Raw genomic sequence first — 71,917 nt, 5'->3', positions numbered from 1 at the left:
GATTGTGTGAATTTTCAAACCGAACCTTCTCCTTATCTGAGTAATGTAGCTAAACATCTGAGCAAATAAAGAAATTACACACATTAACACTGTGTGAATAGTCTTTTTCTTTTAATGAATGCTTTTGTACAGTAGCTTGTCTCGGTGAAGTCATTCAGAAATGTTCAGACAAAAATGGAAAATTTCACTCAGTATTAATGAGGTTAGGGTTTATATATAATATGCACACACACAGGGTGTTTCAAAACTTTAATATCATTTCACAATCTAATAACTTTGCCAATTCTCATTCACCTGGCCTCAAATTTTAACAGCATGTGTGGAAACAGGTTAAAATTTTGTTTAATGTTTTTTGTTTTCATCTTTTTAGGTATAGAAATGCCACTCTCTGGAAAAGAAAAGGTGTTTTGTGCGTTAGAGTGCCGTGTCTCAGGCGGCACACATATTGAAAATTTGTGAAATCATTCATGGAATCCACATACCTTTGAATTTCTCATTCAGATTTTGAGGAATAAATCTTATATTGCTCAACATTAAGCCTGTTCAGTTTCATTTGCCTAGACTATGTAGTTTCTGGGACATTTACATCTCAAATAATATCACATTTTTTGAAGCACCCTGTATATCAGTGATTAGAATGTTTTACTCACCTTCAAGTGGCCAAACTAATTTCATTAATTTCCTCATTAAACTCTTCAACTTCTGCTAAATCCTTACTTACACAAAACTTCAAGCAGATAATAACAGAAGCAATCAAAACTCTTCTCAAAATAATCAATTTGTCCTTTAGCCCTGGCTATGTACAACCCCGATTCCAAAAAAGTTGGGACAAAGTACAAATTGTAAATAAAAACGGAATGCAATAATTTACAAATCTCAAAAACTGATATTGTATTCACAATAGAACATAGACAACATATCAAATGTCGAAAGTGAGACATTTTGAAATTTCATGCCAAATATTGGCTCATTTGAAATTTCATGACAGCAACACATCTCAAAAAAGTTGGGACAGGGGCAATAAGAGGCTGGAAAAGTTAAAGGTACAAAAAAGGAACAGCTGGAGGACCAAATTGCAACTCATTAGGTCAATTGGCAATAGGTCATTAACATGACTGGGTATAAAAAGAGCATCTTGGAGTGGCTCTCAGAAGTAAAGATGGGAAGAGGATCACCAATCCCCCTAATTCTGTGCCGGCAAATAGTGGAGCAATATCAGAAAGGAGTTCGACAGTGTAAAATTGCAAAGAGTTTGAATGTATCATCATCTACAGTGCATAATATCATCAAAAGATTCAGAGAATCTGGAAGAATCTCTGTGTGTAAGGGTCAAGGCCGGAAAACCATACTGGGTGCCCGTGATCTTCGGGCCCTTAGACGGCACTGCATCACATACAGGCATGCTTCTGTATTGGAAATCACAAAATGGGCTCAGGAATATTTCCAGAGAACATTATCTGTGAACACAATTCACCGTGCCATCCGCCGTTGCCAGCTAAAACTCTATAGTTCAAAGAAGAAGCCGTATCTAAACATGATCCAGAAGCGCAGACATCTTCTCTGGGCCAAGGCTCATTTAAAATGGACTGTGGCAAAGTGGAAAACTGTTCTGTGGTCAGACGAATCAAAATTTGAAGTTCTTTATGGAAATCAGGGACGCCGTGTCATTCGGACTAAAGAGGAGAAGGACGACCCAAGTTATCATCAGCGTTCAGTTCAGAAGTCTGCATCTCTGATGGTATGGGGTCGCATTAGTGCGTGTGTCATGGGCAGCTTACACATCTGGAAAGACACCATCAATGCTGAAAGGTATATCCAGGTTCTAGAGCAACATATGCTCCCATCCAGACAACGTCTCTTTCAGGGAAGACCTTGCATTTTCCAACATGACAATGCCAAACCACATACTGCATCAATTACAGCATCATGGCTGCGTAGAAGAAGGGTCCGGGTACTGAACTGGCCAGCCTGCAGTCCAGATCTTTCACCCATAGAAAACGTTTGGCGCATCATAAAATGGAAGATACGACAAAAAAGACCTAAGACAGTTGAGCAATTAGAATCCTACATTAGACAAGAATGGGTTAACATTCCTATCCCTAAACTTGAGCAACTTGTCTCCTCAGTCCCCAGACGTTTACAGACTGTTGTAAAGACAAAAGGGGATGTCTCACAGTGGTAAACATGGCCTTGTCCCAACTTTTTTGAGATGTGTTGCTGTCATGAAATTTAAAATCACCTAATTTTTCTCTTTAAATGATACATTTTCTCAGTTTAAACATTTGATATGTCATCTATGTTCTATTCTGAATAAAATATGGAATTTTGAAACTTCCACATCATTGCATTCCATTTTTATTTACAATTTGTACTTTGTCCCAACTTTTCTGGAATTGGGGTTGTACAATATGTACTTTGTCCCAACTTTTTTGGAATCGGGGTTGTACATAAATCTTTTAAACTAAGTTATCAAATCCCTGATTAAAAAATAAACAAACTGACCTGTCAGCTGTCCAACTATAGGCCAATATCAAACCTCCTCTTTATCGCCAAGATCCCCCCCCCCCCAAAAAAAAAAAAAACTGTGGCACAGTAGTTATGCTCATATCTACATAGGAATAACATTCATGAAATGTATCAGTCATGATTTAGACCTCATCATAGCACAGAGACAGCACTGGTTAAAGTAGTAAATGTCATTTGACCTTAGTGCAGCCTTTGATACCACTGATCATTCCATTCTCCTGGATAGACTAGAAAATGTTTTGGGAGTTAAGGGAACGGCCCTCTCCTTATTTAACTGGTCTTATTTAACTGATCACTATCAGTATGTTGATGTAAATGGTGATTGTTCTAGACATACTGAGGTAAAGTTTGGTGTTCCACAAGGTTCTGTCTTAGGCTCACTGCTTTTTTCTTTATATATGTTCCCTCTGGGTGATATTATTCGTAAGCATGGTATTAGTTTCCACTGTCATGTTTCTGCAAAACCATATGAGACACCAGTTTAATAAAATTGAGTAATGTGTAAAGGACATTAGACATTGGATGTTTATTAACTTCCTTCTGGGTCCGTCTCAGAAACTGGTCTCTCATTTGGGAGATTATGGTCAAAAAGTAAATTTTCTAATTTTACTATTTTTTTTGCATTTACCTAACACTCAATGTTTCTTTTGTCATGTTTAATAAGAATAAAGATAGCATCTTGCTTTATCTGGCCTCCACTGTGGAATTTTTTTTCATTACAATTCAAATGCTTTTGTAAAATGTATTTACATATAAAATAACTACATCATGAAGAATTAAAGCCCCTCCTTCACAGATGAGTGAAAATATTGAATAAATTTCCTCTTTTTGATTGCTTGGATTAAAAATGCCAAGTTATGATGACTGAATTGATTATTCACTTAAATATGAAGAGTTGTTTGCGCTGAGTCCTTTTTTCCCGCGAGTGCCGGCGTTAATTACTAATCCTTTTTTAAACTTTTTTCTACAAATAAATTTCCAGTATCCTCTTCATTTTTATTATACTGTCGCTTTCCTTTTTGTACTTTTCACTTTCGCTTTCTTTTTTCTGGTTTTTTTTTCCGGTTTTTCTCTCTCTTTTTTCGGAAGAACGCCGAGACCGGAAGCTTTCTTTTTCTCTCCTCCTGTGTAAAGACCACAAGTGGAGGCCATCCACATCTGATCTGCTTTAATATCAACAGATCTTCGTTTAAGGTACGTGAATCTTTTCATCATGGCACACCTTCAGCCTGTTCAGTGTGCTGAGTGCAGGATGTTTAGTCATTCTTCCTCCGTCGCTAGCGATAGCTTTATTAGCTTTACTTGTGATAAGTGCAGATTAGTTAGCTCTCTGACGGAGAAGATTACAGTGCTAGAAGCGCGTGTCCAGGTGTGATGGCCCTAGCGGGCTACTTGTAATTGTTCTCAGTTTTTACTACAGGTATTGCAGCTGTGGGCGTGTCGTTTTAACATCTAATTGGCAGCACCGGCGCGCAGTGTTGCCTTCCTATAAGTAGTGCCCTGCTGATGTCCCCCAGGATGCTCCTTTGTTTTCTTTTTGGCTCGGCTTCTACTGTAACATCCAGGCGGCTGCTCTTTTTTTTTCTCTCTTTATGATTGTTATTTTTGTTGTTTAAATAAATGTAATTAATTGTGCACACGTCTCCGTCCTCTTTTATTGCCAAGGTGTCCCCTAGGCCTTGACAATATGGGGGCTCGTCCGTCGTATTTTTTTTCAGTATGCCTGAATTGCCACTGAGTATTCTATTTTATCTGTGTGGCTGACTGCTCGCGCAGTCTGCTTTTTGTGGGGGCGTAGGGCGTGCGTTGCACTTAGTTTGGTTATGGTTTGGTTTTTTTTGTTTGTTTGTTTTGTATATTAATTTTTGGACACTCGTGTAATACCATCGGTTAATTTAGGCCCTTTTTCTGTTCATGTTTGGCTTATGAGTATCTTCCCTGGTAGGTATAGGAGACGCCTCTGGGGGTCTCATTTATTGTTTTGACCTGTGATGGTCGAACGGGGAAGGTAGGTAGAGCGATTTGTCTCGGGAGCACGTCCGGAGATTCGAGAGGCTGCAGTTTTGGAGTGTCTCGTTCTCCTGGTTTCAGGTGCATAACAACCCCCTACCGGTACCTGTCGAAGACTAGGGTCTACGTAGGTTAGATAATTTTTTTTTTCGTAGCTATAATAGATGGGGTTGTATACTCATGGGTCTAATTTTGAACAGTGGGCGTAATTTGGGTGTCCGGGGGATTCTCAGTTTATTTTATTATTGGGTAGAATTTGTTTGGGGTGTTATTAGTGGCCATGTCAGAAATTGACATTTTTGTTGCCACTCCCACTCGGGAGGCGTTTGATGCCTTCACTAAGGACCAGTTGATCCTCTTAGCTGAGCATTATGAAGTACCCTTGAGCAGTTATGATAAAAGGAGGAAGCCGGTGGTGAAAACACTTGTTCACGAGGAACTGGTGAAAAGAGAAATTTTGCCTCCAGTTCCTTTTGATGAGTTAGTTTCCAGTGCCCTAACATTCGAACAGCAGAAAGAACTCTTGTTGCTCCAGCTTGATAACAGCAAGCAACATCTGAAGAAGCAAGAGTTTCTCGCTGAAAAAGGCAGGTTGGAACGCGATATCAAGCTGGGGAAACAAGAGCTTGAACGAGAGAGATTGGCGCTTGAACGTATGCTTCTAGGCTTAATTGAGGAGGGTAAAATCGAGTTTGTCGTGAGTAATTCTGACATTACGAAAAACATTCGGCTTTTGCCTAAATTTGATGAGTCTGACGTTGATACGTTTTTCAATCTCTTTGAGCGAGTGGCTGATCTGTATAATTGGAAGGATGCGGCGCGCTGTTTACTGTTGCAATGTACTTTAAGCGGTCGAGCAGCGCAGGTTTATTCAGCGCTTGGCGCTCGTGATAACCGTACCTACTCGTGTGTTAAAAAAGCGGTATTGAAAGCGTATGAGTTGGTGCTGGAGGCATATCGCCAAAAATTCCGGGGTATGCGTAAACAGTCCAGTCAAACTTATGTGGAATTCGCAGATGAGTTGTCCATTCAGTTCAAGCATTGGTGTATGGCCACGGAGGTTGAATCCCAGGAAGATTTGTCCAATCTGATCCTGGTTGAACAATTTAAAAATTGTCTTCCCGAAGACATTGCAACTTATGTAAGCGAACATCAGGTTGCAACTGTATCCGAAGCCGCCGTTTTGGCCGACAATTATGCGCTGATCCACAAAACTAAGTTTCTGCACGCGCCAACAATCCGTAGTGATCGCACATACAGGGGTCGCCCAGTTCCGTATACAGTTGCCACTTCGCCCGTTAACCCTCGCTCTGGGTGTCCTTCAACCACCGTGGACCCCACTAGAACCTGTAACTATTGTCTTGGGGTGGGGCATTGGAAATTTGAGTGTGAGAAGTTGAAACGGAAAAATGGAAACAGATTTAGATACCGCAAACCAGCTAGGGATGTAGTCCATCTGTGGCAGCGGGGGCGTGGTCAAGCACCGGTCTGTGACAGGAGGGTGGAGTCAGGGAAGGTAAGTGGCAGAATCACGACACCTGAGAACAATTAACCTGTGTTTGTGTGTGTCTTCCCAGTGACAGCGCCCTATTTAAGGAGGGAGAGTGAGAGCAGAGGGGCTGATCTCCGGACTAGGCGCTGGCTGTGTGTGTCTGTCTGTCTAGCCCATAAGATTGTTCACTGAAAAGTGTGGCAATAAAGCCATTTTGCAAACCTGATCTCTGTCCTGCCGTCCTTAGTGCTCCACCCACACGTAGGGAGCGTTACAGTGGTGCCGAAACCCGGGAAGTGGAGCACCAAATCAGCAGCCCCATGGAATCCTCCCCGTTCGCCGATCTGGTCCACGCCCTCGCCACGGCTCAGCAAAGCCAGCACCAGGCACTCGTCACGCTCCGAAAGGAGCAGGAGCAGCGCTTCGAAGCCCTGGTGCTGGCCCAGCAGGAAGACCGCGAGGCGTTCCGGCATCTCCTCGCGTCGGCGGGGTCCACCAGCGCTCCGGCCGCGGGCCCGTCTCCCCTCATCGTCACCAAGATGGGCCCGCAGGACGACCCCGAGGCGTTCATCACGTTGTTCGAACAGGTCGCCGAAGCCTCGGGGTGGCCGATGGAGCAGCGCGCGGCGCGCCTCCTTCCCCTGCTCACGGGAGAGGCACAGCTGGCCGCGCTACAGCTCCCCGCCGACCGCCGGCTGGCCTACGCGGACCTCCGCCGGGCCGTCCTCCAGCGCGTGGGGCGCACCCCAGAGCAACAGCGCCAGCGCTTCCGCGCGCTGCGACTGGAGGAAGTTGGCCGGCCGTTCGCGTTTGGCCAGCAGCTCCGGGACGCCTGCTGGCAGTGGCTGAGGGCCAACAATCGCGACGCCGAGGGAATCGTCGACCAGGTGGTACTGGAACAGTTCGTCGCCCGCTTACCAGCCGGAACCGCGGAGTGGGTCCAGTGCCACCGCCCGGCGTCGCTGGATCAGGCAGTCGAGCTGGCGGAGGATCATCTGGCGGCTGTCCCGGCGGCAGGACAGCAGATGGCATCGTCTCTTCTCTCCTCTTCTCTCTCTCTCTCTCCCTCTCCTCCTGTGTCCCGTCCTCGCCCCATTCCCCCACCGCGGAGGCGGGGGCCGGCTCCACCCCAGCCGGCCCGCCGCACCCGCGGTGCCCTCCCGTTTCTCCCTTCTGTGTCTGTCTCTCCCCCACCTCAGGTGAGTGAGCCCCAGATCACCGGTGCAGAGGGAAAGCCCGGGCCGGTTTGCTGGCGCTGCGGGGAGCCGGGCCACCTTCATCAGCAGTGCACAGCAATGGAAGTGGGCGCGGTGGTTCGGATCCCCGACGCGCCAGAAGCCGCCCTCGATCGGGCCGGAGCGTATCGCATACCGGTGAGTATCCAAGGGGCTACATATCAGGCGTTGGTGGATTCTGGTTGTAATCAGACCTCAATTCGCCAAAGCCTGGTTCAAAACGAGGCATTGGGGGGAGCACAAGGGGTGAAGGTGTTATGTGTGCACGGGGATGTTCACAGCTACCCTTTGGTGTCGGTCCACATTATTTTCAGAGGGGAAAAATTTATAGTGAAGGCGGCGGTTAATCCTCGCCTTACCCACTCTTTAATTTTGGGGACTGATTGGCCGGGATTTCGGGGTTTAATGACACGCCTAGTCGAGAGTGGGTCCTGGCATTTGACAGGGGGAGGTCCCGGTGTCGCTTTGGCGGGAGCAGCTGTCACAGAGCCGTCTACGTCATCTCCGCGTCAGAGTGAGGAGCCGCCGGCTCCTCCTCTCTCTATTGGGGAATCCCTCGCGGATTTCCCATTAGAGCAGTCGCGAGACGAGACTCTGCGGCATGCGTTTGACCAAGTGAGAGTAATCGATGGTCAAACGCTCCCGCCGAACGCCACCCCGTCCTTCCCCTACTTCGCTATTATGAAGGATAGATTATACCGAGTGACGCAGGACACTCAAACTAAAGAGCGAGTCACGCAGCTTTTAATTCCGAAAAGCCACCGGGAATTGGTATTCCAGGCGGCTCACTTTAATCCCATGGCTGGACACTTGGGGCAGGATAAAACACTAGCCCGAATAATGGCCCGATTCTATTGGCCGGGGATTCGCGGCGATGTTCGTAGGTGGTGTACGGCATGCCGCGAATGCCAGTTAGTAAACCCAGCGGCCATTCCAAAAGCGCCTTTGCGCCCTCTACCGTTAATCGAGACCCCGTTTGAGAGAATTGGGATGGATCTCGTCGGGCCATTAGATCGGTCAGCACGAGGGTACCGCTTTATATTAGTTCTGGTGGACTATGCAACGCGATACCCGGAAGCAGTGCCTCTGCGCAATATCTCAGCACGCAGTATTGCAGAGGCACTCTTCCGCGTCATCTCCCGAGTTGGAATCCCGAAAGAGATTCTGACTGATCAAGGCACTACGTTTATGTCACGGACACTGCGCGAACTGTATGGGTTATTGGGGATTAAGCCGATCCGCACCAGCGTGTATCACCCACAAACGGACGGTTTGGTAGAACGATTCAACCGCACCCTCAAAAATATTATTAAAAAATTCGTAAGTGAGGACGCACGTAATTGGGATAAGTGGCTCGAACCCTTGCTGTTCTCAGTGCGAGAGGTCCCCCAAGCCTCCACGGGGTTCTCCCCGTTTGAATTATTATATGGGCGTAAGCCGCGCGGCATCCTGGACGTGCTGCGGGAAAATTGGGAGGAGGGACCTTCACAAAGTAAGAATGAAATTCAGTACGTTATGGACCTGCGCGCAAAACTCCACACGCTCACCCACCTAACTCAGGAGAATTTGCGGCAGGCCCAGGAACGGCAAGCCCGCCTGTACAACAAGGGTACGCGCCTTAGAGAGTTCACTCCGGGAGATAAGGTACTCGTACTGTTGCCCACGTCGAGCTCCAAATTGATCGCCAAGTGGCAAGGACCCTTTGAGGTCACACGGCGAGTCGGGGATGTCGACTATGAGGTGAGGCGAACGGACAGGGGTGGGGCGCTACAGATTTACCACCTCAACCTGCTTAAACTCTGGAACGAGGAGGTCCCCGTGGCGTTGGTGTCGGTAGTTCCGGAGAAGGCGGAGCTGGGGCCGGAGGTTCAAAAAGGAACATTGGCATCACGTACCTCTCCGGTCCCCTGTGGAGACCACCTCTCCCCGACCCAACTCACGGAGGTCGCCCAGTTGCAGACCGAGTTTTCGGATGTGTTCTCGCCCCTGCCCGGTCGCACTAACCTCATAGAGCACCACATAGAGACACCCCCGGGGGTGGTAGTGCGTAGCCGCCCTTACAGGCTACCCGAACACAAAAAAAAGGTGGTTCGGGAAGAACTTCAGACCATGCTCGAAATGGGCATCGTCGAGGAGTCCCACAGTGACTGGAGCAGCCCGGTGGTCTTGGTACCCAAGGCCGACGGGTCGGTCCGGTTCTGTGTGGACTATAGAAAAGTCAACGCGGTGTCTAAATTCGACGCATACCCAATGCCTCGTATTGATGAGCTGCTCGATCGACTCGGCACTGCTCGATTTTATTCGACACTGGATTTGACGAAGGGATATTGGCAGATCCCCTTGACTCCACTATCCCGAGAAAAAACGGCCTTTTCCACACCGTTTGGTTTACACCAATTCGTCACCCTTCCGTTTGGGCTGTTTGGGGCGCCTGCGACATTTCAGCGGCTGATGGACAGAGTCCTCCGCCCTCACGCCACGTATGCGGCAGCATATTTAGATGACATCATCATCTATAGCAATGACTGGCAGCGGCACCTTGAACATCTGAGGGCCGTCCTTAGGTCGCTGAGGCGAGCGGGGCTCACAGCCAACCCAAAGAAGTGTGCGATTGGGCGGGTGGAAGTACGGTACCTGGGCTTCCACTTGGGCAACGGGCAGGTGCGTCCCCAAATTAATAAGACGGCAGCAATTGCGGCCTGCCCGAGGCCCAAGACCAAAAAGGGGGTGAGACAGTTCCTGGGGCTGGCTGGCTATTATCGTAGGTTTATACCTAATTATTCGGACGTCACCAGCCCGCTGACTGATCTCACTAAAAAGGGGGCACCAGATCCGGTCCAGTGGACGGAGCAGTGCCAGCGGGCTTTCTCAGAGGTAAAGGCTGCACTGTGTGGGGGGCCACTTCTACACTCCCCTGACTTTTCTCTCCCCTTTGTGTTGCAGACCGATGCGTCGGACAGGGGGCTGGGGGCGGTTTTGTCCCAGGAGGTGGAGGGGGAGGACCGCCCTGTCCTGTATATCAGCAGGAAGCTGTCGGTGCGTGAGGGGCGCTACAGCACCATAGAGAAGGAGTGTCTGGCCATCAAGTGGGCGGTTCTCGCCCTCCGGTACTACCTACTGGGGCGCCCTTTCACCCTCTGTTCGGACCACGCGCCCCTCCAGTGGCTCCACCGCATGAAAGATGCCAACGCGCGGATCACCCGTTGGTATCTGGCGCTCCAACCCTTTAATTTCAAGGTGGTCCACAGGCCGGGGGCGCAGATGGTCGTGGCGGACTTCCTCTCCCGTCAAGGGGGGGGGGAGTCGGCTGCAGGCCGGACGGCCGCCCGGCCTGAGTCGGGCGGTGGGGGTATGTGGCAGCGGGGGCGTGGTCAAGCACCGGTCTGTGACAGGAGGGTGGAGTCAGGGAAGGTAAGTGGCAGAATCACGACACCTGAGAACAATTAACCTGTGTTTGTGTGTGTCTTCCCAGTGACAGCGCCCTATTTAAGGAGGGAGAGTGAGAGCAGAGGGGCTGATCTCCGGACTAGGCGCTGGCTGTGTGTGTCTGTCTGTCTAGCCCATAAGATTGTTCACTGAAAAGTGTGGCAATAAAGCCATTTTGCAAACCTGATCTCTGTCCTGCCGTCCTTAGTGCTCCACCCACACGTAGGGAGCGTTACACCATCCTTCTGTGCTGGCGGTATCTACGTCTGGTCCACTTGGTTATAAACTTGGAAATAATTTCGAATCTAGTTTCGCTCCTTTTATTTCATCTGGCTCTGTGTCACTAACTTCTAATGGTAAAAAGATGCCGATTAAAATATTAAGGGATACTGGTTCTGTTGAGTCTTTTATTTTACAATCGGTATTACCGTTTTCGTCCAAATCTGATTCTGGCCAATTTGTCTATGTACGTGGTATTGATATGAATGTGGTGTCTGTACCATTACATAAAGTGTATATATCCTCAGGTTTAATCAACGGAGAAGTGTTGGTGGGGGTGCGGCCTGCGCTTCCACTATATGGGGTTTCAATGCTTTTGGGAAATGGTTTGGCCAAATCTTTGGTGTGGGCGGAGAGTTCGCCTCTAGAAGGTGAGGTTGCTTGGGAACCTAATCTACTGCCTTTTTGCGATGAGGAGCAGATTCCCTGTGAGTCACCAGTTTCGGTTGTAACGCGGGCTGCTGAGCACGCTGTGGTTCAGGCAGCTAGTGACAGTTCTGTGCTGTCACTATTAACTGGCTTGCCCAATTCCATCTCGCGTAAGCAGTTAATGGACGCACAGACAGCAGATACTTCGTTACAACCTTTATTTGATAAAACCAACAGTGAGAGCGGGGATATTACCCACGGCTATGTAATTAAAGAGGGAGTACTTTTGCGAAAACGTCTATCTCGTAGCGGTCTTGATTCGGTGTGGCAAGTAGTGGTACCATGCTCACTGCGTAAAATTGTTTTGACAACTGCTCACGATGATGCTGGTAATATGGGTGTCAAAAAGACGTATGACCGAATTGTTCATCATTGTTATTGGCCTCGTATAAAACGTGATGTGGTATCTCATGTTAAGACCTGTCACGTATGCCAGTTAACTGGAAAACCAAACCAAATGCCTAAACCTGTGCCACTTAGGCCGATTACACCTGCGCTTAAACCTTTTGAACATTTAGTGATAGATTGTGTTGGTCCGTTACCCCGTTCTAAGTCTGGTTGCATATATTTGCTTACTGTCATGTGCCAAGTAACACGGTACCCTGCCGCCTATCCACTGCGTTCTATTACAGTCAAGCCCGTAGTTAAAGCTTTATCTCAGTTTATATCAATTTTTGGACTGCCTAAAATAATACAGTCAGACCGTGGTACCAACTTCACGTCTAAAACGTTTGCTCAGGTATTGCAGGTACTGAAGGTAAAGCATAAGTCCTCTGCTAGGCATCCGCAGAGCCAAGGTGTGCTTGAAAGATTTCATCAGACGTATAAGTCTATGCTTCGAGCATACTGCGTTGAGTTAGGCAGGGACTGGGAGGATGGTCTCCCCCGGCTGCTTTTAGCGGTCAGGGAAGTGACACAGGCTAGTACTGGGTTTAGCCCTAATGAATTGGTTTTCGGACATGCGGTGAGAGGGCAGGTGTCAACACTGTTCGATGACTGTGTAACTAGTGAGCCACCCGAGTCATTGACTGATTATGTCAATGGGTTTCGAAGGCGTTTGTGTCAGGCTGGCGCACTGGCTATGAAGCAGTTAAAAAAGGCACAGTTAAAAATGAAACGGATCTATGACCGGAAAACCGAAGTTCGTTCGTTTACAACTGGGGATAAAGTGATGGTCCTTTTGCCAGTAGTTCATTCTCCCTTCCAAGCCAGGTTCACTGGTCCTTATGAAATTCTGCGATGTGAGAGGAATGACAATTACATAGTATCCATGCCAGACCGGAAAAGGCGCACGCAATTGTGTCATGTCAACTTACTCAAGCCTTACTATGATCGTGATTGTGTTTTAAAAGTCCCAAACATTTCCAGTTCTGCCCTTAGTCCAGTGGTGGCGGCACCGGATGGAGCCAGCGCCGTTTGTCCTACATCTTCCGTCGCACCTGCTCCAGTAGTGGCAGCATTGGAGGAGGTTGCGGTCTGTGCTTGTATTTTGGTTAAGAAAGCGAATGGGGGTAACCGCTTTTGCACGGATTATCGGAAATGAAATACTGTAACAAAGCCTGATTCATTCCCACTTCCTCGTATGGAGGATTGTGTGGATGAAATTGGTTCAGCAAAGTTTGTTACAAAAATAGATTTGTTGAAAGGGTACTGGCAGATACCATTAACTAAGCGCGCCGGTGAGGTGTCCTCGTTTATTACACCTAGCGGCTTGTATTCATACAAAGTGATGCCATTTGGCTTAAGAAACGCAGCCGCCACGTTTCAAAGATTAATGAATCAAGTTGTAGTGAATTTGGAGGGGTGTACAGTTTACTTGGATGACGTGGTAATATTTAGTGATACTTGGGAGTCACATCTTGACCGTCTCCATCAGTTGTTTACCCGCCTTGCCCAGGCCAATCTCACTGTCAATCTGGCGAAGTGTGAGTTCGCCAGGGCAACAGTGACTTATTTGGGCAAGGTTGTTGGTCAGGGTTTTGTTCGTCCGGTGCGCGCTAAGGTCCTCGCCATAGATGCCTTTCCTCCTCCATCTAATAGGCGTGAACTTATGAGGTTCCTTGGCATGATCGGTTATTACCGGAGTTTTTGTTCCAACTTTTCCTCCGTGGTGGTACCATTGACGGCCTTGCTGAAAAAGGATCGCTCATTCGTTTGGACGTCTGCCTGTCAGTCTGCGTTTGAGAAAGCAAAGTCTCTCCTCACTTCTGCGCCTCTTCTTGCAGCTCCTCAAATGAATAGACTGTTTAAGCTGCAAGTAGACGCGAGTAAGGTCGGTGCTGGCGCCGTCTTACTGCAAGATGATGATGATGCCGTTGAACGCCCGGTTTGCTATTTTTCGAGGAAGTTCAATTCTTACCAACTAAATTACTCGATTATAGAAAAGGAAGCCCTAGCTTTGATTTGGGCTTTGCAAACATTCGAAGTATACCTTGGAGGTACCGGTAGTACGACACCCATTGTTGTATTTTGTGATCATAACCCACTTGTTTTTCTTAATTCCCTCCAAAACCCGAACGCACGTTTAATGCGTTAGTTTATTTCTCCAGCCCTATAACCTTCAGATTATTCATATCAAGGGCAAGGCTAACGTGACAGCGGACGCGCTGTCGCGTGTTCCTGCCCTTTAGTGTTTGTGTGAGTAATGTGTTATTCTGTTGTCTATTTTTCAGGGCCCGGAATTTTGGACAGCAGTTTATAGGTTGGGTAAACTCAACATTTTTGGTTGGTAATTTGGATGGGATAAATTATTGGAAAAATTGTATTGGTAAATTGTGTTTATCAGATTTGGAATTGTTATACTGAATATGCATAATGGTTGTGTCCCTTTAGAAGGGTAATATGTCTGAAATGTTTGTGGTGGCACAGGTGTTGGTTATTGGATGTTTGTTTTGGTGTAGACCTACTTTAAAAAAAAAAAAGGTTAATGTTTTTGAATATTTAATGTTATATTGAATAGTGTAATTGAATTTATTGAATACTGGTTTAAGTATTCAAGTTGATGTTTTTAATGATTTGAGCAGTTGCTGACGTTGTTCGTTAATCCTCTTTGGTCCCCACATTGTTTGTGATCCTGGAGGATCCCTTTTATGGGGGGTGACGGCCCTAGCGGGCTACTTGTAATTGTTCTCAGTTTTTACTACAGGTATTGCAGCTGTGGGCGTGTCGTTTTAACATCTAATTGCCAGCACCGGCGCGCAGTGTTGCCTTCCTATAAGTAGCGCCCTGCTGACGTCCCCCAGGATGCTCCTTTGTTTTCTTTTTGGCTCGGCTTCTAACATCCAGGCGGCTGCTCTTTTTTTTCTCTCTTTATGATTGTTATTTTTGTTGTTTAAATAAATGTAATTAATTGTGCGCACGTCTCTGTCCTCTTTTATTGCCAAGGTGTCCCCTAGGCCTTGACACCAGGCTTTAGAGCAGGTTCGTGAGCGTGAGAACAGTGTAGCTTCTGTAGGGGAAAGTCTGGGTGCCCTAGGTGGAGTTAGTAATCCCCCAACTCCGGCATTAGAGCCCTTACAGCGGGGCGAATGGGTGACGGCTCGGCGGCATAAGCGTAGAGCCAAAGCTACTGCTGAGGCTCACCCACAGGACCACCACTCCTCTCTGCGTCACGTGCCGAACAGGTTTGCTCTCCTTAGTGACGCACCCACTGAGAAACCTGAAAGAACTCTGGTTATAGGGGACTCTATCATACGGCATGTGAAATTAGCTCAGCCTTTAGGGGCACCAGCAGCTTTAGTCAGGTGTATTCCAGGAGCCAGGGTGCCGGACATAGCAGGTAATCTTAGGGTCCTAGGCAAGCACAGGTTCTCAAAGAGAGTTATCCATGCAGGAGCTAATGATATACACCTTCGTCAGTCTGAGGTTACTAAGAGTAACTTTGTAGAGGTGTTTAAATTAGCGAAGGCGATGTCTGATGCTGTAGTATGCTCTGGCCCCATCCCAATGCAGCGTGGCGATGTAGCTTACAGCTGGTTATGGTCGCTGAACTGCTGGCTGTCCAGGTGGTGCTCTGAAAACAGTGTGGGCTTTATAGATAATTGGGCTAATTTTGAGGGCACTGCTGGCCTGTTAGGGCGGGACGGTATCCATCCCACTCGGGAAGGTGCTGCTCTCATTTCCTGCAGCATAGGTCATAGTCTCAGAACAGGCCTAGTTAATTCCTGACAATCCATAGCCAAGGCCAGGGAGCAGATGAACAGGCTAAACCGACTGTCTGCTAGCTGCACAGAGTCGTCACTCAGGGTCCACTACATCGAGACTGTGTCTGTTCCCCGAGCTCAACAAAAAGGTAGAAATTTTCAGTTTGTTCCAGTAACCTAATCAATATAAAATTAGATCATACTGACTGTACAGCCGCTGCCAGCACCTTTGATCTAAAGGTGGGGCTATTAAATATTAGATCTCTTACATCTAAAGCGCTAATGGTTAATGAACTCATTACTGATCAGGAGTTTAATGTACTGTGTTTAACTGAAACATGGATTAAGCCAAATGAATATATAGCATTAAATGAAGCGAGTCCTCCTGGATACAGTTATATACACCAGCCTCGTCTAACTGGCAGAGGAGGAGGCGTCGCGGTTATTTATAACGATTATCTAAGTGTAACACAAAAACCTGGTTATAAATTTAATACATTTGAAGTTCTTCATACTCATATAATGTATGTAGCCTCGAAAAATAAGTCTACCCAGTTAATTCCATTGCTTATTATTTACAGGCCCCCGGGGCCATATTCTGAGTTTCTTTCTGAATTTGCAGATTTTATCTCAGATCTGGTTATTTCCTTAGACAAAGCTTTAGTTGCTGGAGATTTTAATATTCACTTCGATAACCCAGAAGACCCTTTAAAAACAGCGTTTGTGTCCATCTTAGATTCAGTCGGGATTAAGCAGAATGTCATAGGACCGACCCATAATGGTGGTCACACCCTTGATCTAATACTAACATTCAGATTAAACGTAGACATAGTTTGAATGAGATGAGATAATGATCTGAGATAACTTCAGACTGTGGAAGTATGACTATATAAATAATAATAATAATAATAATAATAATAATAATAAGCAATGGAATTAACTGGGTAGACTTAACTTCATACTTCCACAGTCTGAAGTTATCTCAGATCATTATCTCATCTCATTCAAACTATGTCTGAGTAATAATATATGCACCTCACCACGCTGCTGTATTAAACGTACTTTCACGTCAACTACTGCACAGAGCTTTATAAATGATCTCCCAGAGTTGTCAACTTTGATTGGGTCACTGTCAGCCCCTGCAGAACTTGATCAGGCAACTGAATGCTTAGAGTCAACATTCCGCCATACTTTAGATAATGTAGCTCCTCTAAAAAGGAAAATGGTCAGAGACAAAAAATTAGCACCCTGGTATAATGATGACACTCACACATTAAAACAGCCCACTCGAAAATTGGAACGTAAATGGCGTCAAACAAAATTGGTAGCGTTCAAATTAGCTTGGAAGGAGAGCTTCCTGAAGTATAGAAAAGCTCTTAGTGCTGCGAGATCAACATATTTCTCCTCCCTAATAGAAGATAACAAAAATAATCCTAGATTCCTATTTAATACTGTAGCAAAATTAACCAGGAATAAGTCCACTATAGACACATGCACACCTGCAGTATGTAGTAGCAACGACTTCATGAATTTTTTTAATGACAAAATTGAGAATATCCGACAAAAAATTCAAACTACTAATTTAAGGTCAGACAATGAAAGTGACCTTGTAGTTAACTATATAACTGTATCAGATCATCAGTTAGAATGTTTTACTCCCCTTAAAGAAACTGAATTACTTTCATTAATCTCTACATCAAAAGCCTCAACTTGCGTACTAGATCCCTTACCTACACATCTATTCAAACAGATAATGCCTGGAGTAATTGAACCACTTCTAAAAATAATAAATTCTTCTCTTACGATTGGCTATGTACCCAAATCCTTTAAACTAGCAGTTATCAAACCCCTGATTAAAAAACCTGACCTTGATCCCTGTCAGCTGTCCAATTATCGGCCAATATCAAACCTCCCCTTTATCTCCAAGATCCTTGAAAAAGCTGTGGCACAGCAGTTATGCTCATATTTACATAGGAATAACATCCATGAAATGTATCAGTCAGGATTTAGACCTCATCATAGCACAGAGACAGCACTGGTTAAAGTAGTAAACGACCTACTGTTGGCGTCTGATCAGGGCTGTGTCTCGCTGCTTGTGTTGCTTGACCTTAGTGCAGCATTTGATACCATTGATCATTCCATTCTTCTGGATAGACTAGAAAATGTTGTGGGAGTTAAGGGAATGGCCCTCTCCTGGCTCAGGTCTTATCTAACTGATCGTTATCAGTATGTTGATATAAATGGTGATGTTTCTAGATGTGCCGAGGTAAAGTTTGGTGTTCCACAAGGTTCTGTCTTGGGTCCACTGCTTTTTTCTCTATATATGTTGCCTCTGGGTGATATTATTCTTAAACATTGTATTAGTTTCCACTGTTATGCTGATGACACACAGTTGTATGTCTCTGCAAAACCTGATGAGAGACACCAGCTTAATAGAATTGAGGAATATGTTAAGGACATTAGACACTGGATGCTTATTAACTTCCTTCTGCTTAACTCTGACAAGACTGAAGTACTTGTACTAGGACCACATATAGCTAGAAGTAAGTTTTCTGATTCCACAGTGACTCTGGATGGCCTTTCTGTTTCTTCACGTGCAGCAGTAAAAGACCTCGGAGTGATTATTGACCCCAGTCTTTCATTCGAAACTCACATTGATAACATCACCCGGATAGCTTTCTTTCATCTCAGAAATATTGCAAAGATAAGAAATTTAATGTCATTGCATGACGCAGAAAAACTAGTCCATGCTTTCGTTACCTCCAGGTTGGATTATTGTAATGCCTTACTGTCTGGATGTTCCAATAAGTGCATAAATAAGCTCCAGTTAGTTCAAAATGCAGCAGCAAGAGTCCTTACTAGAACTAGAAAATATGACGACATCACGCCTGTCTTATCCACACTGCATTGGCTCCCAATCAAATTTCGTATTGATTATAAAATACTACTATTGACCTTTAAAGCACTAAATGGTCTCGCACCACAGTACCTGAGTGAACTTCTGCTCCTCTATGACCCGCCACGCCTACTTAGATCAAAAGGTGCAGGCTATCTGCTGGTACCTCGTATAGTGAAGGCTACATCAGGGGGCAGAGCCTTTTCTTACAAAGCCCCACAGTTATGGAACAGCCTTCCAAGTAGTGTTCGGGAATCAGACACAGTCTCAGTGTTTAAGTCTCTGCTGAAAACAGATCTGTTTAGTCAAGCCTTGTGTTAATGGTGTTTATGAGGTAAAGGTGTAGATCTAGAGGGTCCTCAGACATAGAGTGTTTTGGTAAACTGGGATGTATATATGCTGTCAGTCCCCCACTCACTTGCTCACTTGAGTTTGTTGACGGTGTAGTGGCTGGCTGCTTTATGTCCCGGGGCTCCCTCATGCCTGTGTTACCTTCTGGCTCTCTCCTTTTAGTTATGCTGTCATAGTTAGTTGCCGGAGTCCCTGCTTGTACTCGGTGCAATATGTATACTGCTCCTACTTATTCAGGTGACATCGGGCATACCTAACAACCTGTGTTTTCTTTCCCTCCTCCCCACCCCAAATCTGTCCCTCTGAGTTACATGGAGTCAACAGGAAATCTTTTGGTGGAGAGGGTGGAGACCTCGACTGGCTATCGTAGCCTGCAGGGAATCGGCCGTCAGACTTTCTGTCGCATGTCCCAGACCCGGTGAAATGTAACTGAATTGTCTTGGCCAGCCCTAAGGGTCCCATCTGCATCTCATCATTGCTGAGGAGTGTGCTCCCATCACCCAATCAAGCATCCAGCCAGAGCAGGTCATGATATATTTTTTACCATATTAACATGCCATTGTTGTGTGTTATGCCTGATGTAAAGACTCTCGTCTCTGCGAGCCTACCACACAGATTTAATACTTGTCATTTTTAGGGCATACCTAACAGCATGTGTTTTCTTTCTCTCTCTCTTCCCCCCCCCAATCTGTCCCTCTGAGTTACATGTTGATCCTGGGATTGAGATCCTGGCCTCTTCTGCCCCTCGGACCTGCTTGATCCATCCTGGTGCCCTGTGTCTGGTCGGAGTCTTATCGCACCGTTCCTGTGAAGGACGGCCCCATAAGGACAGTTGAGGGTTATACCTGGAAGACGCTCTGGACTCTTACAGTAATGCTTTTATGGCTGAGGACGACAGTTGTCTTGCTAACTTTAGGACTGCAGTTGTCATGAACAGTTTTGTACTCAAGTTTCCATCAATGAAGAGTTATAACATCAACGAAACTGTCCTCATGTTAAAACTGTTAATATTATAGTCAGGCTGTCTGTTGTTGCCCAAATGAGGATGGGTTCCCTTTTGAGTCTGGTTCCTCTTGAGGTTTCTTCCTCATGTCGTCTGAGGGAGTTTTTCCTTGCCACCGTCGCCACAGGCTTGCTCATTGGGGATAGATTAGGGATAAAATTAGCTCATGTTTTAAGTCGTTCAAATTCTGTAAAGCTGCTTTGCGACAATGTTTATTGTTAAAAGCACTATACAAATAAACTTGACTTGACTATGATACATTTTGGGTATTTGATGTGGCGAAATAGGACACAATGGAAAATCAAGAACACACCGGAAAGATGAGAATAATGGCGGTGGTAAAAGAACAGTGACTGTACCGGCTGAAGGTCGCGCGGGTCTCTGTTGCGGCGCGTGAGCAACGGGACATCACTACCGCACCGGACGGAGTGCGAAGTGGGGGCAGGGCAAAATGACTGGCCGTAGATTCTATCAAAAGTTCAATCTAAATTGACCATGGTTGCAAAATATTGTCCAAAAATACGCAAACACTACGAAATATGAAAGTAAGATGAAAAAGAAACATTCTGTTGCCTTATACTGCAAGACTAAAACAAAATAAAACTGTCAAAGGTCACCTTTTCAGTGATAACGTCCAAACAGATAATCTGCGTAACAGAAAGACCGCAAATGGAAGCACGATCAACTTCTAACTGCTGGAGTGGAAAATTCCATTCTATGCATACAAATTGTTAATGCATGTCCTTCCCCACACACAAATAACACGCTACGGTAAAAAATAGACCACAACTCATTTTATAGCTCAGAAATTCATACAAGACCAGCTACTATCGTAACATATTCTGTAAGAAACATATTCTATACCTAACTTTCAGCTTTTGTTTTAAAAAACAAAATCGCAAATTTATGACTACATTTTTATACGGCTGTGGCAGCGGGGGCGTGGTCAAGCGCCGGTCGGTGACAGGAGGGCGGAGTCAGGGAAGGTAAGTGGCAGAATCACGACACCTGAGAACAATTAACCTGTGTTTGTGTGTGTCTTCCCAGTGACCGCGCCCTATTTAAGGAGGGAGAGTGAGAGCAGAGGGGGATCTCCGGACTAGACGCTGGCTGTGTGTGTGTGTCTGTCTAGTCACCGTAACGATTGTTCACTGAAAAGTGTGGCAATAAAGCCTTTTCCCAAACCTGATCTCTGTCCTGCCGTCCTCAGTGCTCCACCCACACGTAGGGAGTGTTACAGTGGTGCCGAAACCCGGGACGTGGAGCACCAAACCAGCAGCCCCATGGAATCCTCCCCGTTCACCGATCTGGTCCACGCCCTCGCCACGGCTCAGCAAAGCCAGCACCAGGCACTCGTCACTCTCCGAAAGGAGCAGGAGCAGCGCTTCGAAGCCCTGGTGCTGGCCCAGCAGGAAGATCGCGAGGCGTTCCGGCATCTTCTCGCGTCGGCGGGGTCCACCAGCGCTCCGGCCGCGGGCCCGTCTCCCCTCATTGTCACCAAGATGGGCCCGCAGGACGACCCCGAGGCGTTCATCACGTTGTTCGAACAGGTCGCCGAAGCCTCGGGGTGGCCGATCGAGCAGCGCGCGGCGCGCCTCCTCCCCCTGCTCACGGGAGAGGCGCAGCTGGCCACGCTACAGCTCCCCGCCGACCGCCGGCTGGCCTACGCGGACCTCCGCCGGGCCGTCCTCCAGCGCGTGGGGCGCACACCGGAGCAACAGCGCCAGCGCTTCCGCGCGCTGCAACTGGAGGAAGTCGGCCGGCCGTTCGCGTTCGGCCAGCAGCTCCGGGACGCCTGCTGGCGGTGGCTGAGGGCCAACAATCGCGACGCCGAGGGAATCGTCGACCAGGTGGTACTGGAACAGTTCGTCGCCCGCTTACCAGCCGGAACCGCGGAGTGGGTCCAGTGCCACCGCCCGGCGTCGCTGGATCAGGCAGTCGAGCTGGCGGAGGATCATCTGGCGGCTGTCCCGGCGGCAGGACAGCAGATGGCATCGTCTCTTCTCTCCTCTTCTCTCTCTCTCTCTCCCTCTCCTCCTGTGTCCCGTCCCTGCCCCATTCCCCCACCGCGGAGGCGGGGGCCGGCTCCACCCCAGCCGGCCCGCCGCACCCGCGGTGCCCTCCCGTGTCTCCCTTCTGTGTCTGTCTCTCCCCCATCTCAGGTGAGTGAGCCCCAGATCACCGGTGCAGAGGGAAAGCCCGGGCCGGTTTGCTGGCGCTGCGGGGAGCCGGGCCACCTTCATGAGCAGTGCACAGCAATGGAAGTGGGCGCGGTGGTTCGGATCCCCGACGCGCCAGAGGCCGCCCTCGATCGGGCCGGAGCGTATCGCATACCGGTGAGTATCCAAGGGGCTACATATCAGGCGTTGGTGGATTCTGGTTGTAATCAGACCTCAATTCGCCAAAGCCTGGTTCAAAACGAGGCATTGGGGGGAGCACAGGGGGTGAAGGTGTTGTGTGTGCACGGGGATGTTCACAGCTACCCTTTGGTGTCGGTCCACATTATTTTCAGAGGGGAAAAATTTATAGTGAAGGCGGCGGTTAATCCTCGCCTTACCCACTCGTTAATTTTGGGGACGGATTGGCCGGGATTTCGGGGTTTAATGACACGCCTAGTCGAGAGTGGGTCCTGCCATTTGACAGGGGGAGGTCCCGGTGTCGCTTTGGCGGGAGCAGCTGTCACAGAGCCGTCTACGTCATCTCCGCGTCAGAGTGAGGAGCCGCCGGCCCCTCCTCTCTCTATTGGGGATTCCCTCACGGATTTCCCATTAGAGCAGTCGCGAGACGAGACTCTGCGGCATGCGTTTGACCAAGTGAGAGTAATCGATGGTCAAACGCTCCAGCCGAACGCCACCCCGTCCTTCCCCTACTTCGCGATTATGAAGGATAGATTATACCGAGTGACGCAGGACACTCAAACTAAGGAGCGAGTCACGCAGCTTTTGATTCCAAAAAGCCGCCGGGAATTGGTATTCCAGGCGGCTCACTTTAATCCCATGGCTGGACACTTGGGGCAGGATAAAACACTAGCCCGAATAATGGCCCGTTTCTATTGGCCGGGGATTCGCGGCGATGTCCGTAGGTGGTGTACGGCATGCCGCGAATGCCAGTTAGTAAATCCAGCGGCCATTCCAAAAGCGCCATTGCGCCCTCTACCGTTAATCGAGACCCCGTTTGAAAGAATTGGGATGGATCTCGTCGGGCCATTAGATCGGTCAGCACGAGGGTACCGCTTTATATTAGTTCTAGTGGACTATGCAACGCGATACCCGGAAGCAGTGCCTCTGCGCAATATCTCAGCACGCAGTATTGCAGAGGCACTCTTCCGCGTCATCTCCCGAGTTGGAATCCCGAAAGAGATTCTGACTGATCAAGGCACTACGTTTATGTCACGAACACTGCACGAACTGTATGGGTTATTGGGGATTAAGCCGATCCGCACCAGTGTATATCACCCACAAACGGACGGTTTAGTAGAACGGTTCAACCGCACCCTCAAAAATATCATTAAGAAATTCGTAAGTGAGGACGCACGTAATTGGGATAAGTGGCTCGAACCCTTGCTGTTCTCAGTGCGAGAGGTCCCTCAAGCCTCCACGGGGTTCTCCCCGTTCGAATTATTATATGGGCGTAAGCCGCGCGGCATCCTGGACGTGCTGCGGGAAAATTGGGAGGAGGGACCTTCACAAAGTAAGAATGAAATTCAGTACGTTATGGACCTGCGCGCAAAACTCCACACGCTCACCCACCTAACTCAGGAGAACTTGCGGCAGGCCCAGGAACGGCAAGCCCGCCTGTACAACAAGGGTACGCGCCTTAGAGAGTTCACACCGGGAGATAAAGTACTCGTACTCTTGCCCACGTCGAGCTCCAAATTAATCGCCAAGTGGCAAGGACCCTTTGAGGTCACACGGCGAGTCGGGGACGTCGACTATGAGGTGAGGCGAACAGACAGGGGTGGGGCGCCACAGATTTACCACCTCAATCTGCTCAAACTCTGGAACGAGGAGGTCCCCGTGGCGTTGGTGTCGGTAGTTCCGGAGAAGGCGGAGCTGGGGCCGGAGGTTCAAAAAGAGAGTTTGGCATCACGTACCTCTCCGGTCCCCTGTGGAGACCACCTCTCCCCGACCCAGCTCACGGAGGTCGCCCAGTTGCAGGCCGAGTTTTCGGATGTGTTCTCGCCCCTGCCCGGTCGCACTAACCTCATAGAACACCACATAGAGACACCCCCGGGGGTGGTAGTGCGTAGCCGCCCTTATAGACTACCCGAACACAAAAAAAAGGTGGTTCGGGAAGAACTTCAGGCCATGCTCGAAATGGGCATCGTCGAGGAGTCCCACAGCGACTGGAGCAGCCCGGTGGTCTTGGTTCCCAAGGCCGACGGCTCGGTCCGGTTCTGTGTGGACTATAGAAAAGTCAACGCGGTGTCTAAATTTGACGCGTACCCAATGCCTCGTATTGATGAGCTGCTCGATCGACTAGGCACGGCTCGCTTCTACTCGACACTGGATTTAACGAAGGGATATTGGCAGATCCCCTTGACTCCATTATCCCGGGAGAAAACGGCCTTTTCCACACCGTTTGGCTTACACCAGTTCGTCACACTTCCGTTTGGGCTGTTTGGGGCGCCCGCTACGTTTCAGCGGCTGATGGACCGGGTCCTCCGGCCCCACGCCACCTATGCGGCCGCCTACCTGGACGACATTATCGTTTATAGTAACGACTGGCAGCGGCACCTGCAACACCTGAGGGCCGTCCTTAGGTCGCTGAGACGGGCGGGGCTCACTGCCAACCCAAAGAAGTGTGCGATTGGGCGGGTGGAAGTACGGTATCTGGGCTTCCACTTGGGCAACGGGCAGGTGCGTCCCCAAATTAATAAGACAGCAGCGATTGCGGCCTGCCCGAGGCCCAAGACCAAAAAGGGGGTGAGACAGTTCCTGGGGCTGGCTGGCTACTATCGTAGGTTTATACCTAATTATTCGGACGTCACCAGCCCGCTGACTGACCTCACTAAAAAGGGGGCGCCAGATCCGGTCCAGTGGACGGAGCAGTGCCAGCGGGCTTTCTCGGAGGTAAAGGCTGCACTGTGTGGGGGGCCACTTTTACACTCCCCTGACTTCTCTCTCCCTTTTATGTTACAGACGGATGCGTCGGACAGAGGGCTGGGGGCCGTTTTGTCCCAGCAGGTGGAGGGGGAGGATCGCCCGGTCTTATACATCAGCCGGAAGCTGTCAGTGCGTGAGGGGCGCTACAGCACGATTGAAAAGGAGTGCCTGGCGATCAAATGGGCGGTCCTCGCCCTCCGGTACTACCTGCTGGGGCGCTCTTTCACCCTCTGTTCGGACCACGCGCCCCTCCAGTGGCTCCACCGCATGAAAGATGCCAACGCGCGGATCACCCGTTGGTATCTGGCGCTCCAACCCTTTAATTTCAAGGTGGTCCACAGGCCGGGGGCGCAGATGGTCGTGGCGGACTTCCTCTCCCGTCAAGGGGGGGGGGAGTCGGCTGCAGGCCGGACGGCCGCCCGGCCTGAGTCGGGCGGTGGGGGTATGTGGCAGCGGGGGCGTGGTCAAGCGCCGGTCGGTGACAGGAGGGCGGAGTCAGGGAAGGTAAGTGGCAGAATCACGACACCTGAGAACAATTAACCTGTGTTTGTGTGTGTCTTCCCAGTGACCGCGCCCTATTTAAGGAGGGAGAGTGAGAGCAGAGGGGGATCTCCGGACTAGACGCTGGCTGTGTGTGTGTGTCTGTCTAGTCACCGTAACGATTGTTCACTGAAAAGTGTGGCAATAAAGCCTTTTCCCAAACCTGATCTCTGTCCTGCCGTCCTCAGTGCTCCACCCACACGTAGGGAGTGTTACAACGGCATAGTTATTTTAAGTTACTACTTTTGGTGAGGTAGTGACCTTGACCCTGAGGCTTTCCGTTTAGATCAAAACACATGATCATATTGGTTTTGGGTATGCGGAAAATGGAGTTACAATGGTGATCAAATATTTTGCATGATGTTTTATTACGGTTATGATTATTCTGTGAGCGCACCAATCCTTAGGTGTATAAAGTTACAACTTAAAATACAATTAGTGATAACTGTAGACTTTTCAGTGGACTACAACCTCTAAGGGAATGCGATGTAGGCAACCATTTATCATGTCCCAGATCAAGCCGCCATTTTTCCACAAATTTGCAGAATTTTTGGAAAATTCTGAATAGAGTATTCACATCAAAGATTTAGTTTTATCTGTATTATTTCTTTCATCATTTTATTTCAAATTAAAACCAACATCACCATTCAAAACCATATTGTCAGGGGAAACAGATGAGGACCCAAGAGCACAAGTTAAATGTTGAGTTTTATTGATAACAGGGGAAAGGGAGTTGGGAGGATGTGCATGTGTGGAGTTCAGTGGCAGAAGGACTGAGAGGCAGGGATGGCTGGTGGGAGCATGGTGGTGATGTCTGCGGTCTCCCATCCAAGTACTGACCAGGCTTGACCCTGCTTAGCAGCAGAGATCAGACGGGATCAGGTGTTGTCAGAGTAGGGAGGCTGTAAGCTGACGGCACTAGGTGTTCAGGCAGTCTCCCAGCGAGCAGTCCCTCAGCAGACAGACAGGACAGCACAACAGGCAGGAGTGGGGAACAGGCTGGAACACAGAGTCACAGATCAGGTAGCAAGATAAGGGACAGAAATGCAGGGTCAGGTTACTAGGACTGAAGAGTTGACGGAGTCGACGCCTAGAAGACGATCTGACACTGAAGCTTGGGAGGACAGCAGCTTAAATACACACAGAGGAGGAGCAGGTGATAGGCAACAGCCAATGACAGCTACTGAGAGTTAATAAGAGGAAGTGTATGCGGGCGTGGCCGGTAATGCTGAGTGGAGAGGAGTGGAGATGTTACCTGAAGAGAGGAAACCCACAGGTAGGACCATGACAGAACCCCCCCTCAAGGGACGGCTCCAGAAGTCCCTAGCCACAGATCCTCCAAGACGGGCGGGAGGAGGGGGAATCCCAGTGGAGGGTCAGAATTCCTCTGACCGGTCAATGTCCATAGCCTCCGCACCATCTTCACTGTCGGAAGACTCGTCATCCAAGGGCCCCCGCCCAGGATTCGGTTCAGTGTCAGGCTCGGGCACTGGAGCAGGGGCAGGGTCCAGAAGGGGATCTGCACGGTGAGAACCCCTACGTCGACCCCGTCGGATGGAGGGCTGGTCAGGGTGTAGTCAATGGAAGTTGGCGATGAGGGCCGGATCCAGAATCCTTCCAGCAGGGACCCATGCCCTCTCCTCAGGACCATAACCCTCCCAGTCTACCAAGTATTGGATGCCCCTACCCCTACGTTGCGAGCGGAGCAGTCGCCGGACCGTGTAGACTGGTCCACCATCAATGAAGTGTGGAGGAGGAGGCGGCGGTGTTGCCGGGACCAGGGGGCTCTCGTGCACCGGTTTGAGTTTGGAGACGTGGAAGGTGGGATGTATCCTCATGGTCTTGGGCAGCAGCAGCCGAACTGCCGTGGGACTGATGACCTTCTGTACGGGAAAGGGTCCGATGTAGCGAGGCGCCAATTTGCATGACTCCACCCGTAGTAGTAGGTCTCGAGCCGACAACCATACCTTCTGGCCGACATGGTAAACAGGTGCAAGGGTCCTCCGCCGGTTAGCCCCAATAGCATAGCTGGTACTGGACTTCAGGAGTGTGGTGCGGGCCTGGGCCCACGTGCAGCGGCGGGCGTAGGCGAGAGCAGACGGGCAGGTGGCTTCTCCCTCCTGGCTGGTAAACAGAGGTGGTTGATACCCATACACACACTGGAATGGGGAGAGTCCGGTGGCAGAGCTGGTGAGGGAGTTGTGGGCATATTCCACCCAGAGCAGATGTTGAGCCCAGGCGTGGGGGTTGCGCGAAGCCACACACCTAAGTGCCTTCTCCAGTTCCTGATTCATGCGCTCAGTTTGGCCATTTGACTGTGGGTGAAACCCGGACGACAGACTGGCAGTGGCCCTGAGGAGGTGGCAGAATTCCCTCCAGAAACTGGTGGAGAACTGTGGGCCCCGGTCGGAAACGATATCCCTGGGCAAGCCGTGGACCCGAAAGACGTGTTCTAAGACGACCCAGGCAGTCTCCTTAGCAGTTGGCAGTTTTGGGAGAGGCACAAAGTGGGTCATCTTACTGAAGCAGTCCACGATGGTGAGGATGACCATATTACCTTCCGATGGAGGAAGACCAGTAACAAAGTCCAGGGAGACATGGGACCAGGGACGCATGGGTACTGGCAGGGGCTGGAGTAATCCGGCTGGGGGCTGCCTGGGGGACTTGTGCTGGTTGCAAGTGGGGCAGGCTCTCACAAAATCCTGGATGTCCCTCCTCATCGACGGTCACCAGAATCGCTGAGACAGCAGATGGAGGGAGCGTGTGACCCCGGGGTGACAGGCCAGGCGGGAGTCGTGTCCCCATTGAATCACCTGAGACCTCAGGTCGGCTGGGACGTAGAGACGGTTGGAGGGGCAAGCGCTGGGGCCTGGCTGGTCCCTGATGGCCTCTCGAACCTGCTCCTCGATGTCCCAGGTCAGGGCAGCAACGACACAGGGGCTTGGGAGGATGGGTGTTAATTCCTCCTTGGAAGCCTCATCCCTCTGAAACATCCGGGAGAGTGCATCCGGTTTGATGTTGCGGGAGCCAGGACGGTAGGAAAGGACAAAGTTGAAGCGGATGAAGAATAGTGACCACCGGTGCTGGCAGGAGTTTAGCCTCCTGGCTGTCCGGATATATTCCAGGTTTTTGTGGTCTGTCCAGACCACAAACGGAACCTTAGACCCCTCCAACCAGGGGCGCCACTCCTTGAGGGCGAGCTTGACCGCCAGTAGCTCGCGATTGCCGATGTCATAATTGCTTTCTGCTGGGGTCAGTCTTCAGGAGTAGAAGGCGCAGGGGTGCATTTTTCCATCCTCAGCTGCCCGCTGGGAAAGCACAGCCCCGACTCCCACATCCGAAGCATCTACCTCCACCACAAACTGCCGCTCGGCGTCAGGCATCCGGAGGATGGGAGCTGAAGTGAAGCAGGCCTTGAGGGTTTCGAAGGCTTTATCAGCTGCTGCCGTCCATTGGAAGGGCTGTTTGATGCTGGTCAGTGCAGTGAGTGGGGCTGCCACGGTGCTGTAGCCCCGGATGAACCTCCTATAGAAGTTGGCGAACCCCAGGAACTGCTGCAGCTTCTTACGGCTCTCTGGGACCGGCCACGATGTCACTGCCGACACCTTCGCAGGGTCCATTTGTATGCTGCCCTCGGTAACCACATATCCCAGGAACGAGACAGACTGAGCGTGGAACTCGCACTTCTCGGCTTTCACAAACGACGAATTCTCAAGCAGGCGGCGCAGGACCAACTGGACGTGGTGGGTGTGTTCATACAGGGTTTTAGAGAAAATCAATATGTCATCCAAGTAAACGAAAACGAACTTGTTGAGCATGTCTCTGAGGATGTCGTTTACCAGCACCTAGAACACTGCTGGGGCATTGATGAGACCGAATGGCATGACCAGATATTCATAGTGTCCCGTCGGGGTGTTGAACGCAGTCTTCCACTCGTCGCCTTCTCTCACTCGCACCAGATGGTAAGCGTTCCAGAGATCTAGCTTGGTGAACACTGTGGCCCCTTGCAGTAGTTCAAAGGCAGAGGAGAGTAGTGGCAGAGGGTAGAGGTTCTTAACCGTAATGTCGTTCAAGCCCCGGTAATCTATGCATGGGTGAAGAGAACCATCCTTCTTCCCCATGAAGAAAAATCCAGCTCCGGCAGGAGAGGACAATGGACGGATTAGGCCGGCAGCCAGAGAGTCATTTATGTAGTCCTCCATGGCCTTTCTCTCCAGGGCTGACAGGGAGTAGAGACGGCCCTTAGGGGGTGCGGTGCCTGGCAGGAGGTCGATGGCGCAGTCGTATGGTCGGTGTGGGGGCAACAACGTGGCCTTGGACTTGTTGAACACCTCCCTCAGGTGGTGATAGCAGACAGGAACCTTGGATATGTCGGGGGTGGAGCTGGTGGTCTCCTGGTTGGCAGGACGGCTCCCTTCTAGCAGGTCTGATGGCAGCCCCTTCCCCACTCTCGTATGGTGCCAGTCTCCCAGTCGAGTTGGGGGTTGTGTAGGCGGAGCCACGGGTACCCTAGGATGAATGGTTGGCCGGGTGAGTGTAGGAGGTGGAATTGGATGGACTCCTGGTGGTTTCCTGACAGCAGCATTGTCACGGGGGCTGTGATGTGTGTAACTGTGCTGAGACGATGTCCACCCAGCGCTCGTACAGGAATGGGTGGAGTAAGATGGTGGCACCCCACACCCAGCTGCCGTGCGAGCTCTGTGTCCATGATGTTAGCTTCGGCTCCAGAGTCCACCAGGGCGGCCAGGGCACAAGCAGTGTCGGGAAGCTGAAGGCGGAGCTGAAGCAGGGGTTTACGGATGGAGGTTAGGCGGTGCTGTTGCTCCTCGGGGGTGAGGGAGGCACGGCCGATCTCCATGGGCTCAGACTGATTATGTCGGCTTTGGGGCGTGACAGGCGGGAACTGGGCAGCGGAAGACTCACCCCGAGTGCGGGTGGCAGGTTGACTAGGACGCCCCTTCTCTCGTCTGCGGATCTGGATACGGTGATCGATGTGTACGGCAAGGGCAATGGCCTCATCGAGTGTCGGGGGTTGCTAATGGGAAACGAGCTCGTCCTTGACGTAGTCCACCAAACTGTGGAGGAAGGTGTCCACCAGTGCCGCCATGTTCCATGAACTGCGCCTCGCCAGGATGCGGAAGTCGATGGAGTAGTCTGCCACCGTCCGGTTGCCCTGACGGATACTCATCAGTGCTCGTGACGCCTCTGTTCTTGACGAGCCCAGGTCGAACACCTTTAACATCTCCTCAGCGAAGGCACTGAAGGAGGCACAGGCCGGAGTCTGCTGGTCGAATTCAGCTGTCCCCCACAGCCAAGCCCGGCCAGTCAGGTGAGTGATGACATACCCCACCTTGGCTCCCTCCGTCGAGAAGGTCCTGGGCTGCAGAGAGAACTGGATACGGCAGCTGATCAGGAATGGCCGGACCTGGTTTGGGTCACCATTGAAACGTTCCGGATTACCGATCTTCGGTTCCGGGTCACCGGGAGCCAGAGCAGGTGGAACATGAGCGGATGGAGTGGTGAGGTTGGTGAGAACTTGCAGGACCTGGGTTAGCTGATGCTGCTGTTGTTGGAGCTGTTGCTGTTGTTGTTGAAATAGTTGTTGCTGCTGGTTGAACTGCTGTCGTTGTTGGTGGTCAAGCTGAAGCAGAGGTGCAATGTCGCTGGCCATCCGCTTTATTTCTCCCTCTGGGCCCTGTACTACGAACGGAGGTCAACCTACCCAGAAGTAACCCAGGGTTTCCCCGCTAAACCGGGGTTGACAAAACCTGGTTATCTTGTTTGGGGTTAAACGGTACTACAACGCCAGTTATGAAGTTGATTTGTTGAACCTGTGTTAACCTAATCAGGGTTAATGCGCGTTCACATGAAAGGGGAGGTTATCAGCGCAAATCACCACTGTTCACAATGGCACGGTCGCCGTACTTCACAGAGGAAGAATGCGCTGTCATAATGCAAAGCTACGAGGAGTTCTAAACAACATTAAGAGCAAAATCTAACACAGCGGCTGCCAATAAGGAGCGGCAAGCATGTTGGCAATGAATTGCCGATCGGGTTAATGCGTAAGTACATTCTTCCTTCTACATGTTCCAGAACAGAAGTATAGGATGAGAGAAAGCTTCATGATCAATCACAAGTCACAGAAAATGGTCCTTCGACGTGGCCCCAGTCATATATAGCTTGTTTAATGTCCGAAAAATCCTGAATAAAATTTGGTATGGTAAATTCATGGAGTAGCCTACTTAAGCTGATCTGTGCACAGAGTCACATGAATTAGGACGAGTGACTGTTCAGTCCCTTTGACTAAGTTGGTGTATGTCCTGTGAACATTTCAGAGGCAACAGCAGTGCCAAACGCACCTGGCAACAGGTGAAAATGAAATATAAAAACATCATTCATAATGGTAAGTGTGTGTGTGTGCGCGTGCAAGCAAGCATTCATTTGGCTTTTCTGTCTTTTCTTTTCAGGAACGGGAGAACTTGAATAAATAAATACAGTAGGAATGAGTGGTGATTTTGGCTTTTCTTTATTTTGTGTTACTGCCTGAAAAATTGACATCACCTAACGCAAAATGGGACCAGTACTGACAGGTTGATTTGAGGTATGGACATGACCTATTTGAATGTGGGCCTATATGAAGTAGACCTTTTACCTGTACGTTGATGCTATGGAAGGATTTTCTATTCACATAATCCCCCTCATGCTCTCCCAGGGGTGCACTGATTCGGATGTGAGTGCAGTCAATGGCTCCTATTACTCTTGGGAAACCTGTATATTTTGTTAGTCATATCAATTGTCAGTCACAATTGTCTCTATGAGAGTAGGCAAACAGACACAATTTGATATTAGTAATTACCTGCGATTGCATAAAACCCTTCTTTGATCTGAAGTGCGGTTAAATGCCCAGGGAACACGACAAATGCATTCATCAGTTTGGTTAGGGCAAGTATCACTTTGTGAATCATACGACATGCAGTGTTCTTACTGAGGTTTTCAGCATCACCGATGGAATACATATATTGTCCACTGGCAAAGTAACGCAATGACAAGCACATAATTTGCTCGATTGTGAGGGCCTGGCTTCGGCGGGTTACATTGCAGACGTCTGCCTCGATCAGCTGGCAAAGGTAACGAATTCCCTCAGCTGAGAATCTATATAGTTCATGAAGAACATCGTCCGGGTATGCCAGCGGATTCTGGCGGTCTCTAAATACCCTCGCCCTCCGGAGAGAGCCCCTCACAATCTGCACTAGTGTTGTGACTCTCAAGTCTCGAGCTGGGGGAGCTGTTTTTTCTGTCATTCTTTTTCTGTACTGTGTTTCAGATGAAAAAGCTTTTGCCCAAGGACAAGAACTAGGCTAAACAGCATTTGCCTTTTATTTATTCAAGTTTTATCTGTTTGCCTAATAGTTCAAATTGTTTTGTATATAGTTTATAATGTTGTTGTGTGATATTAATGATAATATTGTGGGAAAACTACTTTGCATGGACGTTCATTTAATTTATTCTATCGTCATTTTGTTTGTTCTATTTTTGTGTATTTTATTTATTTATCTGTTTGTCTAGTATCTATTTTTCTAATATATTTTTTGCATTAATAGATTGTTTTTTCCTATTAAAATAATCTTGTGTTCTTGTTATAACTTTATCTATTTATCTGACTGTTTAGTTGTATCTATTTTTGTTACAATTTCAATATTTTTAATATAGAAAGTTTTTTTTTCTATTAAAATGTTCTTGTGTGATGACTAGTTCTTGTGTTATATTTATTGTAGTTGTATCTATTTTGTATCTCAGACTTAAATATTTTTGTAAAACAAGTGTTTTTCTATAAAATATTCTTGCGTTCTTGGTAACTATGTTCTTGAGTGGGTTTTTTTTTTACAGAAAAGCCGTTCTGCATGGACATTCATTGAAGCCCTCATTGTTTTTTAATGGTTATTTATGAGCATTTAGGGGTTACAGTAATGTAAGTCTAGGTTGCTTTATATAAAAGGTATGTCCAGAAATATTGATGTCACTGTCTAAGCAGAAGGATCTGGCTTCTTTAGACGCTGTCTTCTTAAAACTGAATAAATATTTAAAAGAGCCAAATGAGCCAGTCTTTTGAACAGCTCTTTTCAAAGAACGGATCACAAAGATGCGGATCCCATCAAAGAGCCATAAATCCCATCTCTAATCTGCGCTCCGATATCGCATGGGTCATCCAGGTACGCTGGCATTGTCTCTAGAGGAAATGTCGGTGGAGAGGTGGTGTTTAAAAAGGGTGTGGTTAATTGGAAACCTCGGGTTAACCAAGAACATAACCTGAGATGAGCAGGTTTGAGATGCAGCGCAAGTTGCCATGGCAGCATACCTCGGTTTGAACATAGCCAACTTTCGTAGTATGGGTTAATCGGGAAGTTACGCTGCACGTGATCAAGTTACTCTTGAAGTTACCCTGGTAAGCCAGAAAACCCCCTTTGTAGTACAGGGCCCTGTACGTTCCAGTCGCTGCAGGGCAGTCACTTCAGGCTCAATCACCATGCTGGTCAGGGAAGGCACTGGGTCCATGATGGTCAGATCGTTCTGTCAGGGGAAACAGACGAGAACCCAAGAGCACAAGTTAAATGTTGAGTTTTATTGATAACACGGGAAAGGGAGTTGGGAGGATGTGCATGTGTGGAGTTCAGTGGCAGAAGGACTGAGAGGCAGGGATGGCTGGTGGGAGCATGGTGGGGATGTCTGCGGTCTCCCATCCAAGCACTGACCAGGCTCAACCCTGCTTAGCTTCAGAGATCAGATGGGATCAGGTGTTGTCAGAGTAGGGAGGCTGTAAGCTGACGGCACTAGGTGTTCAGGCAGTCTCCCAGCGAGCAGTCCCTCAGCAGACAGACAGGACAGCACAACAAGCAGGAGTGGGGAACAGGCTGGAACACAGAGTCACAGATCAGGTAGCAAGATAAGGGACAGAAATGCAGGGTCAGGTTACCAGGACTGAAGAGTTGACGGAGTCGACGCCTAGAAGACGATCTGACACTGAAGCTTGGGAGGACAGCAGCTTAAATACACACAGAGGAGGAGCAGGTGATAGGCAACAGCCAATGACAGCCACTGAGAGTTAATAAGAGGAAGTGTATGCGGGCGTGGCCGGTAATGCTGAGTGGAGAGGAGTGGAGATGTTACCTGAAGAGAGGAAACCCACAGGTAGGACCATGACACGTATAGTTTATTGATTGTGAGTATATTTAGTGGGGTACCCCCACAGTCTGAGACAGACCTTTCTACTTAACTCTGACAAGACAGAAGTACTTGTAGCTGGACCACATGCAGCTAGAAGTAGGTTTTCTGATTACATAGTAACTCTGGATAGCTTTTCTGTTTTTTTGTATGCAAACCTCGGGGTGATTATTGACCCCAGTCTTTCATTTGAAACTCATATCAATAACATTACCCGAATAGCCTTCTCTCATCTCAGAAATATTGCTAAGATAAGAAATTTAATGGCACCACACAATGCAGAAAAACTAGTTCATTCCTGTGTTACCTCTAGGTTGGATTATTGTAATGCCTACTGTCTGGATGTTCCAGTAGGTGAATAATCAAGCTCCAGTTAGTCCAGAATGTAGTAGCAGGAGTCCTTGCTAGAACCAGAAGATATGACATCACACCTGTCTTAGCCACACTGTACTGGCTCTCAATCAAGTTTTGCATGGATTATAAAATATTACTATTGACCTACAAAGCACTGAATGGTCAAGTCAAGTTTATTTGTATAGCGCTTTTAACAATAAACATTGTCGCAAAGCAGCTTTACAGAATTTGAACGACTTAAAACATGAGCTAATTTTATTCCTAATCTATCCCCAATGATGAAGCCTGTGGCAACGGTGGCAAGGAAAAACTCCCTCAGACGACATGAGGAAGAAACCTCGAGAGGAACCAGACTCAAAAGGGAACCCATCCTCATTTGGGCAACAACAGACAGCATGACTATAACATTAACAGTTTTAACATGAGGACAGTTTCGTTGATGTTATAAACTCTTCGTTGATGGAAACTTGAGTGCAAAACTGTTCATGGTAACTGCAGTCCTAAAGTTAGCAAGTCAACTGTAGTCCTCAGCCATAAAAGCATTACTGTAAGAGTCCAGAACGTCCTCCAGGTGTAACCCTCAACTGTCCTCATGGGGCCGTCCTCCACAGGAACGATGCGATGAGACTCCAACCAGACACAGGGCACCAGGATGGATCAGGCAGGTCCGAGGAGCAGAAGAGGTTCAGCATCTTGATCCCAGGACCGACATGCAACTCAGAGGGACAGATTTTATTTTTTTTGGGGGGGGGACACAGGTTGTTAGGTATGCCCAATGTCACCTGAATAAGTAGGAACAGTATATATATATTGCACCGAGTACAAGCAGGGACTCCGGCAACTAACTATGACAGCATAACTTAAAGGTGAGAGCCAGAAGGTAACACAGGAATGAGGGAGCCCCGGGACATAAAGCAGCAGCCACTACACCGTCAACAAACTCAAGTGAGCAAGCGAGTGGGGACTGACAGCATCCATACATCCCAGTTTACCAAAACACTCTGTCTGAGGTTCCTCCAGATCTACACCTTTACCTCATAAACACCATTAACACAAGGCTTAACTAAACAGATATGTTTTCAGCCTAGACTTAAACGCTGAGACTGTGTCTGATTCCCGAACATGGTCTCACTTTACAGTACCTGAAAGATCTTCTGGTCTTTTATGATCCAGTATGCCTACTTAGATCAAAAGGTGCAGACTATTTGCTTCAGATAGTGAAAGCTATGGCAGGCTACTCTCTGTCTCTTTTTGTTGAGTTACATGTCACTCCTGACATAGCAGTGATGCTGGCTTCTCCTGCTCTCTGGACCTGTCTGATCCATCTTGATGCCCTGCTTCTGGCTATGATGGTGCTATGATGACTTAGGACTACAATCACCATAACTTTAGGACTGCAGCTGTCATGAACAGTTTTACACTCAAGTCTCCATCAATGAACAGTTGATAACTTCGACAAAACCAACTTCATGTTAAACTATAATGAATTTCCTGGGTGACACAGTTGCATTTCTTGACCATCCAGGACACACTTATAGAAGTGAGTTATTTATAATCATGCTATCTGTTATCATCCAGATGAGGATGGGTTCCCCTTTTATGCCTCCACCACCATAAGGTGCCAGAGGCATTATGTTTTTGGGTTGTCCGTGCGTCCGTGCGTGCATCCGTGCGTGCGTCCATCCCAAAACCTTGTGAACGCAATATCTCAAAGGCTACTAAAAGGAATTTCACCAAACTTTCACCATTTGTGCGCTCTGGGACAAACATGAACTGATTAGATTTTCAGATCAAAAGGTCTAAGGTCAAGGTCACTGTGAGGTCAAATGTCTGTCCGAAAACCTTGTGAACGCAATATCTCCAAGGCAGATGAAAGGAATTTCACCAAACATTCAGCATTTGTACATTTGGGGACACATATAAACTGATTAGATTTTCAGATCAAAGGGTCTAAGGTCAAGGTCACTGTGAGGTCAAATGTCTGTCTGAAAACCTTGTGAACACAATATCTCCAAGGCTAATACAAGTAATTTCACCAGGTCAAGATGACTGTGAGGTCAAATGTCCATCCCCAAATCACAACTTAATAAGGCATGTAGTCTACCGGGCGGAGGCATCCCCATCGACGCCGTTGGCGTCGAGTTCTATCTATTTTTCTTTTACTTTGCACTACATTGTATTATTTCTTCCACCTATTTATTTATTTGTATTTTAATTGGCATTCATGGTGGACAGCAAACTAAGAATTTCATTGTGCAAGAGGACATGTCCTTATTGTGCATATGACAATAAACATTTTGAACTTTGAACTTGAGTCTGGTTCCTCTCAAGGTTTCTTCTCATGTTGTCTCTGGCAGTTTTTCTCATCTCATCTCATTATCTCAAGCCGCTTTATCCTTCTACAGGGTCGCAGGCAAGCTGGAGCCTATCCCAGCTGACTACGGGTGAAAGGCAGGGTACACCCTGGACAAGTTGCCAGGTCATCACAGGGCTGACACATAGACACAGACAACCATTCACACTCACATTCACACCTACGGTCAATTAGAGTCGCCAGTTAACCTAACCTGCATGTCTTTGGACTGTGGGGGAAACCGGAGCACCCGGAGGAAACCCACGCGGACATGGGGAGAACATGCAAACTCCACACAGAAAGGCCCTCGCCGGCCCCGGGCTCGAACCCAGGACCTTCTTGCTGTGAGGCGACAGCGCTAACCACTACACCACCATACCGTCTGGCAGTTTTTGCTTGCCACCATCACGTCAGGCTTGCTCTATCTATCTATTTTGGGATATCACTGCAGTGACATGGATGCTCTGATGGCTTTTCTTCCAGCCTTCAAAGTTTCTAGGGAAGATTTACAGTAGTGGTTTTCCGTTGCGTTTGACTGGATTATTATAGAGGTTTTCTCCTCTCAACTATGCACACCTCTGGGGGATTTAGAGTAGCCAGTTAACCTAACAGCATGTCTGTGGACTGTGGGGGAAACCAGAGCACCTGGAGGAAACCCACGCAGACACAGGGAGAACATGCAAACTCCACACAGAAAGGCCCCTGTCAGCCGTGAGGCTCAAACCCAGAACCTCCTTGCTGTGAGACAACAGTGATAACCACTGCACTACCGTGTTGCCTCAGGTTTGCTCATTAGGAATACATTTATAGGTTGGGGGCTGGGGTGGGGACCAGCCCCCAAGATGTGATCCAAAGCCACAAAAAAGGAGAGGAAAGAGCTGGTGGTCTCAGAAGTCACCAGAATGGAGGATGAAGAGCTAAGGATCAGAGTTGTGAGCCAGCGTCAGCAAGGAAGGTGGACAAACTGGGAGGCAGTTACCAGCAGAGTCATAAAGTGGACCGACATGTGGAAGATCCCTCAAGCAAGACTGAGCTTCCTCATCAGGTCCACCTATGACACCCTCCCAAGCTCCCAGAATGTGCACCTCTGGTATACCTCAGAAACCTGCTGCAGCCTTTGTGATGCACAAAATACAAGCTTGCAGCACATCCTCACTGGCTGCAAAACAGCTCTGACCCAGGGCCAATACAGATGGCGCCACAACCAAGTGCTCTGGAAACTGACAGAGGTGTTGGAGGAATGCAGGCTCGAATCCAACAGAGCCAGCCCATCATCCTCCAAACCATGGATACGTTTTGTTAAACAAGGAGTGGAAGCAGGAAACATCAGCCAGAGGGAGTGGTCCATCTTGAAATCTGGATGCAAGTGGCAGATGAAGGTTGACCTCGACCAGCAGCTCAAGTTCCCTCCTGAAATAGTCATTACTTTCCTATGGCCAGACATTGTTCCATGGTCCACCTCTGCTAATACGGTAATCTTGGCAGAACTCACAGTACCATGGGAAGAAATGATGGAGGCAGACTTCAAAAGAAAAAAGGAGAAGTGCAGTGAGCTTGCTGCAGCTTGTACAGAAGCAGGGTGGAAGGTATGTGCCTGCCCTGTCAAAGTTGAATGCAGAGGCTTCGTTGGAAAATCCACTCAGCAGCTACTGAAGACCCTTGGAGTCACCAGGTCCAAGCAGAAGAAGGCCCTCAGGGAACTGGCTGAGGAGGCAGAGAAAGGGAGCATCTGGCTCTGGCTCAGAAGAAGAGACCCAAAGTGGGGGAATCAAGGATCTTAGGGCCAGCCACAGGGTGTGGTAGGGAGACGTCCCTACCACTGCCCCACCACCTACAGATGTTCTGGGTTCAAAGGGGTGAAACATCTGTGAAGGGTGGCTCCCAGCTGACGACCCTGTGGCTGGCCCACTGGCACCGGTAGAGGTGCAACAGGCAGAAATGCCCTGCAGGTAACAAACACCCGTGCTTCCAAATAAATTCATAAGTTTAAAATTTATATTTTTCTGTAAAGTTGTTTTGTGATAATGTCTATTGTTAAAAGCATTATACAGATAAATTGACATGACCTTGCAGAGACAGCAGGTATAGAGGACATGACCTCACTAAGAGAGCGGGTATAGAGAACAAAAGGATTCAGCACTGAGCTTGTGGGATACCAGCAGAGCATCTGACTGTCCCTCCAGGTAATAAACAAACAACCACCATGTTGTGACACAAATTCCAAGACTTATGAGGATGGACAGGAGAGAATTGTTATTGTCCAAACTTCTCAACCTGCTGCCACTGTGACCAGGCGTGGTTTTAAGGGGTGGCAAAAGGTGGCAGTTGCCACCGTAAAATATGTCTTGCCACCCCAGTTGCCCCCCTATTTTAAAAAGAATTATTTATTAAAATACATTTTTGAAATTCAATTATCTATCTACAGAGATACTAAGCCCTCATCTCTACCTACCATTATTTATGTTATTTCACACCCCACCCCACCCCCGGAATTTTGAAATGGTTTCACCCAGAGAGAGACGTTCTTCTGTTATGATTCTTCTGAATGCTCAACTTCTGATGAGGCAACGTGCTGGAGCAAAGAGGTTGGTCAAATTGTTTTCACCTGATAGAACACAGTCTTGTCCTTTCTATGTTAAATGCATTTTGGTACGCAATTATTCTTTTAGCCCAGCTATCTTTATTATCAATATTTTTTATATTGGTCGGTCAGCAACTAGACTAGCACGCTAGTCTTGCTCCACTAGCATAGAAGCTTTAGTTAGCTATCTGTCCCATGATCTGTCCTGACCTTAGTTTGCAGAGATTACACTAGCAGTAGCTCGCTAATCAATGTGTAACTAACATTTTGTCAAGGCTGGCATTATGCCCTACCTATACTGTTAATGAAGTAATGTATTTATCATTCGGTTAAAATGTGCTGGTGGGGTCCGTTTTGCTTTTGTGCCAGGGAACCTTAACACTAGCGCCCCTGTGCTACTTAGTGAGATTAGCTAGCCAATGGTGGTATGGTAGTTTAATGTGTTGACATTTGACAAAGACAGATTACCCTTTTAGAACTTTTATATGTAGCTATATCTGGAAACTGCACTTAATTTACATACAATAGCTACATGACATGGTTTTAATCTACTAATAACTTTTCATATTGGTCTCTAATGTATATTGATATTGCAGACAGTTTACAATCAGAGACGTTAGTTTTTCTAAAACGTTAGTTTTTTGTTGGATGCAGTAGGCTATACAGTCATTGGTTGGATGTATGGAGTGCTGTCTCGCTAGGTTCGGGTAGTAGCTCTACCTGTAAGTTGTGTTTTACTTTGTGTATGCTAGGCAATGAAATGAAAGCTAATAGTTTTGTAAAGTGATAGGCTTTAGAAAGTAAACAACTTGTGTGTTGATGTGGTATCCTGAATAATTATAGTGACATGCATTACCACCCCATGCCACCAGAGGGTATAATACCTGTTGAACCATTGAGTAAATACACTTAGATAAGAGAATACCTAGACGAGACAGGGAACGTGTATGTGAGTAGTTGTGTTCGTGTGCAATAAAGAGACAAACAACAGGCCTTGGATCCACCGAGTGATTTTATAATTTAGTACACATTATCACATATTGGCGACGAGGATACTGGACGTACAAAAACAAGTGCTTGGCTGAAGACGGACAGTGGATTGAAACACGGGGCGAACGGTAAAAAAAATTTTAAAAAAGGACAAAACTGGCTAAAGGGCGAACACGGGATCAGGCGGTGAGCACGTGAAAAGCGAACATGAATGTGATGGTAGGAAACCTGTCAGCATTTGATGCGAAAGAGCAGACTTAGGAAGAGTACTGCGAGATTCTCGATCAGTTTTTTGAGGCTAATGGAATTAATGATGGAGACAAGCAAAGAGCTATCCTCATTAGCGTTGTGGGACCAGCCACATACAAGCTCATAAGGAACCTGGTGAGTCCAGATAAGCCCAGTTCGAAAACATATGACCAGATAGTAACTATGATGAAAGCCCACTTCAATCCTAAACCGAGCGAGATTGTGCAGAGATACAAATTTGACTCTCGTTCCCGTCAGCCTGGTGAAACTGTGAGTGCATACGTAGCAGAGCTGCGACGGCTAGCTCAGGATTGTAACTTTGGCACTACTCTGGAGCAAATGTTAAGGGATCGCCTCGTATGCGGTATCAATGATGATAGGATTCAGAGACATTTATTGTCTGAAACCGACTTAACATTTGAGAAGGCATTTCAGATTGCCGTAGCTACCGAAGCTGCCAGTAAAAATGTCCAAGACCTACAGACCAAAGCCCCGTTGGCATGCAACAGCCTTAAAACAGAGGGAAAGGAGAGAAGGGGAGATTGGAAAAAGAAACAATGCTACAGATGCAACGGAAAACAACACAGTGCAGCTGAGTGCAGATTTAAAGAAGTAAAGTGCCACTGCTGCGGAAAAGTAGGACACATCGCCAAGGCATGTAGAAATAAAAGTAAAGGGAGCTCGCGACCAGATGATAGGAATCCAAACAGAGAAGAGCGGCGCGTGCGTCCACAGAAAGCACACAAGGTATGTGAGAGGCAAGATGGTGGTAGTTCTTCAGAGCAAGAAGAAGCATTCACATTAGCTTGCATTAAAGCAGAAACCTCAATTAGGGGAATTAAGCCATTTGAAGTAAATGTGGAAGTGAATAGGAAGGAAGAAAGCTTTGAAATTGACACTGGATGTAGTGTAAGTGTGATGAATGAGACAAAATTTAATGAAACGTGGAAAGGGAACAAGCGCCCACATCTAAAACAAACCCAACTCACACTGAAATCGTACACAGGAGAGAAAATTAAAGTTGTAGGAGTAGCAGATGTGGAAGTAGCATATGCCCAGCAAGTGAAGACATTGCCCCTAGTGGTGGTGAAGGGTACTGGACCTAGTTTGCTAGGAAGAGCATGGCTGGAGACACTAAAGCTGAAATGGGATGAGATAAAACATGTCAGAACAGAGACACAAGGGCTACAGCAAGTGCTCTCAAAGCATGAAGATGTTTTTAAAGAAGAACTAGGCATGTTAAAAGGCATGAAAGCAACAATTCGAGTGTCAGCTGAAGCCTGTCCCAAGTTCTACAGACCCCACTCAGTCCCGTATGCCATGAGAACAAAGGTAGAAGAGGAGCTAGAGAGACTACAGAGAGAAGGCATCATAGAACCAGTTAAGTATGCTGAGTGGGCAGCACCCATCGTACCTGTTCTGAAGCCAGATGGTTCTGTCAGGATCTGCGGCGATTATAAACTAACAGTTAACAGGGCCTCCTCACTAGAGCAGTACCCCATTCCCCGCGTCGAAGATTTGTTTAATACACTGGCAGGAGGGAAACAGTTCTCCAAATTAGATCTAAGTCATGCTTATCAGCAGATTGTGATGGACGAGGAGTCCAAGAAATACCTAACGGTCAACACACATCGTGGCCTGTTTACTTACAATAGGCTCGCCTTTGGATTGTCATCTGCTCCAGCAATTTTCCAGCGAACCATGGAAAGCTTGCTACAGGGCCTGCCTAGAGTAGCAGTGTATCTAGATGACATATTATTAATAGGGAGAGATGAAGCCGAGCATCTACGCACGTTGGACGAGGTACTGAGGAGATTGAAGGAAGCTGGCCTGCGGCTTCACAGAGGCAAGTGTGCGTTCTTAAGAAATGAGGTGGAGTACTTAGGTCATATTATCAATGCAGAAGGCCTGCACCCAGTGCAAAGCAAAGTGACAGCCATTGAAGATGCTCCACAGCCAACCAATGTGACCGAATTGAAAGCTTACCTTGGTCTTCTGAATTATTATAACAAGTTCCTCCCTAACCTAGCCACATGCTTAGCTCCGCTCCATCAAATGTTGAGAAAAGAGACCCAGTGGATGTGGAACAAAGAGCAGGAAGATGCTTTTCGAGTGTCCAAGCAGATGTTAAAATCAGCCAAAGTTCTGAGTCATTACTCAGCAGACAAAGAGTTGGTACTGGCATGCGACGCCTCACCATACGGAATAGGTGCCGTATTGTCTCAGGTCATGGAAGATGGCAGCGAGAAGCCATTAGGCTTTATGTCGCGCACGCTGACACCAGCTGAGAGGCGCTACTCGCAACTCGACAAAGAGGGTTTAGCCATCATGTTTGGAATTAAGCGGTTCCATAAGTACCTCTATGGACGAATGTTTACAATCAGCACTGACCACAAACCGCTGATCTCGCTTTTCCATGAGAAGAAGCCGGTGCCTCAGATGGGGTCACCGAGAATGCAACGATGGGCAACCTTGCTCCGAGCATATGAATACAAAATCGTATACAACCCAGGAAAAGAACACGCAAATGCGGACGCGCTGAGCCGGTTGCCTCTGCCACATACAGAGAAAGAGGACGACACAGACCAAGTCCTAATGCTAGACGTGATGGAAGATCCACCAATCACCACAGCTCAGGTGAAGCAGTGGACAGCGAAGGATGGCACACTTTCGCAAGTGTTACTCTGGTGTCTGAAAGGATGGCCAAAGGAAGTGGATACAGCGTTCAAACCATACAGCCAGAGGAAGCTGGAACTTAGCGTGAAAGATGGATGTGTACTCTGGGGGTCAAGAGTGGTAGTCCCGACGAAAGGAAGGAGTGTCATACTGAGACAGCTGCATGCCACGCATCCAGGCATATCCAGGATGAAGGGTTTGGCACGCTCGTATGTGTGGTGGCCAGGGATGGACTCCAACATCGAGAAGGAAGTTCAGTCTTGCCACACCTGCCAAGAAAACAGGAAGTGTCCTGCAGGGGCGCCGCTTCATCCCTGGGAGTGGCCTGAAACACCCTGGAGCAGACTACATATTGACTATGCTGGTCCTTACCTAGGCAAGATGTTCCTGATCATTGTCGATGCACATTCCAAATGGATTGATGTATACCCAACAAATAGTGCAACAAGTCAGGTGACTATTGAGAAGCTGAGACAGTGCTTTAGCACACATGGTCTGCCCCAGACAATAGTATCTGACAATGGAACATGCTTTACAAGTCAAGAGTTTGAGACATTCCTGAAGCAGAATGGAATACAGCACAAAACATCCGCACCTTTCCACCCGGCATCCAACGGCCTCGCGGAAAGAGCTGTTCAGACATTCAAACAAGGAATCAAGAAAACAAAAGGAGACACACTGGAAACAAAAATAGCCAGATTTCTGTTCAACTACAGAATTACACCACAAAGTACTACTGGCTTATCACCGGCTGAAATGCTCATGTCCAGAAGACTGCGCTCCACACTGGATCTTTTACTGCCTGATGTGAAATCCAAGATTCGTAAGAAACAACTCAAGCAAAAAGAACATCACGACACACGCAGTAAGGGGAGGAGTTTTAATTCTGGAGATGTCGTTTATGTTCATAACTACAGCCATGGACCAAAGTGGATACCAGCCGTGGTAGACGAGAACACCGGACCTGTATCCTACACGGTACAGACAGGGGATGGACGCGTGATGAGACGTCATGTCGACCAGATTCGTAAGCGTCATGCATCATCATCAAGCAACATGTCCAGTCCTGAGGTGAGAGGGGAGCCTGACAGCCTTCAGTTGCCAGAGCGAGCACTGGAGTTCGTGCCTGCAGACCCGGTCATTCCGACTTCAGTAGGAGAGGAAGTGGCTGAGCAGCCTGCTGAGCCAGCCCAGGTTCATCCTCAAGCTGAATTCATGCCAGAGGCAGGAGCTGAACCATCACCTGTACTGCGAAGATCTGAGCGTACCAGACAGACTCCTGCTTATCTGAGAGACTTTGTTAGATAGTAAGTGACATCCCTCAAGCAAGAGCAAGAATGCGCTCTGGGATTCACTGGAAGGATGGCAGTCTACCCACCTTCCTAGCTAGTTCTTTTGTTGTCTCGTCTCGTCTTCTTCCGCTTTATCCGGGACCGGGTCGCGGAGGCAGCAGTCTAAGCAGGGAAGCCCAAACTTCCCTTTCCCCAGACACCTCGGCCAGCTCCTCGGGAAGAACACCGAGGCGTTCCCAGGCCAGCCGAGAGACATAGTCCCTCCAGCGTGTCCTGGGTCTTCCCCGGGGCCTCCTCCCGGGGGGACATGCCTGGAACACCTTTTGTTGTTTTAAAAGGAAAAAAAAACTATTTGTAAACCTATATTGCCATAGAGATTTTTGAGTTAGATTTTGGCATTTAGCCTTTTATGAGAGAGTAGAGTATAACAGTGTTTAATTCTTTTAAGACATTCTTAGTTCTTGATAGTATGGCATATTTACAACTTTACTGTTAAAGTCAAAAGTAATGTTAATGTTAAGGTGGCAGTTAATGGGTACTTTCACCTGAGCAGTTTAAACTTAAGAGGGGAGGGATGTGGTATCCTGAATAATTATAGTGACATGCATTACCACCCCATGCCACCAGAGGGTATAATACCTGTTGGACCATTGAGTAAATACACTTAGAGTCAGATAAGAGAATACCTAGACGAGATAGGGAACGTGTATGTGAGTAGTTGTGTTCGTGTGCAATAAAGAGACAAACAACAGGCCTTGGATCCACCGAGTGATTTTATAATTTAGTACACGTTATCACAGTTAGCATTACTAGCAGGTCAGCCTAGCTCGCGTTTTCGCCTGTGTGCTATTCAGTTTAGTGATATACTTAATTTGTTTCTTTTACTTTTACGGAAATTGAGGATGAACACATCTGTATAAGTTTGAAGTGTTCAGTAAAGATCCACAATCTAAACCGTTCGCTATCTGTCTCAGGGGCGTCAGTAGGAATTAAGCTTTACTGGGGCACTGCCCCCCCGACACACACACAAAATGCCCCCCCCCGCACAATGCACCTTAACGTTCCTGATATACATCTACTGGTAAAGTTAAAAAGGGAGAGTCTGTTCAAGAATGCATTAAGATGTTTATTTAAACATACTCTATTGTCTTTCATATGCAGTAAATCTGCCAAACATTTCATGGAACAGCTAAACAGCTGAATAACCTAACTAATTTTGTTATGTATTTGATTCAAGTTTTCTATTATGCAACCTCAACTCTCACGATTCACGAACTTAGCTGGTTAGTTATGACTGACTAGCACATAGCCTACAACCTTAATCTTACCTCTCTCATCCTCCTCCTCATCTGTCACTGTTTCCCTGCCCCGTCTCTGCTTCGTGAGAAGAATTGTCTGATATCCATCTGGAAAAGTAATTTAATTTCGTTTAATTCGATGTAGTTTAATGGGTTTGTTAGAATATGGTTTGCTTAGTTTTGTTGCAAAAACTTCGCGCTACCTTAACTCATCCAGAGCCCATTCTCTGACTCATCCACAGAGTAGACTCATCTCTCCAGTAGGCTAAATGGACTCATGGCACGCCGCACGCACACTATGTTTACAGTGAGAATCTCCCAGACCAATCAGAAAACTAGTTAGAAAGAAGAGGCGATAGAAGTTTGAAACACACTCTGTCCTACAACTTACAGTAGATAAATGATCTGCCAAAGAAACTCGTTTGTTATGAAAATCTTTCAACATTTTCTTACTGGGGCACAGCTGATTTTTACTGGGGCACGTGCCCCAGTAAAAAAGGCCTAGTGACGCCCCTGATCTGTCTATTTTTTGATACATCGCTAGGGCAGAATAGTTCCATTCATTGCTTGGGAATATACTTTCAGAAAAGATGGTTTAGATGGTTGAATCTGTTTTCCTTGATGGCACAATAGCTCAATACATATTTGACAAGATGACTTGATTGTGAGTCTTTCTTGAGCGTAAGTAAAAATGATTTCTACGATTTGCATAAACTGCTGCATCGACAACCTATGCCCCCCTCCTGGAACCTATGCCCCTCCTTTGCCACTCTAAGGAAAAAGTTCTGGAGCCGCCACTGACTGCGACACTTCTTAATGCTGGCCTGACATCCCCTAAATCTCTCTCTCTCTCTCTCTCCTCCCCCTGTCTGCCTGTGGTTTCATAGCATAGTGTGTGTACAGTGCTACAGTTTTGTGGCCCATGCTTCATTGTTTTCAGGAAGCTGCTTTGTGCAGCAGATGATCATACTGTATGTCACTGTGTGTTTAATATGACTGACTGGAACCTAAACTATAGTTATCATCCTGTGTTATTTTGATAATTCTCCCACAAATCAGCGATTATAAATATCACATAAATATGATAAATTATCAGTCTTTAATAGACGAATTTAAAAGTTGGCTGTGTGTGTGTGTGTGTGTGTGTGTGTGTGTGTGTGTGTGTGTGTGTGTGTGTGTACAGGTGCACGAATGTTCACCCACATTTGTTTTCCATTGAAATGGGATCACTCTGTAATGAAGATAAAAAAGAGATAAAAATGTACTCTCTCTCTCACACACACATTTACATTTACAATTTCTTTTCCAGAGTAAAGTACAGTGTCTTGTCTCTCTATCAGAAACATCATCATGTTAGTTCAGGAGGTCAGTGTGGAATAAATCCATCCAGCTAAAAGCCTGTTAGAAAGGAGTTACAGCATTATCCTCTCTCTCTGTCTCTCTCAGTCTCTCTCTCTCTCACTGCCACTTTTCTTCACTGCCTTCTGTCAGCCTGTTTGGTTTTCACTATGCATACCAACACAGAGAAGCAGTGAGGAAGTAGAACTCAGAAGTTGTTCGTCTTTGATGGCAGTGGTGTTGTCTGGAGGCTAAAGTTTTCAGGTAAGCAGCCTTTTAACTTGACACATATTCACATTAGTCTTCTTTCATTCAGATATTAAAATGTGCTGAAGTTTAAATCAATATAAAAGTCCCTCATGTCCCTCGTGTCTGAGTCAATGGTGTGAAGGCCACCATGCTGTTTTTAGTGAGTGCTAAAGATCTGAACAGAAAACACATAAGTAATAATAATAATAATAATAATACACTTTATTACAGTCATTAATGAATTGAATTGACCATCTGAATAATAGAGCAGTAATCATCAGCAAAGAAAATTTTGAGAAAACAAGTTTTTTTAATAATAAAAAAAATTATTTATGGATTTGACTTTGTGAGGTTCTGACAAATATATTTTTATATTTTATACACTGAAACACTACAATCTTCATTCTAACATGCCACATGGTCTTTATCACCATTTGTGATGCTTTCGTGTGTGTGTGTGTGTGTGTGTGTGTGTGTGTGTGTGTGTGTGTGTGTGTGTGTGTGTGTGTGTGTGTAAAGTTCTCATTAAAGAGAAAAAGGTCAGCTTAAACTAAAACTTGAACATTTTAATGTCACAGCTCTCAGGGCCACACCATACTCGACATGTGCTTCATCATTCAAATTCACCTGAAAGACTTGATAACAAGCTGATTTTACTTTTTTTTTATATTCACAATAATCGAGCTTGGTGAGAAAGCTTCTGTTTGAACAACTTGTTCATAAATGCAGAAGTGCTTTATATACAGTGGCAAGAAAAAGTGAGTGAACCCTTTGGAATTACCTGCATTTGTGTATAAAGTTATCTTATAAATTTAAAAATCCTGTCTCCAATTAGCTTTTGTTGAATTCATTAGCCTAGGGGTTCACGTAGTTTTTCCAACATACACTGTGAAGTTTGAATGATGTACTCAGTATGAACAAGAACAAAGCAATAATTTGTGTTTTATTAGTTAAAACAGATTGTTTGTTCATTATTGTAACTTGGATGAAGATCAGACCATATTTTAAAATAAATTTATATACAAATGCAGGTAATTTCAAAGGGTTCACTTACTTTTTATTGCCACTGTATAAACTATAGGTTAAACAGTCTCATGTATTTATCTGTGAGATGCTCAGAATCATATATGTAACCCTTTCACCATAGGCTCGTAATATGAGGGACACTTTATGCAGTCCTCGAGAAAGTATTAAACCCCGTGATACTTCAAACTTGATAAAATGGTGAAAGAGACATCTCCTTATATAATAAACTTGTCTAGAGTAGCTATGACTTTCACTCTCTCTAATTACTAATAAGAGGCTAAGGGAAAAATCCTGGTTTTAATAACCCCAAATAATGTACTGAGATGGGTGGCACGGTGGTGTAGTGGTTAGCGCTGTTGCCTCACAGCAAGAAGGTCCGGGTTCGAGCCCCGTGGCCGGCGAGGGCCTTTCTGTGTGGAGTTTGCATGTTCTCCCTGTGTCCGCGTGGGTTTCCTCCGGGTGCTCCGGTTTCCCCCACAGTCCAAAGACATGCAGGTTAGGTTAACTGGTGACTCTAAATTGAGCGTAGGTGTGAATGTGAGTGTGAATGGTTGTCTGTGTCTATGTGTCAGCCCTGTGATGACCTGGCGACTTGTCCAGGGTGTACCCCACCTTTCGCCCGTAGTCAGCTGGGATAGGATCCAGCTCGCCTGCGACCCTGTAGAACAGGATAAAGCGGCTACAGATAATGAGATGAGATGAATGTACTGAGATATGTAAATGAACCTGTTCAGTGTACAATGTAAGAAACAACAAGACAAACACCAACAACATTATCTCAGTTTCAACTTGTATTGACTGAATGTTAATGTGTCCAAGTGGAACCATCCACAGGAGCAGAGAGTGAAACAGAGGGAGAGAGGAGCCACAGCAGGAGAACTGTGTCATGACCAGACATCAACATCACACCAGAAATCAGGAGTACGCAAGCTCAACAGTGAGAGAGAGAGAGATAGAGCATCCAAACATTGCAGTTTACTAGAATTCTCAATGCCCATGAACCTTCTGCCAAAGAGAAAAATAATTAACAAAAGGCTTGAATAAACAGATATAGTTGTGGTCAGAAGTTTACATACAGTGACATGAATGTCATTTTGGATATGAATGTCATGGCAATATTTGGGCTTTCAGTAATTTCTTTGAACTGTTATTTTTCTGTGGCGGAATGATTGTACAGCATACATCTTCATCTCGTCTCGTCTTCATCCGCTTATCCGGGGCCGGGTCACGGAGGCAGCAGTCTGTGCATGGAAGCCCAAACTTCCCTTTCCCCAGACACCTCGGCCAGCTCCTCGGGAAGAACACCGAGGTGTTCCCAAGTCAGCCAAGAGACATAGTCCCTCCAGCGTGTCCTGGGTCTTCCCCAGGGCCTCCTCCTGGGGGGACATGCCTGGAACACCTCCCCAGGGAGGCGTCCAGGAGGCATCCGAAAGAGATGCCCGAGCCACCTCAGCTGATTCCTCTTGATGTGGAGGAGCAGCGTCTCTACTCCAAGCTCCTCCCGAGTGACTATGCTTCTCACCCTATCTCTAAGGGAGCACCCAGCCACCCTGCGAAGGAAACTCATTTCGGCTGCTTGTATCCGCGATCTTGTTCTTTCGGTCATTACCCAAAGCTCATGACCATAGGTGAGAGTCGGAATGTAGATTGACCAGTAAATCAAGAGCTTCGCCTTTTGGCTCAGCTCCTTCTTCACCACAACGGACTGGTAAAGTGACCGCATCACTGCGGAGGCTGCACCGATCCGCTTGTCAACCTCACGCTCTATCCTTCCCTCACTCGTGAACAAGATCCCGAGATACTTAAACTCCTCCACTTGAGGCAGGACTTCTCCACCAACCTGGAGAGGGCAAGCCACCCTTTTCCGGTCGAGAACCATGGCCTCGGACTTGGAGGTGCTGATTCTCATCCCAGCCGCTTCACAATCGGCTGCAAACCGCCCCAGTGCATGCTGAAGGTCCTGGTTTGAAGAAGCCAACAGGACAACATCATCCGCAAAAAGCAGAGATGAAATCCTGTGGTTTCCAAACAGGATTCCTTCCGGCCCCTGGCTGTGCCTAGAAATTCTGTCCATAAAAATTATGAACAGAACCGGTGACAAAGGGCAGCCCTGCCGGAGTCCAACATGCACTGGGAACATGTCTGACTTACTGCCGGCAATGTGAACCAGATTCCTGCTCCATTTGTACAGGGACCGGACAGCCCTTAGCAAAGAGCCCCGAACCCCATACTCCCAAAGCACCCCCCACAGAATACCACGAGGGACACGGTCAAATGCCTTCTCCAGATCCACAAAGCACATGTGGACTGTTTGGGCAAACTCCCATGAACCCTTGAGCACCCTATGAAGGGTACAGAGCCAGTCCAGTGTTCCGCGACCAAGACGAAAACCGCATTGTTCCTCCTGGATCCGAGGTTCAACTATTGGCTGAATTCTCCTCTCCAGTACCCTGGAGTAAACCTTCCCTGGGAGGCTGAGAAGTGTGATTCCCCTATAATTGGAGCACACTCTCCGGTCCCCTTTCTTAAAAAGAGGGACCACCGCCCCAGTCTGCCACTCCAGAGGCACTGTCCCCGACCGCCACGCGATGTTGCAGAGGCGTGTCAGCCAAGACAGCCCCACAACATCCAGAGACTTGAGATACTCAGGGTGGATCTCATCCATCCCCAGTGCCTTGCCACCGAGGAGCTTGCAAAACACCTCAGTGACTTCGGCTTGGGTAATGGACGAGTCCACCTCTGAGTCCTCAGCCTCTGCCTCCTCAATGGAAGACATGATGGTGGGATTGAGGAGATCCTCAAAGTATTCCTTCCACCGCCCGACAATGTCCCCAGTCAAGGTCAACAGCTCCCCACCTGCACTGTAAACAGTGTTGGCAGAGTACTGCTTCCCCCTCCTGAGGCGCTGGACGGTTTGCCAGAATTTCTTCAAGGCTGACCGATAGTCCTTCTCCATGGCCTCCCCGAACTCCTCCCAGTTCTGAGTTTTTGCCTCCGCAACTGCCCGAGCTGCAGCACGCCTGGCCTGCCGATACCTGTCAGCTGCCTCAGGAGTCCCGAAGGTCAACATGGCCTGATAGGACTCCTTCTTCAGCTTGATGGCATCCCTTACTTCCGGTGTCCACCACCGGGTTCGAGGATTGCCACCACGACAGGCACTGGAGACCTTGCGGCCACAGCTCCAAACAGCTGCGTCTGCAATGGAGGTAGAGAACATGGTCTACTCAGACTCAATGTCCCCCGCCTCCCTTGGAAGCTGGGAGAAGCTCTCCCGGAGGTGGGAGTTAAAGACCTCCCCGACAGAGTGCTCGGCCAGATGTTCCCAGCAGACCCTCACCATACGTTTGGGCCTGCCAGGTCTGTCCGGCTTCCTCCTCCGGCAGCAGATCCAACTCACCACCAGGTGGTGATCAGTTGACAGCCCAGCCCCTCTCTTCACCCGAGTGTCCAAGACATAGGGCCAGAGATCAGACGAAACGACAACAAAGTCGATCATCAACCTCCGACCTAAGGTGTCCTGGTGCCACATGCACTTATGGACACCCCTATGCTCGAACATGGTGTTCGTTATGGACAAACCGTGACTAGCACAGAAGTCCAATAACAAAACACCACTCGGGTTCAGATCAGGCATACATCTTTAATTTAAAAAAAAACTAGAATTTGGTGCACAAGTTTTAATTTTCTTTGGGTCTTCTGAAATCAACACAGGGTCAAAATTTTACATACAGTGTCAAAAATGTACATACGCTCACTTAAATTATTAATTCAGAGGTGCTGAAACTTCCAAAATGTCTCTTATCTTGCCAATACCGAGGTCTCTTAACTTCAACTGATCATGACTGACTACAGTTGGTAGCTTCTCTGTGCCTTCATAAAAAGGGTTTGTTTACAGCGTTCATTGGATTGACCAACACACAGTAAAATGGGAAAGTCCAAGGAGCTCAGTGCACATCTGAGAAAGAGGATCGTAGATGTACACAACTCTGGAATGTCTCTTAGAGCCACTTCTAAACAACTGCAAATTCCAAGATCAGGTTCAAACAATTGTATGCAAGTTATTGTGAGGTGTAGTCACTTTGCCAAGCCACTTTGCTTCAAGAAAACCCAAACTGTCACCCTCAGCTGAAAGGAACTTAGTTTGGATGGTCAGGAACAACCTGGGAACCACCATGGCACAGCCCTGCCATGAACTGGAAGCTGATAGATCACTGTTTACAGTTCAGATCACCATGGACTAAGAGGCTGCTATCCAAGAAATAACTCCCTGTTCCAAAATTGACACCTTCAAGCTTAACTAAAGTTTGAAGCCGACCACACAGACAAAGAAAAAGCCTTCTGGAGGAAAGCTGTATGGTCAGATGAGACAAAGATTGAGTTGTTTGGCCACAATGACCACCATGTACAGAGGGACACTGTACCAGCTGGTGGTGGTGGTAGGATTATCATGCTCTGGGGCTGTTTTGCTGCCAGTGGAACTGGTTCATTGCACAAAGTGGATGGAATAATGAAGAAGGAGGACGACCTCAGAATTCTTCAGTATAAACCATTAGAAACTTCAGCATGACTTGGGACTTGGGAGTTACAAGAGGACAATGAACCCAAACACACATCAGAGCTGGTTGTGGAGGATAAAGCAGGCTTACATTAAGCTCAAAACAAGTCCTGACTTCAACCCTATTGAAAATATATGAACCGTGCTTATAAGTCGAGTCCATGCCAAGAAAAAAAATTAATTGAACTCTACCAATTCTACCATGAAGAGTCATGAAATATCCAACCAGAATTCTGCCAGAAGCTTGTTCATGGTAAACAAAAATGTTTGCTCAAGGTGAATCTTGTGATGAGACATTTTATCCAAATATTAGGTTTGCTGTATGTATAATTTTGACCCTGTGTTGATTTCAGAAAACCCAAAGAAAATTAAAACTTGTGCACCAAATTCTAGTGTTTTTTTATTAAAGCTGTATGCTGTACATTCTGCCACAGAAAAAGAACAGTTCAAAGAAATTACTGAAAGCCCAAATATTGCCATGACATTCATATCCAAGATGACATTCATGTCACTGTATGTAAACTTCTGACCACAACTGTATGTTTTCAGCTGAGACTTAAACACTGAGACTGTGTCTGAGTCCCAAACACTACTTGGAAGCCTGTTCTATAACTGTGGGGCTTTGTAAGAGAAGGCTCCACCCCCTGCTGTAGCTTTCATTATTCAAAGGACTGGAAGAGATCAAAGTAAACATGGTGGATCATAAAAGACTGAAGGTTCACTCTGGTCCTGCAGCAAAGACAATTTAGTATACCTTATAGGTTATTAACAGTATTTTATAATTCATGTGAAATTTTACTGGGAGCCAGTGCAGTGTGGATAAGGGTAAGGGTGATGTGGTCGTATCTTCTGGTTCTCGGGACTCAAGCATTTAGGACTAACTGGAGCTTGAGGTACGGCTGAGAATGACAACAAACACAAGTTTTTATGTGCATCAGTCTGTGTCCCTCTTGTTGTGTTTGATTTGTGTGTATGTTTCGTTCAGTGTATGTTTCTTTTGTTGCTTCTGTTTCAGCATGGCAGGCTGCAGTGACTGGGTGGATTGTGTTCAGTTTGGGTTCTACATTCCCATCCTTGCCACTGGTTTTCCTTTAAACATGGCTGCACTGTGGCAGCTGTTCTTCCATGTCCGTCGCTGGAATGAATCCACTGTTTACCTCCTGAACCTCGTCATTACCGACTGCCTGCTCCTGCTTGCACTGCCATTTAAAATCCTGGCTTACCACCGCTCATGGAATCTCGGACACATTTCCTGCTGGCTGTTTGAGAGTTTTGTCTACGTCAACATGTACGGCAGCATCCTGCTGAGTGTGTGCATCTCTGTGGATCGCTACGTCGCGCTGCGCTTTCCCTTCCGGCGCCTGCGATCCAAACGGAAGGCTGTGTTTGTCTGCACAGTCATGTGGACATTAGTGTTTGGGTTCAGCTGCCCGGTTTACTTTTTGCACAAGAAAAGCAATAGTTCTAATGAGTCCTTCTGTTTCCAGAACTTTGCCAATGACACATGGACGAAACAGTGGATCGTAGTGTGTGTGGAGTGTGTGTTTTGGGGTAGCACTGTTGTCATGGTGCTCTGCTCAGTGCATGTTGTTAAAATCCTGCATGATTTACGCAAACGGAACCCCAGTGATGCTAAACTGCGAAACAACAAGAGTATAAAGATTGTGCTCAGCAACCTGGTGGTGTTCCTCTTGTGTTTCATTCCGTATCACATTGTTGTACTTCTTTATTTCTACTTTAAACAGAACAACGACAGTGCAGAAGTCATCAATAATCTGCGTAAATTTGTTCACGTTAGTCTGTGTGTGAGCAGCGTGAACTGCCTCGCCGATGCAGTCTGTTATTATTTCATACTAAAAGAAAATCTGCAGCTTGCACAGCAAGATGCCAGAGCCAACACACTCACACACACAGTGACACACACTGAGAGGTGTTGAGGAGCTCTGGAAAAAAATGTTACATAAAACATGAATCTGTGCAGAATTACGGTGTTTAGATATAAACACGTGGTTTTATTTTACTGCTACATTTTACTTAACCAGGGGTTTTCAGTGTGGTGGTTGGTGTGGTTTTGTAGCTGGAATGGCCGCATACACTAAATGGATTTAACAAAATTTAAAATATTTAAATGTATTACTCTTATTCATACTCACACAAAACCACAGTGGCAATGTGTGGTTTATCTCATTCAGTCATAACACTGAATGTGTTTTTGATTCAGATTCTGTCCAGTATGGCGGCAGGCTTTAGACATAATTAAATTAGATTTAGACAAAGCAGACACTGAAATTGCACAGCGATGTGTAAGAACCAGGAAAAAGAAAGAGGAGGATTAGCGACACGAGCTGCCGAGTCGATAAACTTTCAGTAACAAATGTTTCACTCAGTTTATTTCCCCTTCTTATAGATCAGATACCTGATCAGTGAGTTTGAGCCAAACTGTGTTTTAAAAATTGTTTTCTTCTTTCTGCATTGGGTTTGCTCCAGGTTCTCAGGTTTCCTCCCACTTCCCAAAAACGTGTGTGTGTGTGTGTGTGTGTACTTCTGATCTCAGGAATGATTTTTGGATCCACTGAAACCCCAACCAGGATAAAGTGCTAGCTGAAAGTGAATTAATGAATGTTCTTATGAGGGCCAAAACTTTTGCCCTCATGAGATAGTGCGTGAACAGGAATCTGTTCCCAGCTATAAGTAAATACACAGACAGACAGACAGACAGACAGACACACACACACTTCTGTTATACAGCAGTGCAGCTGCAGCTCTTCTGTATTTACTGAATAAAGACGTTGGTACACCACTTCCTGTTTGAATGAATGTAAAAATTATTTCTGTGTCTGACTCTGAACTCTAGTTTGAAATCAGAATCTCATTAAACATAAATGCTCAAAAATTTGTACTGTACACCAGACAACCTTTGTAAATTTTATGAAATCTATTTTCTGCATTTGTAAATCTCATCACATTTTTATTTGTATTTATTTACTTTTTCACATGGAAATTATTTTGTATTTTTTGGATGCATGAAGATGATTTAGATGATTGTTTTGAAATTCTGTCGTATAAAAACAACAGTGCAGTGACCAATGGGGTGCACCCAATTCCTGCTAATACCACTGTATTATTATTATTATTATTATTATTATTATGGCGGCACGGTGGTGTAGTGGTTAGCGCTGTCGCCTCACAGCAAGAAGGTCCGGGTTCGAGCCCCGGGGCCGGCGAGGGCCTTTCTGTGTGGAGTTTGCATGTTCTCCCCGTGTCCGCGTGGGTTTCCTCCGGGTGCTCCGGTTTCCCCCACAGTCCAAAGACATGCAGGTTAGGTTAACTGGTGACTCTAAATTGAGCGTAGGTGTGAATGTGAGTGTGAATGGTTGTCTGTGTCTATGTGTCAGCCCTGTGATGACCTGGCGACTTGTCCAGGGTGAACCCCGCCTTTCGCCCGTAGTCAGCTGGGATAGGATCCAGCTCGCCTGCGACCCTGTAGAACAGGATAAAGCGGCTACAGATAATGAGATGAGATGAGATTATTATTATTCAGTTTGTAGAGTTCACTCATGAAACCCTACAAACCAAAATAAAATTGTTGAAAATTATTGGGAAATTAAAAACATGCACTAGCTGCAACTATACTTCATTACATGATGATTAAGTCATAAATATCATTATACAATCAACACTCTAGAGAATGTGCAGGTATAAATGAGTTAAATGTGAGTAGACTAAACAATACTAAAATATAAATGAGGATTAAATACATAATTGCTTAAACCATGTAATGCTTCAGTGTGTTTTCATAAATTCAGTGTTTTTTCATCAGGAACTGTGTTGAAAATTCATTCCAGGATGTGTTACCAATGGAGCACTGATACCACTGTGACATAAACACATCACATAATCTGCTGTCATGTTGACTTGTTTCCATATCTCACAGTGCTGTGTTTCATAAATACCACAAGTTACTGTAAAGTCTGAAGACCTGACAGTGAAGCGCGAAGCTTCACTCGCTCTGCAGATTGCATGGCAGCTGGTAAAATATGTTGTACGTGTGTTTGTGCTTTCAGTATTTTTGCGTTCCGGCAGTCTCTAGTCAGTCAGAATGTGGAGTGGTGCTGTGTTTACATCACATGTTTCTGTATTTTACAAGTAGCTCTGTCATTCTGTCCTCATCACCATGAGGTCACCATCAACACCCTCCATCTCTGTGCTGAAAAATACATGTACATATGTATAGAGGGATCCCGCATGACGTCACCGCGCCGCGAGATTTCGGTAGTCGCCATATTGGAAGACCAAGTACACATCTATGCAAGTACACATCTATGCAAGTACATACATACATAAAACAAACTACACCTGAAATGTAGCCAGGGCCGGTTCTGCCCTAATTTGGACCCGGGTGCAACATCGCGCAAACCCCCCCCCCAAAAAAAAAAAAAACACACCAGTCTAAATCAGGACAACCAGTGTTCAAACTACGGGGGTACTCGGGGGAGCCGAGATCCCCTGAAACAGACATGAGATCCCTTGAAAACATGATTTGGGAAATGTTGGGGGGTCTCTAAAATATTGGCAAAATGATGTTTATTGACATAGCAATCGTGTGTAACGGGAAGCATTTGCATATCCGAAGTGTTGTGTTTACATCAAAGATAAAATAAATCGATATGACAACGACTGCTGCTGCCAGGTTGGTTGTTGAGTAGCCTGACTGTTTTTTTTCTTGCGTGTGGTATCATTGTTGACGCGAGGTTGTTTTTTGAACATGCCAATGCGGACACGATTTCCCCTGATGAGTTATGACTTCAGACGCGATGCGTGTGTGGAGGTGTGGAGTCCGCGTGATATGTGCGTAAGATAGGCTTCTCATGTGTTTGGAGATCCGCGCTCCGAGACAAGCGCAAGCACCCCCCAGGGAAAAAAAGGGACCCCCCGAAAATATCGGCATAGTTCGAACACTGAGGACAACCATCACATAACTATAACTATAAACATTTTAGATCAACTATTTTAACTAAATGGGCTATAATAAATAAGCCTGCAGGCAGCCACGGCGGGCTGCCTCAGAAAAGTAACCATTTGTCCTACCTTAAAACTCGTTTTGCTTTTTCTGCCTCCTTTTTTGTATTTTCGACCCTGCGTTTATTTTCTTTCCTTTTCTGAAAACCCAATTTGTGTCCAGACATTTTGTTCTGCTACCAACGAACTAACTTGTCAGGTCTCGTCTCTCGAGTCCGCGATGAAGGGCAACAATTGATACGTTTTTATAAACAGCCAATAAACAGCCAATAGGGAGGTTGCAGCGTTCAGGCTCTCCTTTGCTCACAGACACTCAGTAATGCACTTATTCTCTGTCTCCTGGCAGAAAGCTCTTTAGTTTGCTCCCCTTGTGTCTCAATCACAGCTGGTATTCTGTAGAACGACTTCTTTTCACCTTTCCCATCAGCTTTGTTGGAACCCTAACACAGCACAAAAGTTTACCATTGTAGGTTTATGATGAATCAAGTGCCTCATGGGTTTAAATTCCGCACGCTGCCGTTATTTCCCCCTGATCACGAGTTTGTTGGTCTTCCAATATGGCGCAGGGTCTGTTTACTTCCGGTTTCCGGTGACGTCAGTGGGAAGGGTCTATAACGCTACGTTCACACTGCAAGGCTTAATGCTCAATTCCGATTTTTTTGTGAAATCCGATTTTTTTGTGAGGTCGTTCACATTAACAAATATATGCGACTTGTATGTGATCCTCAGTATGAATGAAAAGCGACCTAAAAGTGTTCCGCATGCGCATTGCAGGATACGACGACGTCACACGCAGTGAGCATGGCCAGTGTTTACGGAAGTAAAACCGCCCGGTTGCGGTATGACCCATCCAATCTAGCTTGAATAGCTGCATCCCCCCAAATGGAAATCAGCTCCCTAACCTCTGCGTCCTTCCATTGAGAAGATTCAGAACCTTCACAGCCCGAAGCGTCCCTCGCATTGATGTCATGCGCAGGGGCGCAGATACGTTTTTTGAACTGGGGGGGACAAAGCTGCCAGCAAACCAACCCCAACCCCGATATGCCTGTCAAACTTGTTGTTAGTAACCATAGCAACCAAGCTCGAGCTCGCAACCTCTGCAGTCTGCGCAGCTCAACCAACCGAATATCAGTCTTTGTTTTGTTTTATGTGAGTTGTTGCAACTATCTATACACTGCTGTGCACCTCAATAAACCGAATGGTAATTAGTCTTTTGATTTTTCCGTGAGGTTTGCCTTATGCAAAGAAAGACAGCATAGACGTTTTTTCCTCCCTATAAGTGGGGGGGACCGAACGAGGTGAATTTAAATCTGGGTGGGACTCGTCCCACCCTCTATCTGCGCCCGTGATTATGCACCATGTTGTTGTAACTTTTTTTGAGAGACCCGCCGCCTACTTCAGCGCAGAATAGTGACTTTTGTGGCTTGTTGATGATGTGTAAGTCGGATGAATGCGACCTGGCGGTTCAGACTGAAGTCGCATATGAAAAGAGCGGATAGGAATCGGAATTAGGACCACATATCCAAACGGCCTGGGTCGGATTTGAAAAAATCGGATCTGTGTCGTTCATATTGTCAATAAAAGATCGGATACAGGTCACATATGGGCGAAAAGATCGGATTTGAGTCACTTCAGCCTGCAGTGTGAACGTAGCCTAAATGTGCCTTGCATCCCATCCAGCGTTTATTCTCACCTTGTGGACAGGTTCCCAGGACAGACTCCAGGTTCACCACCACCCTGACCAGCGTAAAGTGTTTACTGAACATGAAACTGAAGAGAAAGCTCAGTCAGATATTTTTATTGTATATATTGTTGTGGCAGCGGGGGCGTGGTCAAGCGCCGGTCTGTGACAGGAGGGCGGAGTCAGGGAAGGTAAGTGGCAGAATCACTTCACCTGAGAGCAATTAACCTGTGTTTGTGTGTCTTCCCAGTGACCGCGCCCTATATGAGGAGGGAGAGCGAGAGCGGAAGGTCTCTCTCCCCAGCCAGACGTCTTGTGTGTGTGTCTGTGTGCATGGCTGAGAGAGTGGTGTTTTGCGTCTGAAAAGAGCAATAATAAACGAAGTGATTGAACTTTATTCTGGCCTGCCGTCCTCTGTGCTCCACCCACACATAGGGAACGCTACAGTGGTGCTGAAACCCGGGAAAGTGGAGCACCAACCCAGCAGCCCCATGGAATCCTCCCCGTTCGCCGACCTGGTCCACGCCCTCGCCACGGCTCAGCAAAGCCAGCACCAGGTGCTCGTCACACTCCGAAAGGAACAAGAGCGGCGCTTTGAAGCCCTGGTGCTGGCCCAGCAGGAAGATCGCAAGGCGTTCCGGCATCTCCTCGCGTCGGCGGGGCCCACCAGCGCTCCGGCCGCGGGCCCGTCTCCCCTCACTGTCACCAAGATGGGCCCGCAGGACGACCCCAAGGCGTTCCTCACGTTGTTTGAACAGGTCGCCGAAGCCTCGGGGTGGCCGATGGAGCAGCGCGTGGCGCGCCTCCTCCCCCTGCTCACGGGAGAGGCACAGCTGGCCGCGCTACAGCTCCCCACCGACTGCCGGCTGGCGTACGCGGACCTCCGCCAGGCCGTCCTCCAGCGCGTGGGGCGCACACCGGAACAACAGCGCCAGTGCTTCCGCGCACTGCAATTGGAGGAAGTCGGCCGGCCGTTCGCGTTCGGCCAGCAGCTCCGGGACGCCTGCTGGCGGTGGCTGAGGGCCGAAGATCGCGGCGCCGAGGGAATCATCGACCAGGTGGTACTGGAACAGTTCATCGCCCGCCTACCAGCAGGAACCGCGGAGTAGGTCCAGTGCCACCGCCCGGCGTCGCTGGATCAGGCAGTCGAGCTGGCGGAGGATCATCTGCCGGCTGTCCCGGCGGCAGGACAGCAGATGACGTCATCTCTTCTCTCATCTTCTCTCTCTCTCTCTCTCTCTCCCCCTCCTCCTGTGTCCCATCCTCGCCCCATTCCCCCACCGCGGAGGCGGGGGCCGGCACCACCTCAGCCGGCCCGCCGCACCCGCGGTGCCCTCCTGTTTCTCCCTTCTGTGTCTGTCTCTCCCCCACCTCAGGTGAGTGAGCCCCAGGTCACCGGTGCAGAGGGAAAGCCCGGGCCGGTTTGCTGGTGCTGCGGGGAACTGGGCCACCTTCAACAGCAGTGCACAGCAATGGAATTGGGCGCGGTGGTTCGGATCCCCGACGTGCCAGAGGCCGCCCTCGATCGGGCCGGAGCGTATCGCATACCGGTGAGTATCCAAGGGGCTACATATCAGGCGTTGGTGGATTCTGGTTGTAATCAGACCTCAATTCGCCAAAGCCTGGTTCAAAACGAGGCATTGGGGGGAGCACAAGGGGTGAAGGTGTTATGTGTGCACGGGGATGTTCACCGCTACCCTTTGGTGTCGGTCCACATTATTTTCAGAGGGGAAAAATTTATAGTAAAGGCGGCGGTTAATCCTCGCCTTACTCACTCTTTAATTTTGGGGACTGATTGGCCAGGATTTCGGGGTTTAATGACGCGCCTAGTAGAGAGTGGGTCCTGCCAGTTGACAGGGGGAGGTCCCGGTGTCGCTTTGGCGGGAGCAGCTGTCACAGAGCCGTCTACGTCATCTCCGCGTCAGAGTGAGGAGCCGCCGGCTCCTCCTCTCTCTCTTGGGGAATCCCTCGCGGATTTCCCATTAGAGCAGTCACGAGACGAGACTCTGCGGCATGCGTTTGACCAAGTGAGAGTAATCGATGGTCAAACGCTCCCGCCGAACGCCACCCCGTCCTTCCCCTACTTCGCGATTATGAAGGATAGATTATACCGAGTGACGCAGGACACTCAAACTAAAGCGCGAGTCACGCAGCTTTTGATTCCAAAGAGCCGCCGGGAATTGATATTCCAGGAGGCTCACTTTAATCCCATGGCTGTACACTTAGGGCAGGATAAAACACTAGCCCGAATAATGGCCCGATTCTATTGGCCGGGGATTCGCGGCGATGTCCGTAGGTGGTGTACGGCATGCCGCGAATGCCAGTTAGTAAATCCAGCGGCCATTCCAAAAGCGCCTTTGCGCCCTCTACCGTTAATCGAGACCCCGTTTGAGAGAATTGGGATGGATCTCGTCGGGCCATTAGATCGGTCAGCACGAGGGCACCGCTTTATATTAGTTCTGGTGGACTATGCAACGCGATACCCGGAAGCAGTGCCTCTGTGCAATATCTCAGCATGCAGTATTGCAGAGGCACTATTCCGCGTCATCTCCCGAGTTGGAATCCCGAAAGAGATTCTGACTGACCAAGGCACTACGTTTATGTCACGGAAACTGCGCGAACTGTATGGGTTACTGGGGATTAAGCCGATCCACACCAGCGTATATCACCCACAAACGGACGGTTTAGTGGAACGGTTCAACCGCACCCTCAAAAATATTATTAAGAAATTCGTAAGTGAGGACGCACGTAATTGGGATAAGTGGCTCGAACCCTTGCTGTTCTCAGTGCAAGAGGTCCCCCAAGCCTCCACGGGGTTCTCCCTGTTCGAATTATTATATGGGCGTAAGCCGCGCGGCATCCTGGACGTGCTGCGGGAAAATTGGGAGGAGGGACCTTCACAAAGTAAGAACAAAATTCAGTACGTTATGGACCTGCGCGCAAAACTCCACATGCTCACCCACCTAACTCAGGAGAATTTGCGGCAGGCCCAGGAACGGTAAGCCCGCCTGTACAACAAGGGTACGCGCCTTAGAGAGTTCACACCGGGAGATAAAGTACTCGTACTGTTGCCCACGTCGAGCTCCAAATTGATCACCAAGTGGCAAGGGCCCTTTGCGGTCACACGGCGAGTTGGGGACGTCGACTATGAGGTGAGGCGAACAGACAGGGGTGGGGCGCTACAAATCTACCACCTCAATCTGCTGAAACTCTGGAACGAGGAGGTCCCCGTGGCGTTGGTGTCGGTAGTTCCGGAGAAGGCGGAGCTGGGGCTGGAGGTTCAAAAAGGGATATTGGCATCACATACCTCTCCGGTCCCCTGTGGAGACCACCTCTCCCCGACCCAACTCACGGAGGTCGCCCAGTTGCAGGCCGAGTTTTCGGATGTGTTCTCGCCCCTGCCCGGTCACACTAACCTCATAGAACACCACATAGAGACGCCCCCAGGGGTGGTAGTGCGTAGCCGCCCTTACAGGCTACCCGAACACAAAAAAAAGGTGGTTCGGGAAGAACTTCAGGCCATGCTCGAAATGGGCATCGTCGAGGAGTCCCACAGTGACTGGAGCAGCTCGGTGGTCTTGGTTCCCAAGGCCGACGGCTCGGTCCGATTCTGTGTGGACTATAGAAAAGTCAATGCGGTGTCTAAATTCGACGCGTACCCAATGCCTCGTATTGATGAGCTGCTCAATCGACTAGGCACGGCTCGCTTTTATTCGACACTGGATTTGACGAAGGGATATTGGCAGATCCCCTTGACTCCATTATCCCGGGAGAAAACGGCCTTTTCCACACCGTTCGGCTTACACCAGTTCGTCACACTTCCGTTTGGGCTGTTTGGGGTGCCCGCTACGTTTCAGCGGCTGATGGACAGGGTCCTCCGGCCCCACGCCACCTATGCGGCCGCGTATTTAGACGATATTATCATTTATAGTAATGACTGGCAGCGGCACCTGCAACACCTGAGGGCGGTCCTTAGGTCGCTGAGGCAGGCGGGACTCACTGCCAACCCAAAGAAGTGTGCAATTGGGCGGGTGGAAGTACGGTATCTGGGCTTCCACTTGGGCAACGGGCAGGTGCGTCCCCAAATTAATAAGACAGCAGCGATTGCGGCCTGCCCAAGGCCCAAGACCAAAAAGGGGGTGAGACAGTTCCTGGGGCTGGCTGGCTACTATTGTAGGTTTATACCTAATTATTCGGACGTCACCAGCCCGCTGACTGACCTCACTAAAAAGGGGGCGCCAGATCCGGTCCAGTGGACGGAGCAGTGTCAGCGGGCTTTCTCTGAGGTAAAGGCTGCACTGTGTGGGGGGCCACTTTTACACTCCCCTGATTTCTCTCTCCCTTTTACGTTACAGACGGATGCGTCGGACAGAGGGCTGGGGGGCGTTTTGTCCCAGCAGGTGGAGGGGGAGGACCGCCTGGTCCTTTACATCAGTCGGAAGCTGTGAGGGGCGCTACAGCACGATTGAGAAGGAGTGCCTGGCGATCAAGTGGGCGGTCCTCGCCCTCCGTTACTACCTTCTGGGGCGCCCTTTCACCCTCTGTTTGGACCACGCGCCCCTCCAGTGGCTCCACCGCATGAAGGATGCCAACGCACGGATCACCCGTTGGTATCTGGCACTCCAACCCTTCAACTTCAAGGTGGTCCACAGGCCGGGGGCGCAGATGGTTGTGGCGGACTTCCTCTCCCGTCAAGGGGGGGGGGGGGGGGGAGTCGGCTGCAGGCCGGACGGGCGCCCGGCCTTAGTCGGGCGGTGGGGGTATGTGGCAGCGGGGGCGTGGTCAAGCGCCGGTCTGTGACAGGAGGGCGGAGTCAGGGAAGGTAAGTGGCAGAATCACTTCACCTGAGAGCAATTAACCTGTGTTTGTGTGTCTTCCCAGTGACCGCGCCCTATATGAGGAGGGAGAGCGAGAGCGGAAGGTCTCTCTCCCCAGCCAGACGTCTTGTGTGTGTGTCTGTGTGCATGGCTGAGAGAGTGGTGTTTTGCGTCTGAAAAGAGCAATAATAAACGAAGTGATTGAACTTTATTCTGGCCTGCCGTCCTCTGTGCTCCACCAACACATAGGGAACACTACAATTGTATATTGTATTCTCTCACTGGAAAATAATCATAAAATATCCCAAAAGAATCAACTTCAAAATTCATAATTTTGTAAATTGTTCAACTGTTGAGATGTTTCCTAACAGATCATTTAATCAAACTTTAATGAGGTCAGAGATTAAAGTAATGTACAGGGTGGGCCATAAGTTTCCATACAGAGGGGGAATTAACATGTTTATTTTCATTTTTCAGATAATGTTGAAGCATGCATTTGTCAAGAGAAGAATGAATTGAAATCATACTGATGGCATATTCTAATCTGTTCTGATGAATATTTAATGAATAAAAACAGTTTTTCATAAAAGTGTTAATTTCCTTCATGTACATGACCACTTAGCTCCACCCACCTGGTGGCAGTGTTTCAGCTTCACACTGACTGATTTTATTATAGATGTTTGAGGCAGCAGGGGCGTGGCCAAGCGTCAATTAGTGAATGGAGGGCGGGGTCAGGGAAGGTGAGTGGCAAAGTCAATGCACCTGTTGGCAATTAATGTTGTGTGTGTGTGTGTGTGTGTGTGTTGCAGTGACAGCAGGGGGTAGAAAAGGAGGGAGAGAGCGAAGAGAAAGGAGCTCTCCCAACCAGAAGACGTGTGAGTGAGTGAGTGAAGCTGAAAAGCAACAATCATAAGAATAAAGTGTGTGTGTGAACATTATCTCCTGCCTGCTGTGCTTCAGTAGCCTGGCAAGCCAGACTAAATGTGAATATTTAGTCTGGTCTCGGTCGTAGACATTTCCGAAGGGTATAGGAGGAACAACCTGCTGTCTTTCAAACTGTCTCTGTGCGTATTGAGGTATTTCACTCACGTGACCAAGTCATGTGACACTGCCATTTTGGACGGCATGGCTCGAATCAGTTTGAATGCGAGGAAGGCGACAAACGAAAAACATAAAAGAAAAAGGAGCGAGCTGCAGAAAACACCTTCACTATCCAGCGACGTAGGGCATTTACAGGGCGAGCAGAGGGAGAGGTATTTGCAAAAATTGAGGTTAGCAGGCTTAGAGAACGACGTTTACCTGCTTCCACCAGGATTGTTCACTGACAGCTAAGATTTGTTCACATTTTCATTTACTTTCGGTCCTCAGGATAAACAAAATGTTATTAAATGTCATTGAAATAACTTCTTAGTCTGTTGAGACATGGCCCGTTATAAATTTTTCCTTTACTGTATTTACTAGTTTACTGAGCGCGCTCCGGGGCGGGCTGGCTGGCTGGCTAGCGCTCCGGAGCCGGCTGGCTGGTTGGCTAGCGCTCCGGGGCCGGCTAGCTAGCTAGCGCGCCGGGGCTGGCAAGCTAGCTAGCGCTCCGGGGCCGGCAAGCTAGCTAGTGCTCCGGGGCCGGCTGGCTAGCGCTCCGGGGCCGGCTGGCTAGCGCTCCGGAGCCGGCTGGCTGGCTGGCTAGCGCTCCGGAGCCGGCTAGCTGGCTGGCTAGTGCTCCGGGGCCGGCTAGCTGGCTGGCTAGCGCTCCGGGGCCGGCTAGCTAGCTAGCGCTCCGGGGCTAGCTAGCGCTCCGGGGCCGGCTGGCTAGCGCTCCGGAGCCGGCTGGCTGGCTGGCTAGCGCTCCGGAGCCGGCTGGCTGGCTGGCTAGCGCTCCGGAGCCGGCTGGCTGGCTGGCTAGCGCTCCGGAGCCGGCTGGCTGGCTGGCTAGCGCTCCGGAGCCGGCTGGCTGGCTGGCTAGCGCTCCGGAGCCGGCTGGCTGGTTGGCTAGCGCTCCGGGGCCGGCTAGCTAGCTAGCGCTCCGGGGCCGGCAAGCTAGCTAGCGCTCCGGGGCCGGCTGGCTAGCGCTCCGGGGCCGGCTGGCTAGCGCTCCGGGGCCGACTGGCTGGCTAGCTAGCTAGCGCTCCGGGGCCGACTGGCTGGCTAGCTAGCTAGCGCTCCGGGGCCGGCTGGCTGGCTAGCTAGCTAGCGCTCCGGGGCCGGCTGGCTGGCTAGCTAGCTAGCGCTCCGGGGCCGGCTGGCTCAGTAAACTAGTAAATCCAGTAAAGGAAAAACTTGAGACTGAAAGGTTTTAACAGTCATCCAAATGACTGACCGTAAACATTGCTACAGTAACATACCAGCTACTGTTGTTGACATTAGCTAGCTTGCCGTCCAAAATGGTGGACACCGGGGCGTCACGTGACCCTGTGACGTCAGGTGAAATACCTCAATAGGCCAACGCTCTGACCAATCAGCGCAACAGTGACTGTGACATAGTCAGAGCGACAGAAAGCAGTGGGGGAGACCTTGAAATGAATAATTTTTCAAAATGCGTATTAATTAATAAACAGGTTCTAGATATTAAGAAGTTTGGAGATAATGACCACAAGTTTGGAGTCTGTACCCCATACTTAACATACACTCTTATTTTTCAAGTGTTTTTCAAGGGTTTGCTTAAACTGTTTTTGAGAGTTTTTATTTAGTGGTGTTTGGTGAAATAATTTCCCTTAAATTTAAAATAACGGGAAAATAAGAAGCAATCAAAAAGTAATGTTTCAAAGCTGTTTATTAATTCTTCGTACTGCACAAACTAGCCCCATCCTTTTGGCTACGAGTGGAGCCAGCTGGTAGATCAGACTTTTGCCATAGCCGGTCGGCAAAACAGCGAAAACGTCCTTCTTGAAAAGGAATGAGCGGAGAGCCTCTTCCTGCTCATGTTTCAACGAAAACTCCAAGTCTAATTATTCTAAAACTGATTCCAAAGCGGAGTCAAACGCGCGCTGTTCACTAGCGGTAGCCATCTTTCCTGTTGTGCTTTCTCCAGCGTCGCGCAGCCTTGTCGTCAATCCTGCAAAAGCCCGCCCAAAGAATCCAAACAAAAACCTTGCGTTGTGATTGGCGGGCACGATTTGATGCCCGGGGTGTTTTGTTGATATGGTGCGAGGCTAGACCCACTCGTAGGCAAAAATATTTTTGGCCACTAGGCGGGTGGGTCTAGTTTACTAGGCTAGTGCTTCAGTACTCCACCCACATCAGGGCGAACCACGATGTTAAACAGAATCCTGGCACATGCAGTTCACGTCCATCACCAGACTCACAACCACATTCTGATGGGTAGCAGTGATGGTCATGTGACACATGATGTCACAGGACATGAATATAGCGACACTCCCACTGTACTGTCAGAGCAGCAGGAGTTAAAAATAGGTACCCTATGGGTACATGCAGCTACTGCTTATAAATAAAGTTGTTTTCTCATACTATGTCCACACAGTAAATATAGTATATATTTACTCTATGAGGCAGTAGCCACAAAAATTAACAATTTAAAAATCACAGAAGTAAAATATACCAAGTGTCTGTACTTTATATTATTCAACTCTTACCTCACTCTACAGGAGTCACACCTCGGCTACACCCCTCGCCTCTCCATAACAGCTGATCAGGTGTTGAAGGAGCTGAGGAGGATCAAGACAAGGAAAGCTGCTGGTCCTGATGGTATCAACTCCAGACTGCTTAAGGACTGTGCAGATCAGCTCTGTGGGATTCTTCTGTACATTTTCAACCTGAGCCTCAGTCTGGAGAGAGTTCCACTTCTGTGGAAAACATCATGTGTGGTTCCAGTTCCCAAGACTGCGCACCCCAGGGAGCTCAACCACTTTAGGCCAGTAGCTTTAACATCTCACCTGATGAAGATCATGGAGAGGATTGTTCTCTCCCACCTCCGACACCTGGTGAACAGCAAGATGGACCCCCTGCAGTTCGCATATCGACCGGGCATTGGTGTGGATGACGCTGTCATTTACCTGCTACACCAGTCACTTTTACACCTGGAGGGCACTGGGAGCACTGTGAGAGTCATGTTCTTTGACTTCTCCAGTGCCTTCAACACAATCCAGCCATCACTGCTTAGGGGGAAGCTGGAGGGAGCTGGTGTCGACTGCCACCTGGCTGCATGGATCATCGACTACCTTATTAACAGACCGCAGTATGTGAGGCTCCACGACTGTGTGTCTGATGTGGTAGTCTGCAGCACAGGGGCTCCACAAGGTACAGTGCTCTCTCCTTTCCTCTTTACACTTTACACATCTGACTTCAGCTACAACACAGACAGCTGCCACCTCCAGAAGTTCTCAGAGGATACAGCCATCGTTGGACGCGTGTCAGAGGGGGACGATCTGGAGTACAGAGAGGTCATCACCAACTTTGTCACCTGGTGCAAACTGAACCACCTGCGCATCAACGCCAGCAAGACAAAGGAGGTGGTGATCGATTTCAGAAGGACGGCTCCTCAGATTGCACCAGTGAACATCCAAGGTTTGGACATTGATATCGTGGAGGAGTACAAATACCTGGGTGTTCACCTCAACAACAAACTGGACTGGACTAACAACACAGATGTCCTGTACAAGAAGGGCCAAAGTCGTCTCCACCTGTTGAGAAGACTGAGGTCTTTTGGTGTGTGCAGGACACTGCTTAGGACTTTTTATGACTCTGTGGTAGCATCAGCAATTTTCTACGCTGTGGTCTGATGGGGCTGTGGAAGTTCAGAGAGGGACAGGAAGAAACTTAATAAACTGGTCAGAAGGGCTGGCTCAGTCTTGGACTGTCCTCTGGACTCTATTGAGGAGGTGGGTGAGAGGAGGATGTTAGCCAAGCTGACCTCAATCATGGATAACCCCTCTCACCCCCTACATGAGGCTGTGGGGGCTTTAAGCAGCTCGTTTAGTAGTAGACCGCTACACCCACGGTGTAAGAAGGAGAGATACTGCAGGTCATTCACACCTGCTGCTGTCAGACTGTATAACACCCACAACTTGTAATGTAGCACCAATAACCTGTTTGTCATTATATTTGCACTACTTCACCATTACTACCTCTGCCATCTCTCATCGATGCAATTATTATGTGCAATAATATAGGCCCTAAACTATTTTTATACATACTTACAGTGTGTGTATATATACAGAGTCTACCTGTAATGTGCAATTTTTCAGAGCCTCTCAATAAGGCAATATTTCTATACTTTTTCACAGTAGATAATGCAAATAGCCTTCTGTATTTAATCTTTCATTTATCTAATTTTTATTTCAGTTTTATTTGTTATCTGTATGACATTTTCTTGCTATTGTAACATGTGAATTTCCCCGATGTGGGGTGAATAAAGTTAATCTAATCTAATCTAACCTCTTACAGTTTTCGAAACTGAAACCTCTGAACCGAGGCTGACATACACACGCTGTTGCCATGACTGAAACTCTTATTTCCCAGAAATGGCCTGGCGCTAGAGCTCAGTGGTCTCTTTTCAACAACTTCCTGTAACAACTCTGAAGTGCATCACATCTCCATCACACATGGGACCACTGGCCGAAGAAGGTGAGGAAAGGGGGACAACCTGGAGTATATTTTAACATAGGAACGCACTTTCCCTCGGTAATAAGCATAAATGCATTTGAAAGCAATTTCTTTAGTCCATTTATTTCGAATAGTGAACCGAATTGTATACACTCACTGGCCATTTTAATAGGAACACCTATATACACATGCATAGTGTACTGTACGACTGTTAGTCAAGTCAAGTCAACTTTATTGTCAAATATGCTATACATGCTCGACATACAGCACAGATGAAATATCAGTCCTCTCTGACCCACGGTGCAAACAGGCAATGCAATAAATAAAAAAAGAATAATTGAAAAAACAAACAAACAGTATAAACACTAGATAAGAACTAGACATAGACTAAATACTCGGACAATATAAACAATGTAAACATTAGATAAGAACTAGACAGACTAAACACTCAAACAATATAAACAGTATAAACACTCTAGATAAGAACTAGACGTAGACTAAACACATATATATACACCCACACACACACGTAAATTGGTGCAAATAAACAAACAGTCAAGGGCACTTGAGGTATAGCAGGTAAACATGAAACATGAAATAAGCAGAATAAACAAACTAGCAGCTGTTAAGGTGAGGTAGTGCGGAATAGTGCAAATGAGCGAGGTAAAGTGAGATGTGCGGTCCCTGAGTTCAGTGTGTTAATGAACGATAAGGTGTGTGTGTGTGTGTGTGTGTGTTGGGGGGAAACTGTGAGGATGACATGACAGATGCTGAAGGGGGGGCAGGGGGGTGCGCGAGCAGAATCTGTGGCAGGGGGCAGAGGGGGGAGGAGGGGCAGAACAGGGAGGGAGTTGAGCCTCCTGACCGCCTGGTGAAAGAAACTGTTCTTGAGCCTGCTGGTTTTTGCCCGGAGACTCCGCAGTCTCCTCCCCGACGGCAGCAGGCTGAAGAGGCTGTGAGATGGGTGGGTGGGGTCACCTGCAATCCTGATGGCTTTGCGGGTGAGGCGGGAGTTATAGATATCCATTAGAGAAGGGAGAGAGACACCAATGATCCTCTCAGCTGCTCTCACGATGCGCTGCAGAGTCTTGCAGCAGGATACGGTGCAGGCGCCGTACCCTAGGGTGTAATTTTGGGTAGGGACACTAGGGATGTGTCCCTACCAATATTCAGCCGCTACTGTGTAATCACGATCAATAAAACTGATGTCCTAACCTGAGCAATGATTAT

At 47.9% G+C, this 71,917-nt stretch overlaps 1 protein-coding gene and 1 pseudogene across 3 annotated transcripts; both read left to right on the top strand.

Annotated features, from left to right (window-relative positions):
- Nucleotides 1–41,138: 41,138 nt before the first annotated feature.
- Nucleotides 41,139–45,164, top strand: LOC132871344 (uncharacterized protein K02A2.6-like; annotated as a pseudogene).
- A 2,799-nt stretch (nucleotides 45,165–47,963) lies between these two features.
- On the top strand, nucleotides 47,964–56,451 carry gpr55a (G protein-coupled receptor 55a). 3 transcript variants are annotated; one of them, XM_060905513.1, is made up of 2 exons: nucleotides 47,964–48,048; nucleotides 54,630–56,451. In XM_060905513.1, exon 2 carries the CDS (start codon nucleotides 54,631–54,633, stop codon nucleotides 55,549–55,551), a length of 921 nt encoding a protein of 306 aa, XP_060761496.1. In that variant the 5' UTR covers nucleotides 47,964–48,048; nucleotide 54,630; the 3' UTR covers nucleotides 55,552–56,451. The 3 variants fall into 3 exon arrangements, with proteins under 3 accessions (XP_060761496.1, XP_060761497.1, XP_060761495.1); XM_060905514.1 differs by lacking the exon at nucleotides 47,964–48,048 and adding an exon at nucleotides 49,901–49,996; XM_060905512.1 differs by lacking the exon at nucleotides 47,964–48,048 and adding an exon at nucleotides 54,322–54,507.
- Nucleotides 56,452–71,917: the final 15,466 nt, after the last annotated feature.

The sequence above is a fragment of the Neoarius graeffei genome, chromosome 23 (genome assembly GCF_027579695.1).
Source record: "Neoarius graeffei isolate fNeoGra1 chromosome 23, fNeoGra1.pri, whole genome shotgun sequence".
In the NCBI taxonomy this organism is placed as follows: Eukaryota; Metazoa; Chordata; class Actinopteri; order Siluriformes; family Ariidae; genus Neoarius; species Neoarius graeffei.
This window is presented reverse-complemented; position numbering and strand designations above follow the sequence as displayed.

Bases quoted from the DNA above. Each gene is read 5' to 3' on its own strand.
- gpr55a (XM_060905512.1), top strand. From the start codon at position 54,449: ATGTGGTCGTATCTTCTGGTTCTCGGGACTCAAGCATTTAGGACTAAC. The intron at 54,508-54,629 runs GTACGGCTGAGA...CTTCTGTTTCAG, and splicing joins AGGACTAACTGGAGCTTGAG to CATGGCAGGCTGCAGTGACT.